Source organism: Gopherus evgoodei, chromosome 1 (genome assembly GCF_007399415.2).
Source record: "Gopherus evgoodei ecotype Sinaloan lineage chromosome 1, rGopEvg1_v1.p, whole genome shotgun sequence".
Classification (NCBI taxonomy): domain Eukaryota; kingdom Metazoa; phylum Chordata; order Testudines; family Testudinidae; genus Gopherus; species Gopherus evgoodei.
In genome coordinates, this window is record NC_044322.1 from 90,375,810 (window position 1) to 90,447,898 (window position 72,089).

The following is a 72,089-nucleotide window of genomic DNA, read 5'->3' on the forward strand; positions in this document are numbered from 1 at the left end:
TATATTAGTAAAGTTTACAGACATGATGAAGTGATAGGAAATGTAAAAATTATATTTCCATACTTAACAGAGTAATAATTTGGCAGAGGAGGTCTACTGGGCTTTCAAGGCATCTACTGGACATCCCCCTGTTGTCTGGGTTTGCAGAACAAATCACCAGATTGAACTATTCTCCCTCAAACCAATGTTCTTATGGAGGGACAAGAAGGATCTTCCATCATATATCAGGGAAAGAGGGCAATTGGCTCTGAATTGTGCTTTGTGGCAGGGTAGCATCATTAGACCTAGCAGAGTAGTTAGCATTCTCTTGGGAGTTTTATAGTGGGATGGGATGGGAGGAGGATTAATAAACAGTCCCAAACAGGGCTCTACTTCCTAGGAGTAATTCATGCAACTTTATTTTGCTGAACACTTATATAGATCTCCCTTCACTCTTTTAGCAACACACTTTTTCCATTCTACTTCTTCCTACCCCCTGTGCACCACCCACCCATGCCCATCTCAGCAATTTCAGGTCTTTTCCCATTTCTCCTGTTTGTACAAGGAGTTGTGGATACCACTTCTGGTTCTACATATAGGGCAAGTGTCAATTCCAACCCTTTCTTCAGCAAGTGGGAACATACTAAATTCAATGCAAATCTGTTCCCTTTTTGTGGTTTCCATTATTGTTAACTGAAATAAAAAACAAACTTCTGCCTGAGCATGAACTTTGTGTCTTTTCATCCAATTCCTACTACATCAGAGTGATGCGCCAATCCATTTTATATTCCTGAGCTGGAGCAGGGAATGAGTCACCAGGTCTTGACTATGAAGATGAATAGACAGAAGAGCTTTGCATCACTGTACTGTTATGTGTGGAATAAGCTCTTTTTTCTAGTTAATTCTGAAGTCTCTTTGTTCTTTTAAATCTCTTCTCCTCAATTAACAAACATGTCTCTCTCCCTTGTTTATGCTTCCTTATATTTCTTCTGCTTCTTCTTTGCTTCTTCTTTTTTTCTTCCCCAAGGTTTGTCTCTTCAATCTGTCATTTTATGTATACTGAAACACAACAAAACCAAAAATAAAACGCCCAGAAAATTTTGTTTCAAAAACCAATTATGGTTACTGGCACGCATATATTTGCCTATTATAAAATTCACAAAACTCAAGCACTTAAAAACAAGAGAATGAATAGTTAAGTGCATCATAAATCTTATGTTGCCCACATAATAAACAAATCATTCTTATCATGTAGAAAGCTATGCTATATTCAATCACAACAACTTTGGCTCAAAAGGAATATGATTCTTTAATCAGTAGTCTCAACATATAAGCACACTGCAGAACCCTTTGGAAAAAGAAACAAATATCTATCTTCAAATAAGACTCAAGGCCAGGAGATACAAAGGTACACCACCTTCTTTCTACATGAACACCAAGACTTCCAGAGAATATTTGGGACTCTGGTGCAAGTATGAGCAGGCCCAAACTACTTTAATCTATACCAATTTATATTGGCATCAATTAAATTCCCTAGTAATTCCAAGTTCAGATCAGCACACCAATCACATTTGGTGAATGCACAATTAAGCAAGCTATGCAGTCTTGTTGTACCACCAGAGAGATGCAAAGGGTCTCTGACATAAGCCAGGACCTGCGGATGTTATACAAATAGTAACTACCCAGGATGCAAGGCAATGGAGAATTGGATCAACATTTTTTATGTAACATTCTGTGTTTTCTATAGGAAAGAAGAACAAAGTATCTTGAAAATGTAACACCTGCTATAGACTCAGAGACTTTAAGGTCAGAAGGGACCAATGTGATCATCTAGTCTGACCTCCTGCTATGTTTTCTCATCTTTTAATTCATAATCTCCCAAAACAATCTTCAGTTTATTTTTAAATGTCCTTTTGGAAGTTAAACTTGTGTGCCAAATTTCTAATTGAAACAAATTTTACCTCAGAGCAATAAGAGCCTTGAAAATCTGGATTTATAATGACAAGACTAACAGTGCCTTCAGTACAATGTTACTAATGCAACACAATAATGAAATAACTCCTTTGGCATACCATTCAGTAGTCATGTAGCAGATTAGCTGTGTTCTGCAGCGTTCATTGACTGCAAGGGAATTTATGGAACATCTAGAAATTTAGTTAGTGATAAAGGAAATTAATTAGTCCATTTTCAGAAATTGTCGTTTTAAATACTTTAGAGCTGCACTGTGTGAAATCTTGTAAATCATCATCAATATCATTGGATCAGTTCACTGAGAAACAGATGCTTAAAAATCTGGGGAATGTGAAACAATCTTGTTGACCTGACAGAAAGTAAATAGCTAAATTTTACAAGTAGAATAATAATATTATGCATCGGCAAGTACACATTTACTATCATCCAGATGGAAAAGACAAATAAGGGTATGAGACCTTCCCCAAGTAGGATGCATACAGAAAAAAATTAGGTCCTTGCAGAACAATTTTTATATGGGCTGAAAAAGGATTTGCAACTTTTAAGCATTTGGGATTTTTGTTTGGCTGGTTTTTTTGTAGTTCTTCAGGTTAAAAATAGCTTGGGGTGGATTCTTGTGTGTAGTATAGCTGCTACGTTCTTTACTGTTGGTAGATTCTGGCCATAAGCTGGGGTACCTTTTCTGAGGAAGAGCACACAGCTGCCTGAGAAAATTGGGAACTACAAATGAGCGGTATGCCACCTTTACACACAAAACTTGCCCTTCCTTGTTCTCTGTGCTGTGCTCCCTGGCTTCATCTGAGGATCTGGTCACTTATGTTTAAAATATGCAATTTTATTGGCTATTTATTCCTAACATTTTCTAACATCCTTGGGTGAAAACAAAGGAAATGTATAGATTCATAGTGCATAAATAGCATCTGACTGGAAACTTCTACTGAAACATTGCAAGCAATGACCATTAAAATACTCAACCACAATGCACCTAGGGATTAAAGGGGGAGATTTTCAAACATTCCTAAGGGAATTAGGAGCACAAGTCCCATTGAAAATCAGTGGGATTTGTGCTCCTAAATTTCTTAGACACTTTTGAAAATCCCACCCTCAATCACTTACAGTGAGTGTTTAGCTCTGAATTGTATTGTCTTTATGGATTTTACTCATACTTATTTCAGTTGTCTAATGGTGTTGAAGGGGTTGAGGAAGATTTAAATATCTGCTAAAGCAATTCAAAAGGAGTATCCAAATAAAGGATACTTAATTGTGCCTTCTGGGGCATTGGTTGCACTGTGGCAAATCTAAGCAGCACCACCTTAGTGGGAGCTCTATTGCTCAAGAGCTTTCAGAATACCCCTCAGAGCTTAATGTTGTTCAGGGGGAGCACACTGCTCCTACACGTCTTCAGAGAATGTGCCTGATAGTTCCACCCAATGGAGGCTTTGAAACCTTTCCTCCAATAACTTTTTGAGATGTCTTGCAGGATCTTGGATTGTGCCCAGCAGCTATGCAGGAAGGATCAGAGGAACTACAATAGAAACCATCTGCTCTTGGGGACTTCTTGGGCTTCCTCGTCTTAGTCCAAAGACAGAGAACTCTTTTCAAGTAACTGAGAGGGGTTAAAATTCATGTTACACAGGAAGCACATTACAGTGGACGTAAATCTTGGTTAAAATACTGAAGTCCTTTCTCATCCTTACTATTACGATCCATTAAATGGGAATTTTGTCTGACACAGGTCTGCAAAAGCACTTTAGGATTTAATTTCTTGATTGGTAATTATTAGTAGAATGGTGCAAATGAATGTATGTGATAAAACATACTGACGTTGGTCATTATCCCTGTGGAACACTGTTTTATTTGCACCTTATTAACCAAAATAGCTGGAGTGCCAATAAACAAACTTGTCAAACAATGACTTAAGGCCACGTTTTCCCTTGCTACATATGTGTGTGGCTAACACCAATATCAGTGGAAATACTACACATGCATCAGAAGGCATTTTATGTTGTAGGAAGAACACAAAAATGTGGTCCAAAATCTTCAACAGAAAAGGATTAATCCTCTGAGTATTTCCTGAGTAGTAAGAGATTTAGGATCAGATTATCATCATGGTGTAAATTGGTATACACCACTTTATCTCATCTGAAGATCTGACCGTAGAGACTGCCACAACTTGGCCCAGTCCCAATCTCGAGGAGTGGGGCTGCAATCTGCTGGGATTGGATCCCAAACAGTGTGGCCACTGAATGATTGAGGTGCTAAAGAAACACTAAAGGAAGGTAAGACCATTAGAGAGAAACTAAATGAATGTTTTGCATCGGTCTTCATGGCTGAGGATGTGAGGGAAATTCCCAAACATGAATCATTCATTTTAGATGACAAATCTGAGGAACTGTCCCAGATTAAGGAACCATTAGTGGAGGTTTTGGAACAAATTCATAAATTAAATAGTAATAAGTCACCAGGATCAGATGCATCCAAAGAGTTTTGAAGGAAGTCAACTATGAAATTGCAGAACTACTAATGGTAGTATGTAACCTATCATTAAAATCAGCTTCTGTATCAGATGACTGGAGGACAGCTAATGTGATGCAATTAAAAAAAAAAACTCCTGAGGCAATCTCAGTAATTACATGCCAGTAAACTTAACTTCAGTCCCAGGCAAATTGGTTGAATCTAAATTACAGAACAGAATTACCAGACACATAGATGAACATGATTTGACGGAGAAGAGTCAACACGTCTTTTGTAAAAGGAAATCAAGCTTCACCAATCTATTAGAAGTCTTTGATGGTGTAAACAAACATCTGGGTAAGGGTGATCCTATGTATGTAGTGTACTTAGACCTTCAGAAAGCCTTTGACAAGGTCCCTCACCAAAGGCTCTTAAGCAAACAAAGACTGACAAGAGTTACAAAGGGATCTAACAAAACTGGTGATTAGGCAACAAAATGACACATGAAGTTCAGTGATGATAAAAGCAAAGTAATGCACACTGGAAAACATAATCCCAGCTATACATATATAATGATGGGGTCTAAACTAGCTGTTACCACTCTAGATAGAGATCTAAAGTTATTGTGGATAGTTCTTTGAAAACATCCACAAAATGTGCAGCGGCAGTGAAAAACACCACCAAATGTTAGGAAAGGAATATCTAATAAGACAGAAAATATCATAATGCTTTAATATAAATCCATGGTATTCCCACATCTTGAATACTTCATGCATATCTTGTCATGACATCGCAAAAAAAAACAACATTGGAATTAGAAAAGGTACTAAGAAAGGGCAAAAAATTATTTGAGTTATGAACAGCTTCAGTATGAGGAGAGATTAAAAAGTTGGGGACTTTTCAGTTTGGAAAAGATATGAGTAAGGAGGGATTTTACAGAGGTCTAAAAATTCTTGACTGTGTTATTTACTCCTTCACATAACACAGGAACTACAGATCACCCAATGAAATTAATAGGCAGCAGGTACTATAACAGGGTTCCAAAAGGTACTAGGTAAATTCATGGAGGACAGGATGGGCAGCAATGCAGCTCCAGAGTGCCCCTAGCCTCGGTTGCCAGAAGCTGAGTGTGAATGATAGAAGATGGAATGGTGGGTGTGAATGATAGAAGATGGAATGGAAGATGGAATGGCTGGGTATGAATGATAGATTATGGATCATTGGATGATTGCTTTTTCTGTTTATTCCTTTTGAAGCACCTGGCACTGGGAGACAAGTTACTGGGCTAGATGAAACATTGGTCTGACCCAATATGGTCATTCATATGTTCTTATCCAACCACTGAATCCTACTTAAATGCTTCTAAGCCAGTCCTGCTGGAACAGGGGATTGAGGGTATGCCCTCCCACTTTTTACCATCCTTAAGGGCAAGTGACAGGGGTGAGAGGGCAGAGAGGAGTTAGCAGGGGTGGGACCTTGGAGGGAAGAGGCAGTGCCATGGCGAAACTTTAGGGGGAAGAGGCAACATGAGAACGAGGCCTTGGAGAGAAAGGGAGTGGGAAAGGGATCACTGTTCAGGTGCTTGTGGCCCTCCACTTTTAGAGAGCTTCCATTGCCTCCGTTCTAAGCCCTCTGGGTCTGGTAATAACTGATTATTCTTCTTAGTTCTGGGACTTTCCCACATATCACCAGGTGCAGGTCCTGTGTCTGACACCCTTCATGGAGAGAGGAACCTCACTGTCTAGCTGCATAGTCTCCGGAGCCCCAGTTGCTTAGCCAAATCTCCCCACCAGAATCCACTTGGCTGAGGAGGCTCTAGTTTTCTAGGTACATGCTTCACTGACAATGTGGAGGGAAAGCAAGAAAACATTGGCTTAGCAAAAGAATAATTTATCCACGAATACTTTATTCTTAAGAACCGCAAGAAACTCACAGATTTACATAAAACAAATGAAAACTTTCCTCAATCTGACCTCACTAACTCAGGGAGTCCTGGGGTTGATTCAAGTCCTTAGGTCAGGCAGCTCTTCCTTCCAGCCCATATGTTCAGCCTGAGGAAATGCAGCCCCTTTCCTTTAGTCAAACCAAATAAGTAGAGAGTTCCATGTTCTTGTGAATGGGATGGTAGTTGAAAGACAAACAGAACTGATGACTCTTGATTGTTGTCTCATGTTTAGCCCTTTACTAGGTTTATTTTACCCTAGAATGAATATACAATGTCTAGAACAGACTATTGTTGTGAGGACCAGATTGTATTTTTACCGTACACATTTGGTGTCTCAATAAAATATGGAAGTTACAACACAAAAATAAATGTTACATGAACGTTATGATCAAAATTCACATTCACAAAATGAAATAGAGTTTACAATTTGACCCAAACACATTCTCAGTTTGTCACATGTGGCCACAAATGTAATTAAAAAGCAAGAAACAGCTGTTTTTTGGTTATCCCACATACGAACACTTTTTTTTTTTTAACTACGCAACTAATCCCTTCCTTTTCTAAACATATATCTGACCTATCTCAATCAAGATACTCAGATATCATGGTGATGAGTACAATATGACAGATGATAAGAGAGAGAGAGATAAGGCTATATCTACACTGGCAATTGAATGGCAAAACTTTTGTCTTTCAGAGGTGTTAGCCCCCTTCCACCCCGAAAGACAAAAGTTTGCCGCTATAAGTGCAAGTGTCAACAGTGTGTTATGGGCAAGAGCGCTTTCCTGCTGACAACATCAACACCGCTCATTGAGGGTAGAAGTTTTTTGTCGGTAGGAGACCCAACATACAGCTACTACACTGTGCAATTTTTAGGGGCACGGCTGTGGCAACACAGCCATGTCACTAAAAGCTGTGTAGTGCAGACATACCCTTAGATAGAGAGAGATCATTTAAAGACACTTGACTATGGGATAACTAGTTGTCATTTAGATGTAATCTTTATATATATTACATACAAATCTATGTTAAAAGAAAGTTCAGTGTGCAAAGTTAATCACTCGAAAGGACAGTCTCTACGCAAAAGAATAAATGGACACAAAACTGACATCAGGAATCATAACATTTAAAAACCAGTAGAACACTTCAGCCTCTCTGGTCACTAAGCAACATACTTAAAGATGGCAATCTTGCATCAGAAAAGCTTCAAAAACAGACTCCAATGAAAACTGCTGAACTGGAATTAATATGCAACTAGATACCATCAATGGAGAAGGGAATGTCTGAGTCATTGCACACATTGAATCTATTTCCCCATGTTAAGTATCCTAACACCTTCTTGTCATTATCACTACAAGATTTTTTTTTCTCTTGTTGATAATTTGCTTATATTAATTAATTAGCCTCTAGACTTGGTAGGGCAACTCCCACCTTTTTCATGTCTCTGTATGTATATATATCTCCTTACTATATGTTCCATTCTATGCATCAGATGAAGTGGGCTGTAGCCCACAAAAGCTTATGCTCAAATAAATTTGTTAGTCTCTAAGGTGCCACAAGTACTCCTGTTCTGTTAACAGATTTTAGGTTGCCTGTGCAATCTTGCCTTGTGCATGGACATTATGTTACACTTTTTAATTACATGATTACTTTCTATTTTTCCCAAAGGACTCCTGCCCCATTCATCGCTGGGTACAGATGTATTACAAATATTAAATAATAAGATAGGATGTGACTTACTGTCAATATTAACTCTTGAATAGAAGAAGAAATGAGCATGCTGAAATTGCTGTCTGGAAAAAAAAAAGTATCTTTCAATTTTACAAGTAAATTTCCTTAAAATATTTCACATCTTTTTTTTTTCTCTGTGAGCCTCATTTTCCAGTATAGTACACTTGTTTTATTCCATGATAACTCCATAACATTTAGTACAATTAAATTACTGAAAAAAAACAATTTGAAAAGGCAAGGCAAGCTGTTACAAATAGAGAAAAGAGAAAAACAATTATGACTGGTCTTCAGATAACTTGTCATGTAATCTCAATATGAATGGAAATCTAATTTGCATGTTTGATCCCTTCACTCAATGACTACAAGTTAACTGCTAAATAAATCAATGGTGACTCTAAGAGAATAATTGGGGAAATGAGAAGAATCTAAGTGAATGATTGATTTAAAGCTGGCAACAGAAGCAAATGATGCATGATTAAGCAACAAACTTTTGAGCTACACAGAACTCTTCTTCAGGTCCTGAAGCTTGTTTTTTTCACCAACACTAGTTGGTCCAATAAATGATGTTGCCTCACCCACCTTGTCACTCTAATATTCTGGGACCAACATGGTTACAATACTACAAACAATATGCATGATCAGATCATAAGATGAGTACTCTTCTTATTAAACTAATGAAAGCTTTCAGAACACCGTATAGAAATGCATTCTCTGTTACCCACAGAAGATTTAGGTCCCCATCTACACTGCAAAATCAGCTATGTCAGAGAACCTAAGAGCCATTAAACTTTTCTCTTATGATGACATTGAAAATATCAGCCAGGTCAGTACACTGATCTGCCTGTTGGAAAAACATCTGTTCTGTGGCTAAACAATACAAGAAAGCTGATGTGACAGATCTAGTACTTTCAAAAAAAAAAAAGTGGGTTCATTGACTGGTAGCCACTGTGTCAGAGCAGTTTTCTTTATTGATTACATGTGTAGACATATTGGTCAAAATGTTCATAGGTTCCTCCTCCTTTCTGAGGGGAGAAAGAAACAATCAAATAAACAATGGATGTGAAAATTAATTGGCACAGTGTATTAGGTTCACCCAGGAGGATCACAGTCCCAACACAAGGCATGATCAAAACACTTGGGAAGAGGTCCTGGCAGAAGCACAAAACCAACAAAACAGGAGGTCTTTGTGGAGTAAGCTGGGAGGAGTTTAGGCTTATGTGTTTTGGCCCCACGTTCCAGGAAGGTTCGGTTTTGCTGCATTTAGTTATGATGAAAAATCTGAATATTCACCATTACTCTAGCTGGCCACTTGATATTTTATGTTTTAAAGCAGTAAAAACTTTTTTGAAGAGAAGATTAATGTGCAGTTACAAGTCTTTGAAATGAAGCCAGAAAAATAAACAAAATTTCTGTTCTGTGTTTATTAAATTCTCAGTGCCTTAAATAGAAGGGAAGACAGACAATCTGTCCTCAGTCTCCTTTCTCCTGTACAAGGAATTTTTTCTTTTGTTATTGATCAACCAAAAGAATGTCAATTTTCTCTGTTTAGCCTGTCTGTAATACATTCATTAAGGAGAATTAACCCATATCCCCTTCCCTTCCCCCCCACCCAAAAAAACCCAACAACCCAAAAAACAAAAGTCCAGAGTACACAAAATATTTCTTCCTATATGAAACAAGCAGCAAAGGAATCTTTTGAATTTCAAAAATTACTATGTGGATGTGAAACTCCAATAAACATCATGTAGTGATTGCCACAATCCATAGGTTTTGTATGCTTGCCTTAATCAATGGTTGAATATATTTTAATAATGAATCAGTTAATAACAAATATACTCTGTTATTTCAAAAGAAGCTAAATTAACCAAATATGTTATTCTGAACTGTGAATATTTTTGTCAGATACTATCCTGAGGGCTGTTGAGCTCCTGCAATTCCTATTTACAGCAACGGCTGATGCAAGTACTCAGAATGTGTCAGGAACATACAATCAGTCTTTCAATTTACTCAGGTCATCTGAAGCAGATAAAGACTTTAAAAGATAAATAGCTTCTTCAACATTATTAGTACCTTATCCAAGACTGTTTTATTAAGGATGGAAATGAAGTTGATCACTTTATTATTATATATCTGTGATTAGAAGCATCAGTCTGATACATGGGATACTTATTGTCATATGAAAGATATATGTTACATAGCAAAACTTATTACAAATCTAGCATAAATTACTTTTTCTACTGACATTGGGCATGCATTTCAAACTACCAGTAATGTAGGAGAACTTCACATGTGGCTATGTGGAATTTCTCTAAATCAGTGGTGGGGGAACAACAGCCCACTGGGAGCTGTGGCGTGCCGTGCCTGTGGACAGTCAATGTCAGCAAAATGTCTCGCGGCCTGCAATCAGATTACCCTCATGGGTCTCATCTAGTCTGTGGGCCACAGGTTGCCCACCACTGCTGTATTTAATTTAATCAGGAATTCCTTTCCTCCTTCCAAAATTAAAAAAACCCTCTATCACCACACCCAGGAGCGGCGCCAGGGCTTTTGGCGCCCTAGGCGGGGGTCCTTCCTTGCCCCCGGTCGTTGGTGGCAATTCTGCGGCGGGGGAGTCCTTCCATGCGCCTTGTCTTCTGGGCACTTCAGTTGCGGGTCCCGGAGCAAGTGAAAGACCCGCCGCAGAATTGCCGCCGAAGACCCAGAGTGCAGAAGGACTCGCCGCCGCAGAATTACCGCTGAGGATGGCAAAATGCCACCCTCCCAAATTCGGGTGACCTAAGCAACCACCTAGATCGCCTAAATGGAAGCATCGGCCCTGATCACACCTACTTACTATGAGTAATATTGGGTTTATTTTATTTTAATTTTCTAAACCGTAATAATGAGAAGATAGACATTTAAACCACATATTTATTAAATACCAATATGCAGATCTGAGAGCAGAATTTTACCCATATGTTACATATTGACTTCTGAGGTGGAAACATTCATGAGTTTCACAGATACATTCCATTGTAAAAGCATATATGAAAAGAGATTACTTAACTTTTGATAATTATAATTACTAATATTAAGTTATATATTTCATCACAGATACAAAGGCATAAACTTGTTTCCAGGCTGAGATTTCTCTTATTTCAGAATACTTTGACAAAATGTGAATGACAACAACATACATAGTCATTGAGAAAGACCAATTTTTCTTGTCTAAACAAGTTCAAATTCCCTCTCTCAGTTCCCATAGGAAGTGTGAAAGATCATGTAAATAATGATTCAGTCCCCAAAATGTGCCCTGTTGAATATGATTTAAACTTCCATAAACTTCCCCTTTTAGGTCCAAACACAATTTTAGTTTCATCATGCCAAAATTATGCAAAGTTGCCTTGGTGGGAACGTGAAATGACTTTTTTGGCTTTTTGTGAATGCCGAAAATGAGCATTTGCCAGTTCTGTTTTGTCTGTGATACCTTCAGAGAAAATCACTCATGCACCAAACTATTTCTCCAGAATAATGCAGTAAATTGCAGTCTTTGAGGACTGTTTTGCCAGTTTTTTACTATAATCTCTTGGCTCATATGTGAAGAAGAGCAACACAAGTTTCCACTTACAGTTTTGCTCATAAAAAGACACATGGTCATGGAGAACCTACACTTTTGGCATACATTTAAAAATTATTTTTCTCCCTGCCTGGAAATTATCAGGTTTTAACAGGCAATGCATTTTCTCATATTGTATTTTTTCCTGGTAATTAATAAGTTAGGTAATCTGCCAGAAACACATTTCAGCACCTGTAGGTACCAACTAATAATAGATATTTCTAATCTTGTACATTTCTAGAATTTAAAAACACACAAACAAATGAATGTACATATTTTATATGTATAGGCCAGAAATTTAAAATCACAACTGTCAGGATTCATGGAGATTGGTTTAATGATTCATGAAAAAGAAGTCATCACACATGGATAAAGTATGTTACGTTTTAGTTAAAAGAAAATTACAATTTTAAAATTTATGTCATTATGTAAATTTTTATGCTGTTCATAATTCATCTTTATGAACCATTCAGAAACATTTATATTTAAAAAAAAGAAAAAAAATATTGAAAACAGTGACAAACCTTTGAATCATACAAATCTCCTAAAGAAAATCCTCCCTGCTCAATCTGCTGCCTCCAAAAGCCTGAGTAAACAGATGAGCTTTGCAGTACACCTGCAAGCTCAGCAAAATCCATTTCTGTTAATCAGCTGCAGAGTAGTGGACCTGAGAAATGGATACATGATAGGCTCTACCTAGATTTGGGGAACTGGAAGCAGGCATTCAGCAACATAGTTACAAAAATGCTAAATTTGTAAGATTTTGTCAATATGCCACAATTAATTGACTGGATGTTCCAAGAGGAACTTTTTATAATTATCTGCTAAAGATCATATTGTACCACCTCTTACTTCTAAATTAATATTTTATAGAAAAGCATAAAATAAAGTTTTTTGTATTTTCCTCAGTTGAAAAGACAAGTGCTGGCTTTGCTGCTGCATTCATTCAAAATATCCTTGTTTAAGATATCTGAGTTTTTATTCAATTTCAGTGTTTCAGATGGTGTCAAAGGGTGCTTCTTCAGTTACCCAGTCAGTAGCACTGCCTAGCGGCTGCCTGTTTTCTAAGCCTGCAAGCCAAACACACACAGTCTGGTTTTTTTTTTTCCCCCGTCACATACACCTTTTATAGTCTGTTTCCAAACAGGACAGAACACAGCAAAGATATACAGCAGGAGGATCCTTTTACACTGCTTCTTTCCTCCCCTCAGCTTGCCCTCTTAACTCCCATTTCCTGTTCCTCCTGACTAAATGGCTTCCCAGTTACTGAGCCAGTTGTATCTCATTAGTCCAGCAATTACCACCCAAGTGTAGGTATTTACTGGAACAGAAGCTGGTTAACAGGGCTGGCTCCAGGCACCAGCGCAGCAAGCAGGTGCCTGGGGTGGCCAATAAAGAGAGAGGCGGCACGTGTGGTCCTTCAGTGGCAATTGGGTGGTGGGGCCGTCACTCCCTCTCGGAGCGAAGGACCTGCCGCCAAATTACGGCCATAAAAGAAGAGGCGGTAGAGCTGCCGCCGATCACGAACGTGGCTTTTTTTTTTTTTTTTTTTTGCTGCTTGGGGTGGCAAAAATGCTAGAGCCAGCCCTGCTGGTTAATTGCTTCCACTTATGCCTGCACCCTTCTATGTCTTGTATCAAACTCAGTGACCAGATTGCTACAGCTAATAGGGAGATATCTCTTTGAGAGACCCATTGAGGGGAGGTAGGAGTGAGTTGGGTCGAATTTTATCCAAATTGTTCTAGTTAAATTGTCTCAACTAGTATGATTCACCAACTTGTTTTATACGTAGTAATGGGGAAAGAGTCATTTATAATTTGCTATTCTCAGTTTTGTATTTTCTTGTAATAGGGATTTCTTTAAATCTATACAGTTGTGAATTAACTGAGTGATTGGTTGATCATTTAGATGACTGACTAACAGTGTTTTAGAGGAGTGATGAGCAACCTACGGCCCGTAGGCCGCACGTGGCCCATCAGGGTAATCCATTGGCAGGTCGCCAGACAGTCTGTTTACATTTACATGCCCTATGGGCACAGTTCACCATTCCTGGCCAATGGGAGCTGCGGGAAGTGGTGGACAGCATGTTCCTGCAGCCTGGGCCACTTCCTGCATTCTTAAATCATCTTCTGGTACCTTCTCTTTCCTTCAAGATAGATTTGGAACATACAATATACATTTCAGCACCTCCTCTTTTCATTTCTTCATTTATTAAAATGTTGCTTTGTAGTGGCTATAGCAGTATTTTCAGGTCTTATAATAAGCTGTTATATTTCAATGCACTGCAGCTGGCAAGCAGAAATCAAAGGAAACTAAGAAGTAATAGGTGGATAGACAGAATTTTACAGTTTAGGAGTGGATATAAAATCAAAATGGTAATACAGTAGGTAATTTTGACCCACTGCTGGTTTTCCTTGAGGGAACCCACTTAAGGTTTTTGGCTTCCTAGCTTTCACTTTTCTTGGTCAGAGACCTGCATCTCTTCCATTCAGACTGGGGGGTTTAAAGTTGCAGTCCCATTGCACCTCATTGTGATTTCCCATTTAGTCTGACCGGGAGCCAACACTTCTGTTTAACTCTTTCTCTGGGGGCTATAAAAGTGTACACTTGTTACCTATCAGACTTCATAATGCAAACTGCATTTATTTTCAGGGCAAAAGCATTACAGAGAAAATATATAAAAAACAATAAAAGAACTTACATGCATACTAAAAGCTTACCAGAGGTCATCCACAACATAAAAAGCCACATCTTTTAAGCATCAGAATTGGGTTTTCCCTCAGGTTTACAAGATTATGTAACATTTTAGATTAGGAACCATATACCTCACTAGACAGCTGTTTCTTTATATAGCTCAGACCTTGATCTCCAGTCTTTGGGAACAGATAATCACCAGTCAAAGGCCCTCTCCTCAGGCTGGGTTTTTGCATAACTGATGGTTAGGGAGTTTGTATTAATCAGTCCCCAGGAATTTCCCAGGAAACCCATTTAACCATTGTTGTCTCAAAAATCCACGCATGTCTGGTGCATCTCAGTATAATCATGTGAGCTCCTTACACTTCCCAGACTCACATCTGGTACATCTTCCCTCTAGAGAGGCAAGGGTGGCTGTCTGGCATTTGACCCACTGATCTATTTCCTGGACAAAGATACCCAAATTTGCATTCTCTTTAACATGAATCACTTCCCTATCAATCATGGTGCACAATGCTCCATCTTAGCAACTTGGCATTCATCTCTGTCCTTTGATATCACCAGGTGAGTGGTCAGTATATGCAGTTAAATGTCATCAAGAAAGATAGTGCATTAATTTTCTGGGGACCCACACCATTGCAAAAACATGTTTTTCAATTGTTGCATAGTTCTTCACTTGGGGGAGCAATTTTTTCCTTTCCTTTAGTTCACAGAAGACATTTGACACTGTTCAGACCAGACAACTTTGTCTGGCTGCTCTTTTACATAGATCAGTGATATGAGATTGTCTTGGGAATGGGCGTAATTGTCTTGGGAGTAATGTCCTCTACTTCAGACTCTGGTTTGATTCAGCTTGTCCCAACTCTATGGCTGAGATAGTCCACTTCTGCCATCCTCACCTTGCTACTCCTTTCCATGTCAGACCTTCCAGTGGTAAGCGGTGGCCAGCATATCCCTTGGCCCGCACAGCTTCCCACAGCCCCCATTGGCCTGGGACGGTGAACCATGGCAAATGGGAGTTGCGATAGGCTGAACCTGCAGACTCGGCAGGTAAAAAAAAAACAGCCCACCAGAGTGCTTACCCTGGTGAGCCACATGCCAAAGGTTGCCTATCCCTGGTCTACAAGCTGTGAAGCACCTTCCTTATGCAGGTCATGCAGGCCAAGTCTGGCTGAAGATACAAATATCTACATATACCAGGGCAAACTTCCCTATCCCATCTTGTAACCAGTTGACCAGCTGCTGGAAAGTTGCTGGGGTGCCTTATAGGCCAAAGGCAGGATCAGGACTCAAAGAGCTCTGTGGAGGTGGTAAATGTCAATTTGAGCCTGGTGTTTGAGTACAAAGTCACCTGCTAATAAACTTTAGTGAGATCAGTCATAGTCAGGAACTGTATCTCCCACAATTTGTTCAGTGTCTTGTCTGTCCTAGGCTTGGGTGTATGCATCAGACACTGTAATAAGCATTGAGCTCTTCTATAATCCCACAGAATTTGATTGACCCATCCTGCTAAATTACCATGGGATCATCTCTAATTCCAGCAAGTCAGCAATTTCTCTTTCCAGGTCCTACGCAGTTTTTCCTGGGAACCCTGAAGGGCGAACTTTCAATTGGAGCCTGAGTTCTCATCTTCACCTGACTCACTGTGAAACACTTAGCTGGTAAACCAGCAGCACCCCAATGAGCTCTGCTTGCTGTGTGAGGGTTAAGTGATCAGAGAGGGCTAGGAATCCAGGGAGGGACCTGGCCCCTGTTTCTGCTATCAGATCTATTAGGGGATCTTTCTCCCTCCTCCTCCAAGTGCCTACATGCAGACAGAGACACATTTTTTCTGCCATAATATAGTTTTCATTATGTTACATGATACGCTCAGTGTTGGGTGTGAATGGTTGGATGGCTGCACCACATAGTTAATCTCAATGAATTTCATTTTTTATTATTGTTTTAAAACTAATGAGCTCAGTGAGCTTTTCCCAGAAGGCTAACAAATACTGTACCATGGACTGCCCCTCAGGAGAGTCCAAGCCTTCCTACCATTCATCAGTTCAAAAGAAGAGAATCCTGTCGATACTTGGGAACCTCCCAATAGTAAATATCAGTTAAGATAAACATTACCCAATAATCATGATGTTGGTCCACAAAGGACTTCAATATCATTTTAAGGGTCTTGTTAAATCTCTCAACCAGTCTATTAGTCTGGAGATGGTATGGAGATGTCACCCCAACTTCAACACAAAGCTCTGGTAGCTGTCAATCTTTCAAACCTCACAACCAGGTTTTCCCCTTTGGTAAGAAGTACATCAGTTTTTAGATCAGGAACCAGACACCCTTTTGGACAGTTCAGTTCAGTTCTTTATACAGCCCCAGCCTTTGATCTCTAGTCTCTGGGAACGGATAATCACCAGTCAATGCCCTGCACATCAGAGTGTCATTTCAAAAGCTTGGGTTTTTGTATAATTGGAATTGTGGAGTTTTCATTAACCTCTCCCCCAGGGGGTCCCTAGGAAATCCACTTAACACTTATTGTCTCAAAAATCCATGCTTGTCTGACACAATATAATCATTTGAACTCCTTGCACTTTCCAGGTCTCACTTCGGGCACTATCAATAAGCTTGTAAACTGTGAAATGAATAAATAAATAAATAAACCACCACAAATATAGCACCCCTATTTCTTATAAGGTGAAAATTGCTTCTGTGAAAAAGGTTAGCAGAGGCTAAGCACAAGTCATAATTTACTTAAAACTTATTTTGAGAACTTAAGTGGTGTATAGGTCTTCCACTGACCTTCTGCACAGTAGTGAATTTTACCCTCAGAAAATTCATTCATATTTATCAAATATTAAATTCCACTTGTCTTCGTACTTGCTTCTGTTTGACTAACACTGTGAACAGGGTGAACTTAAATAAGACCAACAAAAATATGCTATTTTTTTAAGTATCAGAGGTAGCCGTGTTAGTCTGGATCTGTAAAGCAGCAAAGAATCCTGTGGCACCTTATAGACTAACAGACGTTTTGGAGCATGAGCTTTCGTGGTGAATACCCACTTCCTCAGATGCATGTACATACATGCATCTGAGGAAGTGGGTATTCACCCACGAAGCTCATGCTCCAAACGTCTGTTAGTCTATAAGGTGCCACAGGATTCTTTGCTATTTTTTTAAAAATTATTTTATTGTATTTATTTTTGGCAAGGAAAGAATTGCAACAAACTTCTTTTGTATCTGCACTAGGTATAGAGTAACAAGTTTGCCAAGGGTAAATCCAATGCCAATGTATAAAACATTGTTAGGATATAGATATTCAGGCCTGTTTGCAAAGGCCTATACTTTAAGAATTTAGGTACATTTTTATCACTTAGCTAGTTATAGAGGTGTAAAAGGGAGAATCAAAATCACTGTCTGTGTAATGGCCTTCTCTTACTGTACCAGGCTAAGGCCTTTAGCTAAGATGTAGTTAGGCAGCCATAAGCTGGGAAGTGTATGGTCACATCCTTACATTCCAAACTAGTCACATTAAAATAAGGTGCTATTGGTCTATTAGGAATACAATCTTGTCCCAATATTCCTATCACCTCCAGAGAAAAGGAAGAGCCAAAAAGATGTAAAAGGAAACTTAGTTTAATAGCATCTTGTCTGGAAAGAACTTACTTATTAAAAGACACAGCTGGAGAACCCTTATGTGTGTATAAATGTAGTTGCGAAATCCTCACTTCCATATTGTTTTGTATGTTTATTTGCATGTTCTTGGTTCTGTGATTGTTTCTGTTTACTATATAATAATTTTGTTGGGTGTAAACCAATTAAGATGGTGGGGTATAATTGGCGAAAAAAACTATGTTACAATATGTTAGGATTGGTTAGTTAAATTCAGCAAAATAATGGTTAAGGAATAGCTAAGCAAAACTCAGGTTTTGCTGTATAGTCTGAAGTCAATCAGGAAGTGGGGGGGGGAATAGGAACAGGGACTGGAGATGGGGGAATTGGGATCATGTTTTGCTAAAAGGGGAAATGGGAACAGGAGCAGGGACACAGGCAAGGCTCTGTGGTGTCAAAGCTAGGAAGGGGGACACTAAGGAAGGAAACTGGAATCATGCTTGCTGGAAGTTCACCCGAATAAACATTGAATTGTTTGAGCCTTCGGACTTTGGGTATTGTTGTTCTCTGTTCATGCGAGAAGAACCGAGGAAGTGAGAGGGTGAAGGAATAAGCACCCTAACATCTTGGTGCCGTGACTCTGATGCATCGCATCGGATAGGTGAGTGGCAGCCTGTAAGTCCCCCTCCAACAGTCCATGCAGCTGCTTGGAGGAGGTATAGTGAACTCTTGTGATGGTAGTTGCAGGTTCTGGCAAGCCAGGGTAAAGGATTTTTTGGATAAATAGATAAGGAAGAACCAGGGCCCATACCAGGTGCAGGGGTCAGCCTGGGATGAGATCAAAAAGGAAATGGAGGAAATGTTAGGGGACCCAGAGGAATGGGGGGTGGCTGAGGAGCCCATTCTCCTTTGGTATATGGGTAGTGGAAGAAAGTCCTGCCCATGGGGACTGGATGCCTTCCATGGAAAGGAGGCACTTCAGTCCACTTGTGAGACGTTTGAAGTAAGGGCAGCATTATGGGAAGCTGCTAGTAATCTTTCAAGTTTGGTGCTGTTTCAGCAGGGTGCTGAAGTGTTGTAAATTAGTTAGAGTGGTTTTAAAGATGATTTGGCACAACAAAGTTTAGAGTCAGAAGCAAAGTTAACAGACCACCCTTAGAGACAGGAGCTGGGACTTGGTCCTGGGGGAGTGGAGGGGAAAAAAATAGTTTCAAAGTGAAAAATGGTGGGGTTTGCAAAAGCAGGTAACAACTCCCACTCTTCTCCCAGAGCCAGAATAAGAACCTGGGGGTAAGGGTTCCCAGCTGGGGAGCCTACTCTTGGTTCAGAGCTAACTATATCCTTTTCTTCCTTTCCTCCTTCTTTCCCTCAGTTTACTTAATTTGCTGCTGGTAGCCTGTACTTTAAATGGTCTAACAGGCTTATTGGTTTCTTTCCACCTCTTCCCCTATCTCTCCCCCTGCCTTTCACACTTTTATTTTTCTAAAATTGTAATGGACAGTACTTTGTATACTTATGTAAAATGTTTTGGGGTTTGGTTTGTTTGTTTGTTCCAAACAAAACAAAACAAAAACAAAGTATGACAGAGGTCTGCTGTATTCCACTGGAATTTTTGAAGTAAAACATCCATGGGCAACCATGAAGACAATGTTTTACTGCCTTTTGAACAGTCTCAAGGTAAAGACAGCACAGGTTAAGGCAGTTGTGTGGCAATAATTGTACTTGGTGGCTAAGTTGTTAGAAACAAGTGCACTACCTTAAAAAACTAAAATGTAAGAGGGTGAAGGAATAAGCCCCTAACAACATTAGAGCAAAAAAGCATAATACAAGGAGTTAGTATGCAACATATATCTTTTAGCAAGATATCATTTAATTACCATTGTATGATTATCTCTAAACTCTTCTCTTTAATTAACATTTTTGCATATGCCTGGTACGGTTGTTCTTTCCCTTCTAATTAGTTTATTTGAAAAATATATTTATTTGTACTGTTTACTACATTCAGTGTGCAATTATCACTGATCCACAGTGAACTGAGATAGATACAAGAGTGGTTAATCATACCCAGAATATATCTGGTGTCTGCTTTCCAGAGCAGCAAGCATTATTTACTGGTCTATTGTTGCAATAACTTTCAGAGTTCTCTATATATAATGAAGGGGAACTCTGCAGATGCTGTCCTCTCTGAAGTGAAGCATCTATGCTTCGTCATTAAAACCTACATCCATCATTCAGAGACTCTTCAGCAGAATGTTACATATTTGTTTATCATTTTTAGTCTGTCACTCAGCTATATCTGTCTTAGAACTTGAGCATCATTTCACAAGAGAAATTCTTCTTCTTAACTATAAATAACTGGAGAATAAATTCTTAAATCAACTGATCATCTACATGATGGGCACGCATTTTATATTATGCCAAAGCCAAACAAACATATTTTGTTGTTTCTGCATTATAATATGTATTATGCTTTAAAATAATGATTAAAATAATCTCTAATCAATTTCAAATGCAAACATTTGCATTAAATATAGCTGGAGATATCCTTCTAAAACAAAAATATGGAAAAAAATAGACTACAGAGGTGACAATTAGTTATTCTAAAATACTGCAGTTTCACATATTGTTTTTGTTGTTTAAATAGTAAAACTAATAACATTCTATGAAATCCCGGATTAGCCCCCTATTGGATGCCCAGACCTCTGGGGTGAGGTAGGAGAGGGAGTGTAAACAAGCCATTTAAAACATTGTTCTGTTTGTGACCAGGCTGTAAAATAAGCACAGTAGGTCTCCTGTGTGTTAAGCCTAGAAATGATCCTGCTTTTCAAAATAAAAACCTCCACCAAGGAACAAAGTTCAACAATTCTGTTTTTTTTAATTTATCTGCAGGAGCTTGAAGAACAAAAAGCATGCTCACTTGCATGCTTTCTTGAATGCGGAATATCTGTCACATCAAGTTGTGAGGCATTTGAAAACAGATTGAGGGCTCTGCAAAGTAATAATGAACAAACCCATCACCTGAAGTGTAGACAGCAGTAACAAAGGAAGACTAGTATGATACACAAGGGACTGATTCACTATAAAATGTTATTACTGTGAGTCTACATTCTCATGTAATTATGTAGAACAGTACTTTACTCAGTGAGTAATTCTATTGATTTCAATGGGACTGTTCAAGAAGGCAAAACTTAACATGATTTACAAGCACAACAACAATGTAAAATGGAACATCATGAAGATTGCAAAGTTAAACCCTCAAAAGTTAGGAAAATGCCAGAATTAAGATTGCCTGTACATCCATAATTCTACCCCCTTGTGTGTATGCATTATGATGCTAAAACCTTTAATTATTTAACCAAATACTTTTTTTTCCCCACAGAACCCCTTTCTTGTTCAGTATACATGATGAACTTGCTTTGGATACTGTAGTTTGTAGTAGGACCTCTACCTCATACGTTGCAGAAATCTGAAGGTGTCCACTATTTGCAAATATTGGACAGGCAGGTCTAGGCCCACTCAAGATTAAAGGCCCACCTCCTAAACTAAGAGGGAGGAACCACTAGTCCCTGTCAAGAAATGAATAAATGGGACAACAAAGGGAAAAAAACAGATATCAGAGTGAGGGAGAATAAAAAGAGGGATCCAGGAGAGAACACTGTGCAGAGAACCCTGGACAGCACTCACAACTCCTCAAAGATTTCTAAGAAGTCAGGGGACATTGACCAAAGTAATTATGTCTGTAGACTAATCAGATGAGGGACCAGATACAGAGTCCACAGTCACAGAGAACCCCCTCCATCTGATGGATAGCTGTCTTAGTCAGCATGAGAAGGAGATTGTCGAAGAGGTCATGACTTTGTTGGGCCATGGTTGGGGAGCGCATGAATTAGGACATGCAGAGAAAACCTGCTGTCAAACACTCAGTAAGGGGTTCTGGAGAAGCTGGAAAAGGGAGGCAACCTGACACAATCCACATAGATGTGCTTCAGGATCTCCCTCTTGTCACAAAAGAGAAAGATGTCAGGAGAGTTAGTGAACCACACCAGCTACATGCCTGTGCTTATGGCTCCAGGGGTGCAGTTTGGACAGGGAACACCCTCACACAGGACCCACTTGAGCTAGGTGAGAGAAGCAAGAGAAAACGCTCCCTCAAATAATTACAATCTCAATTTGAGGTCACAAATAATAGCAGGTGAAAATGATGGCACTGAAATGTGGAACAAAGCAGTCCACAAATCAGAGAGTTAGGCATATATGGAGCTACTGGGTGAAGTTAGAGTCCCATTTATAAGATGGAGATACCTATCTCATAGAACTGGAAGGGACCCCAAAAGGTCATCGAGTCCAGCCCCCTGCCTTCACTAGCAGGACCCAAGTACTGATTTTGTCCCAAATCCCTAAGTGGCTCCCTCAAGGACTGAACTCAGAACCCCTGGGTTTAGCAGGCCAATGCTCAAGATAAGATTGTACTAGCTTTCAAGCAGGCTGCAGAAGGAACATCCCAATGAGAGAGTGATGTTTTCTATTTCTGTTCTATTCTGTATTTGTTTTAAATATCAGAAACATCATCTTTAATTGGATGACAGTTAAACAGGGGCTGCTAACAGGGAGCTTCGCAAGGGAGTTTGAAAGCGGAATGGGAAGGGAGCAGGGGCCCCTGCCAGGTCTATCTGTTTTCCTCTATTCCCCTTAAACCTATAAATCCACCTACATTCAAAACTTCTTGCTGTAAACAACCCTTTCAGTAACCAGGAGAACATGCAGGCAGAAGCCCAGCTGCAGAGTGGGGACTATCCAGTTTATTGCACTGAGTGCAGCATGTATGATTACCTGCCCTGTGAGCAGGTGGCGTACGTGTGCATTTGGTGCAAGAAGCTTCTGGCCCTCAGAGACCACATACGGACTTTGGAGGCCAGGATTGTGGACCCGGAGGAGCTAAGAAAGGCAGAGAGATATGTTGATGAGGCTTTCCGGGACACTGTAGAATTGTCCCACCTCCAGTCAGACAGTCCCTGCTCTGTTGAGGAGGATGAAAGGCTTAGGAAGCAGAGCAGTCAACGGCAGCAGAGGGAAACCTTCCCATAGCTGGGAACCTCCTTCCAGATGGTGCTGGGGTTGCCTCTCACACTGAGGTTACCTCTCCAAGGAATGGAACTCCAGTTGCTCGGAAAAGGCAGATGTTAGTAATGGGAGATTTGTTCATTAGAAATTGGGTTTGTGATCACTGGGAGAACAGTATGGTGACTTGCCTGCCTGATGCAAAGGTTGCAGATCTCTCGAGGCATCTAAACAGTCTTACATGTAGTGCTGGGGAGGAGCCGGTGGTCGTGGTACATGTAGGTACCAATGACATAGGGAAGGGTAGAAGAGATGTCCTGGAGGCCAAATTTAAGCTGCTAGGGAAGAGACTGAAATCCAGGACCATCTCTGGTGGCATTCTCAGATATGCTCCCAGTTCCACGTGCAGGGTCAGGTAGGCAGGCAGAGCTTCAGAGACTCAATGCGTGGATGAGACGATGGTATAGAGAGGAGGGGGTTTACATTCATTAGGAATTGGGGAAACTTTTGGGATGGGAGGAGCCTGTACAGGAGAGATGGGCTCCACCTAATCCAAAGTGGAACCAGACTGCTGGCTCTAAACATTAAAAAGGTTGTAGAGCAGTTTTTAAACTAGGAGATGAGGGAAAGCCGACTGCTGCAGAGGAGCATGTGGATCAGATAGAGACTTCTCTTAGGAGAGAGTCTAATGATAGGGAATATCCAGGTTATAGTCTGGAGCAGAGGATGGAAGAGGATACTGTAAGGGCCAGATCAGATGATAAACATTCACATAAAAAAGATTCTGACACATCAGAAAAGGGCAGACAAATAAATAGTGACAAGTTTTTAAAGCTAGAAGTCTAAATAATAAGATAGGTGAACTAGAGTGCCTGGTGATAAAGGAGGATATTGATATAATAGGCATCACAGAAACCTGGTGGACTGAGAGCAATCAATGGGACACAATCATCCCGGGGTACAAAATATATCGGAAGGACAGAATAGGTTGTGAAAGATAATGTAGAATCAAATGAAGTAAAAATCTTAAGTGAATCCACATGTTCCATACAATTTCTATGGATAGAAATATCATGCTCTAATAAGAATAACATTAGGGATCTATTATCGACCACCTGACCAGGACAGTGCTAGTGATGATGAAATGCTAAGGGAAATTAGAGAGGCTATCAAATTAAAAACTCAATAATAGTGGGGGATTTCAATTATACCCATATTGACTGTGAACATTCACTTCAGGATGAAATGCAGAGATTAAATTTATCGAATATTTTTAAATGATACGTTCATGGAGCAGCTGGTATGGGAACCAGCAAGGGGAGAGGGCAATTCTAGATTTAGTCCTGAGTGGGAGTGCAGGAGCTGGTCCAAGAGGTAACTATAACAGGACCGCTTGGAAAATAGTGATCATAATACAATAGCTATCAACATCCTGTAGTGGGAAGAACATCTCAACAGCCCAACACTGTGGCATTTAATTTCAAAGGAGGAAATACGCAAAAATGAAGAGGTTAGTAAACAGAAGTTAAAAGTACAGTGACTAAAGTGAAATCCCTGCAAGCTGCAAGGGCCCTTTTAAAGACCACCGCAATACAGGCCCAACTTCAATGTATACCCCAAATTAAGAAACACAGTAAAAGAACTAAAAAGAGCCACCTGTGGCTTAACAACCATGTAAAAGAAGCAGAGAGAGATAAAAAGACTTCCTTTAAAAGGTGGACGTCAAATCTAGTCAGGCAATAGAAAGGAGCATAAACACTGCCAAATAAGTGCAAAATATATAAGAAAAACCAAAGAGGAGTTTGAAGAATGGCTAGCCAAAAACTCCAAAGGTAATAACAAAAATTTTTTTTAAGTAGAGCAGGAAGCCTGCTAAACAACCAGTGAGCCCCTTGATGATCGAGATACAAAGGAGCGCTTAAAGACGATGAAGTCTTTGCGAGAAACTAAATGGATTATTTGCTTCAGTCTTCACGGCTGAGGATGTTAGGGGATTCCCAACCTGAGCCAGCTTCGTAGGTGACAAATCTGAGGAACTGTCACAGATTGAAGTGTCATAAGAGGAGGGTTTTGGAATTAATTGATAAATTTAACATTAACAAGTCACGGGGATCCAGATGGCATTCACCCAAGAAAGTCTGAAAGAACTCAAATGTGAAGTTGCGGAACTATTAACTAAGGTTTGTAACCTGTCCTTTAATATTAGCTTCTGTACCCAGTGACTGGAAATTAGCTAATGCAACACCAATATTTAAAAAAGGCTTTAGAGGTGATCCCGACAATTACAGACAAGTCTAACGTCGGGTACCAGGTAAATTAGTCGAAACAATAGTTAAGAATAAATTGTCAGACACATAGAAAAACATAAACCATTGAACAATAGTCAACATGGGTTTCTGTAAAGGGAATCATGCCTTACTAATCTATTAGAGTTTCTTTGAAGGAGTCAACAAACATGTGGACAAGGGGACGTCTAGTGGACGTAGTGTGCTTAGATTTCCAGAAAGCCTTTGACAAAGGCTGTTACTTAAATTAAGCTGTCATGGGATAAAAAGGAAAGTCTTTTCATGGATTTAGAATCTGGTTAAAAGACAGGGAACAAAGGGTAGGAATTAATGGTAAATTCTCAGAATGGAGAGGGATAACTAGTGGTGTTCCCCAAGGGTCAGTCCTAGGACCAATCCTATTCAAAAATGATCTGGAGAAAGGGGTAAACAGTGAGGTGGCAAAGTTTGCAGATGACACTAAACTGCTCAAGATAGTTAAGACCAAAGCAGACTGTGAAAAACTTCAAAAAGATCTCACAAAACTAAGTGATTGGGCAACAAAATGGCAAATGAAATTTAGTGTGGATAAATGTAAAGTAATGCACATTGGAAAAAATAACCCCAACTATACATACAATATGATGGGGGCTAATTTAGCTACAATAATTCAGGAAAAAGGTCTTGGAGTCATTGTGGATAGTTCTCTGAAGATGTCCACACAGTGTGCAGAGGTGGTCAAAAAAGCAAACAGGATGTTAGGAATCATTAAAAAGGGGATAGAGAATAAGACTGAGAATATATTATTGCCCTTATATAAATTGATGGTATACCCACATTTTGAATACTGCGTACAGATGTGGTCTCTTCATCTCAAAAAAGATATACTGGCACTAGAAAAGGTTCAGAAAAGGGCAACTAAAATGATTAGGGGTTTGGAACGGGTTCCATATAAGGAAAGATTCAAAGAGGCTAGGACTCTTCAGCTGGGAAAAGAGGAGACTAAGGGGGGGTATGATGAGGTAAATAAAATCATGAGTGATGTGGAGAAAGTGGATAAGGAAAAATTACTTACTTATTCCCATAACACAAGAACTAGGGGTCACTAAATGAAATTAATAGGCAACAGGTTTAAAACAAATACAAGGAAGTGCTTCTTCACGCAGCACACAGTCAACTTGTGGAACTCCTTACCTGCGGAGGTTGTGAAGGACTATAACAGAGTTTAAAAGAGAACAGGATAAATTCATGGTGGTTAAGTCCATTAATGGCTATTAACCAGGATGGGTAAGGAATGGTGACCCTAGCCTCTGTTTGTCAGAGGATAGAGATGGATGGCAGAAGAGAGATCACTTAATCATTGCCCGTTAGGTCCACTCCCTCTTGGGCACCTGGGCATTGACCACTGTCGGTAGACAGGATACTGGGCTAGATGGACCTTTGGTCTGACCTGGTCCGGCTGTTCTTATGTACCCATTAGAAAAGTTGATAGTGCTGCTTCCTGTTAATTTAACAAAATTTACTCAGATTAATAAAACAATTAAGGATCAAAACCCATGTCTTTTAAACTGTGACTGCAAACTGCTTTAAATAGATCCTGGCTCCCAGATTGCAGACACACCTGCCAAAACACATATTCCCAGGCCAGCTGAGTTCAGTGAAGAGCTAGATGTTGTTGGATAGCACCAGACGTGTGTTAAGTGTAATTCATTGAACATGGCAGCTAGGAAATCCTATGTACACATTTTTGGCTGATGCCACGAAGATATTGACAAAATAAAATAGGGTTTTGTTTTTTTTATGGGGCATACTTTTGGATATGGAGAGAATGATTTCAAAAGAATCAGGATTTCTAACAAATCCTTATGTGCTCTTCTAAGAGCTGTGCTTGGACTAACTAGATGGCTTGCTGTGGGGTTTGCATTCCTCATCTTTGTCGTTGCTGTGTAGCCTTAGACCTAAGATGAAATATATACTGTTGTGATAAGGAAATTTCAGGAAATAAATAAGTTTACAAGCCTACCCATGATATTAATCTTTAAAAAAAACATAAAACCACTGGCTTTTGCCCCCATTTGGTGTAGACCACCTATTGCGTTCAATTTTAGCATAAGTAAATTGGAAGCTTTGTCTTTAAATTCAAAGGACCAGATCCTCAGCTGGTGTAAATCATCATCGCTCCATGATGTCAAGGATGTATCTAGTTTTTCCAGCTGCGTATCTGGTACCAAATCTTTATTGACTGAAACTGAGAGATTGAGGTAACAGAAGATATTCATCTCCATCGGTTATTTCGCCTTTCATTGTGTCTCATCCATTCCCTGTCTCTTGCCAATCTTTCTTTTTCATCAGGCTCCTTTCTCTTCTCCCCCAGGAGTGTCCTAAGAAATCCTCACTTGATTCCGTTCCCTCTATTACTGTCTCCTTATCTTCCCTCCCCTGTTACTCTGTCATGCCTCTCTGAGGTTTGTCATGCTTCAAATTCCAATCCTTGCCCTTCCCTCATCCTTGGGTTTCTAAGAATTTCTTTTTTATTAACTTTCCTTCTCTGTAGCTGATTGCTCCTTCAAAGCTACCATAGTGAGCCTTCATCCTCCTTTGGTCCCTTCTCTGGAGGCTTTATCCTGAATTCTGTCCTCAGTACCCTCTGTACACATTTTCCTTCTCCACTTGCCCTTTTGGTAACTCTTTTTTTGTCATTGTAGTAGTGGTGCCTCTATCTCTGAATTTGGATTGAGGCTTTGCTGTAAGATGCACCGTACAAACAGAAATATCTGATTCCTCTTCCAAAGAGCGTATAATATAATTAAACAAAATATCTAAAGATAGCTGCAGTATACAATGGGAAAGATCAGGAAAGTAGGATGAAGTTAGAAATAGTCAGAACTCAGGGATACATAAAATAGTGTAAAATTTGAAGATGCTGAGCCTTTAAAAGGATGTTGGATTGTTTCTGAAAAATGGGAGATATAAATAAAGTAATAAATCAGATGTATATCAGTAATTCCCATAGACTATTGACCAGCCATAATAGCCATTCTAAAGGTCTCTTTTATCATCTTTATACTGAGGACTCAGATCTAACCTCTACCCATCTGTTGAGGTTCACATGTCTTCCTGTTTTTCCAATCTGTGCTATTGGTTCAAATGGACTATTACTGTTCAAGCAGGGGAGGGAGAATTCTCCTAAACTCTTTAACTTAATCTCTTCTATATGAAGCACTGCACATCCACCTGAGTCATGCTGGGAAAAGGATTTAGACCAGGGGTTGGCAACCTCTGGCACGCAGTTCACCAGGGTAAGCACCCTGATGGATCAAGCCAGTTTGTTTGTGGTTTGGCAGGTTCGGCCGATAGCGGTGCCCACTGGCCGCGTTCGACATCCCAGGCCAATGGGAATGGTGGGTAGCCGCGGTCAGCACATCCCTCACCTGCACCGCTTCATGCCGCCCCCCATTGGCCTGGGGACAGTGAACCGCGGCCAATGGGAACCGCAGTCGGCTGAACCTGCTGATGTGGCAGGTAAACAAAGTGGCCTGGCCTGCCAGGGTACTTACCCTGGCAAGAAGCGTGCCAGAGGTTGCTGACCCCTGATTTAGACAATGACATTAGAGTCCCAACAAAAGTATAGAATTTGGAAGGCTATGTCTCTCTCAGTATCAATTAACTTACATTGATTTAGAGCTGATTTAAAAAAAATGATAAATAGTTTTCTGTTCAAAAATACAGTTTCATTGAAATCAAAATGATTCTAATGTGCCTGTAACAGATGACTGACTTACCAGTACAGCACTTCCTGCTGGTCTTCTGGGAATTAGCTCTCTCAGCCCTGTTGCATACAACCTCTATGGGCAGTGTTTCACCCTCTGTTACTGACCCCTCTGCAGTCCCTTCATCTCCACCACATATAGGCCCCACATCCCTCCTGGACCACGGTTCCCCCTATTTTGGAATGTTGCCCTTCACCCAGGGCACCATCTCGCCTCAATGGGCCACTGCCAGTCTTCATCTAGCCTCTTTAGTCGGGGCAAACTGCAGTCTGCAATAGCCACTCATCATTAGCTAGGTGGTTGGACCTGCTGCCTTTCCCTGCAGCCCCAGTACCTCCTTAGGCCTTCTTGTCAGGCCTCTACTTGGGATGTCAGCAGGTCTGAGCTCCCCAGCTCAGCCTGCCACTTCCCCAGCACTGCTCTGTTGAAAGTACCCCTGTGCTCCCAGACAGCTAGGTCCTTCCCACTCCAAGCTGAAGTAAGACTGCCTGCCTCCTAGCTCACAACCCTTTTATACCAACACTACTGACCTGGATTGGCTGCTACCTGCCTTTCTCTGATTGGCTACTCAGGGCAGCCCTTTCCCAGAGCTGGTTTTAACTGATTGGAGCGGGGTGACCACTTTGCTACAGTGTCTTATGACTTTTTTGCCTGACAAAATGTCTAAACAATTTAAATAACGTAAACAAAATATCTTTATCATATTAATTCACTTTGCTTTGACTTATATATATTAAAATACGTATCACATTATTCTGTTAGCAAATATATTATATTAAACATTTATATTGTATTTTTTTGACATAGAAATGAGATGTTTTGATGTTGATGAAATGTTTCAATAACTGTGAATCAAAATCAGAATGTCCATTCTGTGGGGAGCTTTGGAATTTCACTTTGTTCTAATTCAGAACAAATCAAATTTCAGAATGTTAGCATTTTGAATGGAATTGAAATTCTAGTTTCCAACGTGCTCTCATTGATTATTTACAAATTGTTACCTGATACCATTTAACTCCAACAATACCAGCAACATTTTCAGGAGACTGGCCCCACTCTTACATAGAGAATGTATGACTAGAACTCCTAAATTAGTGATATTTGATGACATTCTTAAAACAATTGAATAAGGGAAACATATCTGTTGATCATTTGAGAAGAGCTCACCATAGCTTGCTCAGGGACTCAAAGTATCAGATAGGGATTACTTGTAGCATCAGATTAATTCTTGAGTTGTACTCTAGATTTGGATTGGTGGTGAGAAGAATCACAGTATAGGTGAGGATACATAGAAAAGAGTTGTATAAAATGCTGAAGCTTCCTGGAGGTATTATTTTAATCCTTCAATTTGCTGATAATAACAATTTAATATGTTAAATTGTTTGTTACCTGAATATTGTTCTCATCGTTATTTAAAGTATACACCCAATAATGAGCTAATCAGATGGTTATACTTCTTCCATTGAGAAACATAGGATCTCCTCTAAGAGACTGAAATACATTTTGTTCTTCACTTTGTCTTAAGTATTTGATGATAGCATCTTCAATTTGGGTTATAATGGATAATGGATTCAAGTTCTATGAGTAGGGCTGTGTTTAATTAAGGTTGTTAAAAAATCCTTGAGACAGACAGTCTGTCAAGAAAGTAACAGTTGATACTAAAGGATGTTAGGGATCAGATTTAGAAAAAATTCCACCCGCCAGGCAAAACTATTTTGCTCAGTGAACAATGTGTGTGACCCACCAGAAACAACTCTACTTGATGGGCAGATTGATGCCTCTGACATGCAGTAACTAAAATGGATTATCAAGCCTTTGAAAGACAGTTATTAAAAGTCATCGTATCCTCCATTTTGCAATCTCGTAGCCTTACCGACACAAAGCCTTCAAGAAAATAGAATGTCCAAACCCTTGTTATGTGTGCAAATACTGGAGAAAATTAATTGGAAAACTGGGGTGCTACCTTAGTGGAAGCGAGGCATGTCTGGACTAGTAAATTTAGTCAAAGTCAGGGGTGACTGGGAAGGGAGATATCTGAACACAAGTTGCTCAGGCTTCTCCTCTTTCTCTGTTTAGGGACAGCATGGGGTTGGAACTCTGACTCTGGAATCAGAGCCAAGACTGCTTTTCTGAACATGTAATTATTGTTTCTTTGTCTGTTATGTTAGCTGAAACTGCCTTGCCTCATTTACCTTATACAAAATGAAATCTAGGTATTTTGAGAGAACCATTGATTTTTGTTCTCACTAACCTTTCCTTCAAGCTTATTCTTATTAGAAATTCTGTTATATTGTGTAAAGAAGTTCCCCCCCAGTCTATCCTCAAGGAGAGAAGCACTTTAACATAGCTTCTGGGGCCTAAACCATGGTGGGCAACTTGGCAGGATCAAAGAAGAGACTAGAGGTGGGTAAAATGACAATGTTACTCTCTAATAGAGCCTACTTTCATAGAGAGATGTCATTACATGATTGCTAGAGGTTGTTTTCTGGTTTTAAAGCAGGGCTGTTATAAGTACATGGTAAAACAGTTACTGCCAGTTTCTTAATTAAAAATCTGCATAATACCTCCTGTGCATGTTTGATCACTCCTTCGGCAAACAGATGTGTTTCATAAAGTTTCACAGTAAATGGGACCAGCCCTATGTTGTATACATCTCATTGTGTTTTGAATTTTAGTGTTTTGTTTTCTTTGTTAATACAAATAAAATAGTTTTCTTACAATTAGGATTAAAGTTTATATGACTATTTTCTTTATTCACAAAAATGCCTAACATTTCTTTTCCCTCTTCAAAAAAAGTCAGAAACATATTTTTTTCAGTCTAAAAGATATTAATTTAAGATTAAGGAAAACAAACATAAAAAAATAATATATATGTATGAGAGGGAAGTGCAATGATTAACTCAAATGTTTGACATCTGAACTGAAATGCAAATGGTAGTTGCTTCACTGCTGTACTGCAGGGTGATTTCTTTAAATGTGTGGTGCAGGAAACAAAAATGAACAAATAAAAACAGTGATAGCATCTCCTTTCAGTAGGATATTCCCCAAAACAAATCTCCACACAAAATATTTAGTAGGCCACTTTCTATTGATTAAAAAATACTGATTGCTGATAGTATACTATAATGGAATAGGTTTTGCAGTAATAACATGGCAAGCTACCAATTCCAAACTACTCATTTCATTATCATAATCAGTATTCAGTTTACACACATAAGGGACTCAACCAATTCAGACTAATATCTGCAGCTGTGCAGCACAGAAACTGCTCTTGATTCTATACAGAAATTATCAGCTTGGAAAGTGATTTTAGGCCAGTTGTGGTTTTCTGAGATTGCCTAAAGTTAGATTCACAAGTGTTGCCAAATCTGTGCACTCTACAGTCATACTACATAACATAAAGATGTGTAGCTATTTGTATATATAGTCTCTGATTTGCATGCACACAAGCAATAATGTGCGTGCAAAGTAGGCATGCAATTACGCACGAACAAATTGGCACACAATTTTATCTTGAACACCAGACCTAATATGGCAATCGGGTTGACATAAATTATATGTCTTTGTTTTTGCTAAGACATTTCAAAGTATTTGGACATAAATATTTATAAAGGAAAATGGAATAACAAAAGTATATAGATGGAATGTAAAGTAGGTAGTGAGGTATATAAACTATGTAACTGTTACAATTTTGTTTTTGATGCACGCTGCTTCTGAGGTCCTTTTAAAGTCAATGAGAGTCTTTCCACTGACCTCAGTGGACTTTCAATCAAGCCCTGAAAACACACATATTAAATCCTTATGCCATATATCTTCAAGTGCTAGCAAACATCCTTATTCCTGCTAATGAAAGAAAAAATATCCTTTACTAATGTCTTTAATAGCATTTAATTAAAAATACTGTTTAATTTTGTTACATAATCTATTTCTTTCTCCCATTAAACTGCAAAATAAGACTGATTTAAGTCTCAGTGAAGTCTACAAAACAAGCCAAGTTGCAAGTTCTGGTTTTACCCATTTTTGTATTATCCATGTACAAAATTTTCAGTTGAAAACATATAAAAAATATTGGGTTATGAAAAGTACAATGATTTTGCTCAAACTCTTCCACATAAATATATAAGTCACTTTCTCACTATTAATAAATATGGAAGATTTCAGTGCAATAGAAATTTTGTCTGAGAAGGTTGGTTTCAAAAAGAGGGCAAAAGTGCTCCTCATCACTAAAACGGATAATGCAAATATTCTACTCATCTAAACTAAAACGTAATAAAGATGCTGTAATAAAATCCCTGGGATGTCTTTTAGACCACCACATCACCTTATTATATTATGGTGCTTTAACGTGTTTAATATATCAGTAAACCTGTGAAATTATAATTGGTTTGAAAATAACTGGGATTTATAAATATCTCACAGTATTACCAATTCTCTTGTTATACTCCAAATATCCACCAGCTTTTTTTTTCTGTAGTGAGGCTTCTTGCTGTCACTTACATAGGGACAAGCATATTTTTCTAATCACAAGTAGTGGGATCCTCATTTTTAAAAAAAATCTTTAAAGTTGTAATGCAGTGTCATGTGTTTGTCACATTATGTCACCCTGCATCAGCTACAGGATATGAAAAACCTACTTCATAACTTTAATTAGAGGATAACAAAGGTTTCAAGAACTTTTCTGCACATTTTGATCTCTGCAAAAAAAAATCCAAAGTTGTAAAACGTTGTTACTGTATTTTTCCAAGCTGATACTGAGAGATATGACCCATCACATGACAAGGGTTTAGAGCAACTTGCTTGTTTTCTTAACATCACCAAGTATCCACAAAGAACATAATTTTATTACACTATAACTAAATCAAAAAGTTCATTATAATAGTAGTTTAAATCATGCTGTTACAAGTATATATTTTTCAGCATTTCTAAGTCCCTAATTTGAGGATTTCACCTATAAAAAAAAAAACAGTACAGGATACAACTATTCTTTAAAGACTGTATCAGAGGGGTAGCTGTGTTAGTCTGGATCTGTAAAAGCAGCAAAGAGTCCTGTTGCATCCAAAGAAGTGGGTATTCACCCATGAAAGCTCATGCTCCAATACATTTGTTAGCCTATAAGATGCCACAGGACTCTTTGCTGCTTTTAAAGACTGTGTGATTTATTCACATATATGTGTGTGCATGTGTGAATACACACAAATATCTTTTATTGGACCAACTTCTGTTGGTGAAAGAGACAAGCTTGAAAACTTGTCTCTTTCACCAACAGTAGCTGATCCAAAAGAAAGACATTCTCATACCCACCTTGTCTTTTTTAATAAAAAATCAAGCAGTCCACAAATTACAATACACATTTTAAAACATTTTAGTCCTCAAAACAGATTTTTTTTGATCAACAAAAATTGGAAATCCCAGATAACTTTAGCCTGGTAAAATCTTGCCCACTCTAAGACACAGAGTTAAGGCTGTAGGTAGGGCTGGTGTGTACTTTAACTGTGTTTCATAGTTTTCAAAAGTTTAAATATTAGCAATCTCAGTGTTCTGGAAGGGTATGAGGCACTCCAAGTTAAGCTACATTTTACATAAACAAAGTTTTTGGGCAGTATGTGTCTATGTATGTATATATGGAGATACACACTATACCTCATGTTTCATCCTATGCCCCATATTCACCACTGTTATTGATTATGATATGTTGTGTACAAAGTACACCTTGTGAGGTATCCTTTGAGAACTCATATCCTACTGAACATTATTATCCTAGTAAAATATGTGTGGCAACTTTGTATGTAAAGTGTGAGATTCTGCTGTATAACAATGATTTTACTGTAACGTTACAAAGTTGGAAAGCAGGCTCAAACCAGTTTTTCAGGGGCAAAGACACACCTGCACACCAGTAGGGTGCTAAAAAGCCAATACCAGTTTAATAGTAGATTCACCAACAGGAGGTAATGAACAAAATGTTTACAATTCACCTGGAGGACAGCTGGCAGAGCACATATACAAAGAAACTGCTGACCTCTGACCTAGCAAAGATTTTTCTAGTGCATAGGAACAGAGTATAAGAAGCGGGAAAAGGCCTCCGAATTATCTCTTCCCCCATCTCCACTCACGGCAGCATGATCACTTGAAAGACAATAGGAGAATTATTGAACTGGGAGTAGTCCTACCTGGAAGGGTTTCCACTCACTATGTACTGCTGAAAGTTTTTGTATCAGAGAAACCTATTTACTTTTAAATCTTATTTGGCTTGTTAAAGCTTAGGAAATAGATTTCATGTTTATCTTTTATTTCTTTCATAACCAGTTCTGATCTTTATGCATTATCACTTATAATTACTTCAAATCTATCTATCTTTAGTTAATAAGCTTATTTTATTGTTTTATCTAAACAAGTGTTCTTTGGTTGAAGTGTTTGGGGAATCTCTAATCAGGTTAACAAAGGCTTGTACATATCATTTCCTTTGATGGAATGATATACTATTAATAAACATGCATTGTTCTACAGTGTGCTGGACAGCACAAAATGCACATTTCTTGAGGTGCAAGGCTGGTGCTAAGAATTTGCGGGTCTCAACCTGTATTTGGTTCAGGAGTGGCTGGAAATGCATTCATGTAACTTAACTGGGAGTGACTTTACATGCTAATGGCTGTGTGAGCAAAGCCCAGAGAGGCTGCTTTTCACTAGCAAAGTGGTATAAAAGGCACCTTGGACTGGAAAGTTAAAGGGATACAACAGTTCAACAGTCTTGATTGTACCCTCATATCTATATCAGGGGTTGCCAACCTCTGGCACGTGGCTCATCAGGGTAAACATCTTGGTGGGCTGGGCCAGTTTGTTTACCTGCCGTGTTAGCAGGTTCAGCAGACCGCGGCTCTCACTGGCCACAGTTCGCCGTCCCAGGCCAATGGGGTGGCGGGAAGTGCTGCTGGCCGAGGAATGTGCTGGTGATAGCTTCCTGCCACCCCCTGTGGCCTGGGATGGTGAACTGTGGCCAGTGGAAGCCTCAATTGGCCTAACCTGCCGACGCAGCAGCTAAACAAACTGGCCCGGCCCACCAGCGTGCTTACCTTGGCGTGCCGCGTGCCAGAGGTTGCCAACTCCTGCTATATATAAACTTTTTCTAAAGGTTACATTATTATCTCTGTTATTAAAAATGTGTGACCTGTCACTGACTGATTGACACATACGCTATTTATTCCTTATTCCTGCTAACCTAGACTCTTGAAATCTTATGCACTCATTCATTATGGATCAATGAGTATAAAAAGATATTAAGATATATCAAAATTGAAATTTGGTCTTTCCAGTCAAGACCAGTAAAAGGCCTTTAGTACCTTTATGGGATTTCAACAGTTCTATTGACCTCATATACATTAAGAGTAACTATGATTTACTGTGTTCAGATATAATATGATAATATTAATAGCATGTGATTAAGATAGCGGGCTCATTTGAAATTTATTTGATCAGGGATTACATAATCAATTATTAATACAGCATAATACAGAAAGGAATACATAAATTACAAATCTTATCACTGGAGAAGTGGCAGCAGCTTGATTCACTGCTGTCTTAACTCCCCCAAATTTTTTCCTTATACAGGGCTTGAGACAATGAAATTCCTTTCCCATGATTGCTCTAACTATGAGTTCTATCTTAGATGTCTCCATTTACCTAATCAATAAGCTAAAGACATCTGAGATCAATTCATTATTACCAAGACCATTTGTGACAAAAAGTGGTTATTAGTACTAACATCAATCTATGGTTCATTATTTTATCAATCACTGAACTCATTTGATAAAAAAAAATTACTTGTCAATCTTCAGTGGTCCCTCTAGACATGTGGACACAATTCTTCATGGATCAACAGGGTCAGAGTAAAATCAAACACATTCCATTAATGATTACATATTCTGTCATTTGGTCACCCACTATAGTTCAACCTAACTACAAATAGCTTTTCATTTTGGTCTGTATAGAGCAACAGTTTTGTAGATACAAAAGACTTATTCATAAGTAACATGTTTGTTAATATAATTGTAGGATTTTGTTATCTACTAACAATAGCAAAATATGTTGATTTCTTCTGTGAGATGCTGATGTTGGGTCTGAGGCTCACAGTTTGAAGGTCCATTATTCTGTTTATTGGAATTTTTGCCAAATATATTTCTATAAAAGTGTGAGCACAAACTTTTTTTTTTCTGTTTCAGTCTTACTAGGAACCTGTAAGACGCATTATATTTTCTCATGTGAAGCTATACAGTATTTAGCGCTAAGGCATGTTCAGCCTCGGCTGATTTTAGAGTACAAGTAAAAAAATAGTGATATAATGAAGCCATCCCTTTCCCATACACTCCTGTTAGTATAATACTGCAACAACCCTTTTTGGTCACAAGCAATAATGTTCTCATGATTGTTGGGGAACAGAAGTCAATCATAGTTAAAATTGCAATTGAATTGTAATAAGAGCAATTTTGGTTCCACTTCTGAAGTCCACAAATAAGGCCATGTCAGTCTTGTTTGGTGAGGTCTCGATCTAATGTAGAAATTATCTTTAAAAGCATGATTTGATTTTGACAAGGTGTATCTAAATGATCATATCTTAAAACAGATACTCATAAGAGTTCAAAAAGTGTTTTTCTTCTTCTTCTAGGGATATGTACCACATTGTAGCAGTAAAGAGAAAGCAGGAAAGAAAGAAACCTCTATTTACTGGATTTGTCTAATTCATATCAAGGTCATTAAACCACTATTTAGGTAGTGAAAGTCTAATTTGTAAAAGTTTTTATATTTTTCAATTTGTAACGTTGCTATGGGTTATGTTTCCAGTGAATTTAAAGCCATTTACCAAATATCTGCTGAAAATTTGTTTTTTGTTTTTTTTTTAAAAAGAACCTTTTAATTAAAAAAGAGAGGAGGGAGAGAGAGAAAAAATTCTCTAGCATAAAGCATGAGAGGGAAATGTGAGGAAGGAGCACTAGCCTCTTAGGCTCAGGTACAGAAATGTACTGAGTACATGTTCAGCTTTAAGGATGTGAGAAGCCTTGAGGAATTGGGGCCCTAATTGTTGTGGATGGAGGGATCAGCAATCAAGCATTTAAAGGTCCATAAAAGCAATTTAGCAATAGATTGGTGAGCTAGTCAGGAGGCATTTGGTCAGTATTAGCCAAGACCAATTGACAAAGAATCATGATCTGGCCAACTGGGTTTGGAAGTAGTCACAAAGAAGTAGTACTTTGGTGATTACAAATACTACATAGCCTCAGCACAGGTAGCCTAGCAGAGGAAAGTTTTTCATAAAAGCTACTTCAGCAGACCAGTAAACATAGAATACTGAGAGAAAAACTGCTTTTCTTGGCATAAAGATACCTTAAGAATATCAATATTAAATACAGTAAAGCATTTTCTGGGCAAAATGCTCAGATACAGGAAGGTAGCAAAAATGCCAGAATACAAAAATGATCAGTAATGATGTCTGAAAAATAAATAATAAGAGAGCGCTGAAAATATGTGGGGGGAGGGGCAATTCCCTATGTGGTACACAAGGCACAGAAATATCTCCTGATATTCATTATATGAAGTAAAAGTTAAACAAATTAAGAAACAAAGAACTGAAAGAAAGTTTAAAAGTAAAACAAGATCAAAACAGGGAAATAGAAAAGCAAGTAGAAGATATATGGGCCAAAATAATAAGGGAGCTCATGAGAGGAAAGGTAATAGATAACCTGCCTAATTAATTGTTTAATTCTTTTAACTTTTTTTGTTTCCTTAATACAGTCCTTAATACTGTCTAATAATTTTAAAGCTCTTAATAACTCACCTGTATATTTATAAATAATTTTTATCATCCTTTTTAAATGTAAGCTTGTCTCATATATTTGTGACATTACCCAGAGTATACACTCTGGGCCACTGAACAGTGGTGTCCCCTTAATTCTCTAGCTTGGGGTACCTTTTACAGTGCTTTGCTATCAGAACATCCACACCTGGTCTGCTCACATAGCCTTCAGCATGCAAATTCTCTTCTAGCAAAATGCATGAGCGCTCTGACCAGTCACTCATGAATTACATACCAGGCAACACTTACAAATTCTTAGTCTCAGCCTTGTTCTCCCAGAAGCATGCATCTTGTACTGTCCAGCATGCTACTGAACAGTGCCAGCTCATAGAAAGTCCATCATTTCAGTAAAAAAAGATATATGCATCTGCCCATTCTAGTCCAAAAGGAGTTTCCCCACACTTTAATCCAAACACATTGGTTAAGATAAAACAATAAGATAAGTTTATTAACTAGAGAAGATAGATATTAAGTGATTAAAAGCGTTAATGCATAAAAGTAGGGATTGATTACAAAAGAACATAAAATAATATGCAAGCTAATACCTCATTTAAGAAGCTAAGTGAACTTAAAAGCAAAGGTTTTTCTTATCATATAATATAGTAAATTTCACAGGCTGCATCTCCTTTCAGCTTGTGATCACCACCCTTAATTCAGTTCTCCTAGAGATGATGTCATGAGAAGAGAGTGGGAAGAGGAGATGCAAATTGGAGACCACCATCTCTCAATCTTATATCACCCTCCTCTCTTTGAGGATTGCCCTCAGTTGGAATATAGGCAACACATAGTCTCTTGTAGACATGAAGGCTGAACCATCTTTGTTATGAAATGTACATTTCTTGTTACACCTTCTCTCCTCTATTGGAGTATGGAAGCTTAAGGAGGTGGTCACCTTTAACACCTGTCTGGAGTGCTAGTATATCTTTGTCTTTGAAATTGATTTTGGCCTGCCTTTCTAACTCTGGAATGTGTTACAGTAATGTTATGCAGAAGAAACTTATAACTTTACATACAACATTGATGCACATATTTCACCATGAGAATAATATTCAGCAGATTATGAGTTTTCAAATGATACTTCATAAGGCATACTTTGTACAAAATTTATCATAGTCTGTAAAACTGGTTACCATAATAGTTTAGACTGTCACAATGCTATGTATGGTGTCCTATGCTGTTGCATGTTCTGTGTATCATGTGACTACTTTTTGTTTTAACTTTGTTTTATTGAACGTTTCAACAAAAATCAGTTTTGTCTATCTATCTATCTATCTATTAACACTAGTGGTACCACACTATTTTAATATTATGAATGTATCAAAACTGTCATGCTGCCAATTTCATTTTTTGTGCTAAGATCAAAAAGCCCTTAGTTATAAATATATAATTCAACTGCAAACAAAATATAAATAAAAAACCTCCTGTTGACATTGTCATAAACAGATAGCTAAGGGTTAATGTCTCTTTCACCTGGAAAAAAAGTAACCTGAAGCACCTGACCAGAGGACCAATCAGGAAACCAGATTTCTTCAACTCCGGGTGGAGGAAAGTTTGTGTCTGAGTTCTTTGTCTGTCTGCCTGCCTCTCTCTCAGCTTTGAGAAGTGATTTCTGTTTCCTGCTTTCTAATCTTCTGTTTCCAAGTTGTGAGTACAGAGATCATAAAAACAATAAGGGTTATTGTTTTTCTTTTGTATTTACATGTCTATAGTTGCTGGAGTGCTTTGATTTGTATTCTTTTTGAATAAGGCTGTTTATTCAATATTTCTTTTAAGCAATTGACCCTGTATTTGTCACCTTAATACAGAGAGACCATTTGTATGTATTTTTCTTCCTTTTTTATATAAGCTTTCTTTTAAGACCTGTTGGAGTTTTTCTTTAGTGGGGAACTTCAGGAAATTGAGTCTGTACTCACCAGGGAATTGGTGGGAGGAAGAAGTCAGAGGGAGGTCTGTGTGTGTTAGATTTAGCCTGATTTTGCATTCCCTCTGGGTGAAGAGGGAAGTGCTTTTTGTTCCAGGACTGGAATTAGGAAGGGTGGACTCCCTCTGCTTAGATTCACGGAGGTTGCTTCTGTGTATCTCTCCAGGAGCACCTGGAGGGGGGAAGGGAAAAGGTTTTTTCCCTTTGTTCTGAGACTCAAGGGATTTGGGTCTTGGGGTCCCCAGGGAAGGTTTTTGGGGGGACCAGAGTGCCCCAAAACACTCTAATTTTTTGGGTGGTGGCAGCAGTACCAGGTCCAAGCTGGTAACTAAGCTTGGAGGTTTTCATGCTAACCCCCATATTTTGGATGCTAAGGTCCAAATCTGGGACTAGGTTATATGACAGACGTGAAAAATAGAAGAAAAATGTAGGGGAAAAACCTCAGTATTAATGCAAAAATAATATTAATATGATCATAACATTTTAGGTTGTTAAAAACTGGCTTGTATCTTAAATATTAAAATATAGTTATAAGTTATAGCCAAAATGTTTTTCAACATAACTATATATCTAACTATAACTATATAACTATATTATTTTTAGCATATAGGTGAGTTCTTTCCTGAATCCCTACTTCTAACCTTCAACCAACCTCTCCAAGTTCAGCATCAGATGCAAACTCGTTATAGAGGAAGACATACCAACTACAAAGCAGCACCAAACCCTGCCAGAACAGCCGATGCAAAACCTGCAAATATTTGTTTTTGCTTGCACAATGATTTACATCCTCCACAACAAACCTTTCAAGATCCAGAGATCCTATACATGCTTATCACAACATGTGGTGTACCTCATGAAGGGCATTACATGCCCCAACGCCAACTATGTGAGTGAAACCAGACAATCACTATGCTCTTCAATGAACTCACATAGGAAAATGATAAGAGACAAAATCACCCTGTCAGCTCTGAGTGAACACTTTTCGCAAAGCGATCGCTCTTTATATGACCTATCAGTCCTCGTCCTCAAAGGAAACCTGCACAATACCTCAAAAGACGAGCCTGAGAGCTTAAATTCATAACTTTGCTAAACACTAAAAATTGTGGACTGAACACAGACACTGGGTTTATGGTTTATTAAAAATCTTTAAACACACTAATCTCCTCTTTTTGTCCTACGACTTCAGAGATGTAAATGGGCCACTCTACTCTGAATGGTCCTTTGGAATATGTGCTATCTAATAAAACTCAAGATAACTAAACAACCTATTTACATCTTCCATTTAGCTGTGTTATTCAGAATACCTTTCCCAAACCTGAAAAAACTCTGTGGCTTGAAAGCTTTGCTCTCTCAACAACAGAAGTTGGTCCCATGAAAGATATTACCTCACCCACCTTGTCCTTCTAATATACTGGGACCAACATGGCTACATATACAGTACATGTAATAACATCTTATCAAAAATGTACACAAGGCCCAATTGCTGGACAAGTCGAAACTGCTAAACTGTTTAAGCAAACACAAGTAAAAATGAACAAATGAATTAATAGATAGTAGAAATTAATTAAAAAAGCATGGAAAATTGTAGAGAAATGTGCCCTTCTTTGATTTATTTGTTTACTGTAAATGGTTCATTACAGAATATTGGAAAGGGGAAATTGTCTAATCTTATTAATGATAATTAACTAAATGGTATTGTCCTCAATATGAAACAGAGACTGTTGTATATTGGCAATGCATCAAATTGTGTAGGCAAATTCCATTAAGCACAATTCGTAATTTAGGGTCATTGACACAACATACTAGCAGAAGAACATATTATTCAAACAATTATTCTTAGTGTTGTGTTCCACGTATATTTCTATTATTGATCTTATTGATATTGGATCCTAACATTGCAATATTTGATAAGGTGGCTTCTGTCCAGTCAGGAAGTTACGTGGAAGATAGAATTGACAAAGATCTACTTCAGTTGCTGATGTATCACTCAGCAATGCAAACCTGGAGGGCACCACACACCTTATTATTCTGTTAAAGGATATCAATATATCTGCGGATGCAATTTTTTTTTATTATTATTTTTACATGGCCACTCCAATATGTGTCCATACCCATTTGTGGCAGTACAATGAGATTAAAAAAAAAATCTGTTCCGTGCCCAGTGAAGTTTAACAAGTGTGATGATAATTGCTAAGCATAACCTATAGTATGGGTATGTGGTAAGGTGAAGTAATTAATGATAAGACTTTTTTTTATGGAAACCTGGTTTGTAATGCCACTACTCTACACCTCTCTTCCATAATAATGCCTCTTCCAGTTTTTCAAAATGAACCCATGATTTACAGTAAGCCACAGAATCAGGATGAAGTTACAAAAAAAAAATCATACCAGCTTATAACATCCATACAAATGTGCAAACCTCAAATTTGAAAGCGTTGCTAGATCAAAAAGACATGCACATTATTCAGTTTAGCAATGACATGAACAAAGCAGAATAAGCCCAGAATAATCTTATCATGATGGCAATCTTCAAATAGTAACATCTCATACTTGGATACAAGTTGCATGTAAATCTTTGCTTGTATTATGCTAGTTTTAAGTTGCTTTTGCAGTTTGCTAAAACAGTATAGATCTCACATAAACTCTTCCTTCCACTTTATATATCAATATGGCAAAGATCTGCCCTGATATGACAATAATCACCAAGTAGAGGACTGTTAGCCAAGGCTAGTATTAACCACATGAATGGCTTTCATGAGCACCTTATTAATATAATATACATTATATATAAATGTGGGGAAGTTATGCTAACTGAATGCACTATGCTCTTCCTACAATTCTGTTCATCCATTTCAAGTATCCCACAACACTTTGCACAGCTGAACTCAGCTTTGGAATTAGAAACTAGGAAGCCTGTAAAATCCAATATACATTTTGTGTCCTGGAACACTTTGGGATGTACCTCTATGCCCAACTGGTTTGGAATGTGGTATCCAAAACAGAGATAAGAGCAGATAAAGAACAACAAGTTAAGGAACTGCTGGACTGGATTTTTGAAGTGTTGGGGATATACTTTCAAAGAACACCTACTGTATAGAGTGAACATGCTGTAAGATAAGATTGTGTCTTGAACAAAGGAGTATCTGTAAGAGTTCTCCTTTTCATATTTTACTACTTTTTTTTGGCAATAAGTTAACTAAGCTTTATTATTTGGTCTCTTTAATATTTTAATATTGAATGACAAATATAGTTAAAAGTATCAGAGGGTTAGCCGTATTAGTCTGGATCTGTAAAAGCAGCAAAGAGTCCTGCGGCACCTTATAGACTAATAGACGTATTGGAGCATGAGCTTCCCTGGGTGAATACCCACTTCGCATGCATCCGACGAAGTGGGTATTCACCCACAAAAGCTCATGCTCCAAAACGTCTGTTAGTCTATAAGGTGCCACAGGACTCTTTGCTGCTTTTATAGTTAAAAGTAATTGGCTTTAAATTTATCAATATAGAGTTAGAGGAGGAAAAGTCAGGTTTCAGAAAGCCCCAGTGCTTTTCTTCCTTCTCCATTTGATGAATTCTTGTGGCTCTCAGCTGAAGGGCTCTCTCTGCTCTGGTGAGCCACAGGAAGTTAATGAAGTGGAGAAGGCTGGGAGCTGTCTTGTATTTCCTTCTGTCTACTTCTACTAGACTGCTGCACTGCTCCTGAGTCCCACCCTCCCAAATCTGGATTTATCTGCTAGCACCCAATTCCTCCAGCAACACCTTCATTCCCTCATGCCCACTGATTTCTTGCCTCTATTCCCAAAGCTCACCCTGGGGCAATGGGTATAATGGAAACACTAACAGTGATGGTGATATCTGCCCGAAGATGAACATGCCTCTCTATAAAACATCTTCATATCTCTCTTCAGAGTACAGACTCAGTGGTTAGTTAACAGGACTGGCCCACAACATTTTGGCACCTGAAGCAGGGAGCTCAAATGATGCCCCCATACCCCTTCGCTTGGGCCAAAACTCTGAAAGGTCTCAATTCTGCCTTCTTCCTGTTCTACTCCTCTCATGGTACTGCTCTGTTACCTACCCCAATAAAGGAGAACTAACAACTTAAAATGGCTTATTCAAACATTTTAAGTAACACTTAACTTTCAAACTCTTGAACAGCAAGTGTAACTTTTCTTGTCTGCATAGTAAACACTGGCATTTCTATCTGTTTGAATAATCAGAGTTGATCCTGCTGAAATGTATCTTGAAAGAGTTTTCAGTTCATCACCTAAATCACTCGCATTAATATCACACATATCATCTATCAACATTTTCTCTAGTGCCCTGCATTGCTGGTGTAGGTCTTCTTCAGATATAGTGAGGAGTTTCGGAATGTCATACAACATCCAAATATATTGCTGTCCTTGAGCTGCATGAAACATTCTTCAACTGACTGTATTGCACAATCTAGCACCTGGTTAAAGAATTCAACTATGAATTGTTGTTTGGGGTCTCTTATGGGATTATCCTGTGCCCCATAATCAAAAAATCTTCTTCTTCTTTGGTAACTCTTGTATTCTTGACTGGGTGGGAAAATAGCTTCAGTGTGAAGTTTCTCTGCCAACTTCTGTGCACTCTTCAGAATGTTTTGAAATCCCTTATTTGACCGGTAAGACTGCAGGTATGACTTTGCTTTGTCCAGTTATTCCATTGCTCCAGATATCAAGGTCAACACCTTGGAGTCTCTTGCTTACAACATTTATTTCAAACAGTATGTCATGCCACAACACTAAGCCACACAGAAATGTGAAGTTATGTATGTTTCTTGTGATTCCATTTTCCTCTGCCACTGTTCTCCCAGGAACAGTTCCTGTCATAGCATTATTCTCCATAATGGCAACTATATTCCCAATTTGTGCCACTTTCCCACTCAGTGGTTTCAGTGTCAGAGAGGATGTTCCCAGACGTTGCTTCAAAATTTGACATCGATGAGTTGACGCAGAGAAAAATACATAAATGCTTTGAAGTACATTAAAAAATTCAGCAGCCTCACTAGAAGCTGATGCTGCATCACTGACCACCAAGTTCAATGAATGAGAACTGCATGGAGATAAAAAAGCTTGAGAGTCTAACTCTCAGAGCCGTGTCTGCACTCCTCTGTTCTATCCTCTCATGTTGGCACCATTATTGTAACCCTGACCTCTCATGTCAACTATCGCAATTCCCGTATCTTCCAGCTTTTTAAGAAGCACATATGTCCTACCAGCTCCTGTAGTATCATCAATGTCAATAAATTCTAGAAAATGCTCTGAATATCCATTGAGGGGATATTTTCACTAGGTTCTGTTGTTGTTACAAAATGCACCATTAAAGTCATTTGTTCTGTATGGCTGATCTCAGGTGTGCAGTCCAGAATAACAGAGTAATATCTTGCTGACTTCAGATCTGCCACAATCTTCTGTTTGACTTTTGGTGCCAGTAACTGTATGATCACATTTTGAATTGTTTTTCCAAGGTAGTGTTGTGTGTACATTTCTTGGGTGGTGACTTTTCTTAGATGCTCCTGGAGTACAGCATCAAACTCAGCCATCAGCGCCACAATTTTAAGGAAGTTTCCATTGTTTGGCACATACAGCTGATCTGAAGTGCCACGCAGTGCAAGATTTTGGGAAGCAAGCATTCTCACAATGGCAATGAGCCTTTTCAGAACATTTTGCCAGTAAAGAGACTCTGAGGCAAACTCCTCTTGATGCTGATCATCTATGGTGGCCTTTACCCTTAGTCTCATCTTAAGCTCTTTCCACCTATGGGATGATCTCTGGTGATTTGCTGCATTTTCATGGTATGCTAGGTTTCTAGTCAGATTTTTCTAGTCCTTTGTTCCTGTAGAACCCAATGTGGCTGGAACATTAGACTGAAAGAGTTTGCAGCAAAAACAGTATGCAGCATTCTGGGTTTTTGAGTACATAAGCCATGACCTCTCCACTTTGTCACCATTGGGGATTTCAAGCCAGTAATGTGTTGGATGGAAACTTCTCTTTTTATTGTCTTTGGAGAATATGAAGTTTTTCACTTGTTACAGCCCATGCAGTACAAGGAATACCCTCAGGCTACTGCTCAAGTGTTTCCACAGTCCTGGATCATCTAGACTTAAGGAACTAAACTCAGCAGCAGCTGTTTCTTGTGACTCCATCACACTCTTCTCTGATCTACATTTTTCTTCAGGAATGTGCATGGTTACATCCATTTGAGATGGAGATATGGGTGCTGCAGTAGCTGCCAGGTCACCTGCACTCTGACAAACTGGAAGATCAGGTATCTCCTCACCACTCACATCCTCACTGGGCCGGAATGGTCACCGTGAATATTTGTGTTTATGTATCTCAGGAAAGCTCCTCCTGCTTAGATAGAAAAGCTTTGTTTGCTTTCTTTCTTTTTCTGAATGCTGCTCCAGATGGGCATTTTCTTCTTTCACTCATGACTGCTGTTCTGTGCCAGCTATACTGGCTCTCAACATTCAGTTGAAGGGGACAAATAAGCAGGCTGGTAGCAGGGTCTGAGTGAGGGAAGATATCAGCGTCTTAAGGGCCTAACTAGCTCCTACTACTTCAGTTGACTGCCTGTTCTCCTCAAATGGGTTCAGGGAAGCAGCAGGAAACAGGAAGATCCCTGAGAAGCTGGTGTTAATTAGTCCAGGCCTGGAGTGTTAGAAAAGTACATAAGAGGCTCCTTTTCATCTCTATCCCTGAAGCTCCTGCTGCTTTCTGTTATTCCCTCTCACTTTTTCTCTTGCCTCTCTGTTATGTCTCTTGTGACCTCCTTTCTCCAGCACAGCACTCCGTCATCTCTGCATCTAGAGCAGAGAGAATACATATGCACCAACAGCAGACACAATTTTCTATACTCTGGGTCCTAGTGATACACCCCCGCACACAGTCTGGCACCTGAGGTGGCCGCCTCAGTTCTCCTCATGGTAAGGCCAGCCCTGTTAGTTAACTCCCTATATGGAGTTTCTTCATTATTTGTTTCCATTTAAAACATTCTGCCTATGTTATGCTTACATTTTTATTTTAATTAAAGTTCACATTAATGTCAATATGATATTATATTTGTGTTTATTACTTTATATATGATAGCACCCACAGTGTGACAAGCATTCGCTAGAAAAGGAAGACTGTTATGCCCCAAGGAAATTACAATATTGGGGGCTAACATCATATCAGTTATTTGAATCAAATGTCACTTCTGTTTTTCAGTGAAATTCCTTTTTCATAGAAATTCCTTTTTCATTCACATTTTCCAATCAGCTCCAAAGAGCGTTATCAGGAATATATGCCAAATCAATAGGAATGACATTTTGAGGTTGGTTTGTGTCTATTAAAACACTGCAAACAGCTAATTTATTACATAAACATACACACACACACATTCTTTGACTACTCTAAAATGTAAAGATATCTTGCTGATGTAGTGCTGCTGGAGCTGTAGGGTGGAGATTTTTTAATGGCATTAAAGCCTCATAGTAATTGATTTTACCAGCAGTTGAATGTGGCAGATAATAGAATACTAGCTATACTAATTACTTTTCTTCTCATAATGTTATATTCTGGGAGTTGAACTGGAAACTAGCTCAGAGACAAGAGAGTCAAAGGTCAGTGGCTCTCAACCTTTCCAGACTTCTGTACCTCTTTCATGAGTCTGATTTCATCCTACGTACCCTCAAGTTTCATCTCACTTAAAAACTGCTGGCTTAAAAAATCAGACATAACAATACAGAAGTGTCACAGCTCACTAGTATTGAAAAATTGCTTACTTTCTCATTTACATCATATAAATATAAAATAGATCAATTTGCACATACATATTTTACTTATATTTCAGTGTATAGTATATAGAATAGTATAAACAAGTCATTGTCTGTATGAATTGTAGTTTGTACTTACTTCACCTAGGCAAATACCTAGATGAGTTGATGTAACCCCTGGAAGACTTCTGTATACACACAAGGGTACGTGTACTCCTAGCTGAGAACCGATGTCATAGGTAAACCAGACTAAACCATTGTAAAATATTCTTGCAGTTTCAGCTCTTATAATTCCAATACCCTTATTATTATTCAAAGTAAGATATTAGTAGAACATCTGTGTTGTTTTTAAAACTTCAGGCACAAATACCCTAACTAGAGCATCCACATTTATATTTTGTGATTTAAACAAATGACCTAATTTTCAAATGTGCTTAGCACCAGCAATTTCCACTGAAGTCAGTTAGGCTTTAGCATTTTACTCAGTATTTTCTGTTTCCTATGGGCAAGATCTGCAATCTTTACTCATGAGGAATAATAAGTAGTCCACGTGATTTCAGTGGGGAATATTGTTGAGCAACATACTGCCACACTAAAATAAAGGTTACAGTATCTGGCTATAAATGATGTTTTCTTAAACCTCGTGTAATAGTTATACAGGTCTGCTTGCATTTATGCCTCTTTCTGATTACTCTGAATGCACTCACTTCAGATGTTACATTTTGTTCACATAGCTGTCTTGGGATGGAATTTTGCAGTTCTCTCATTCTTAGAAAAACAACTGCACACAATACCCTATCTCTGTTGAACGTTTATTACCATGCATGTGCATGCCTCTCCTTCAGTAGCTTGTGACCAGTGCAGTACAGTGATGAACAACCTTCTTAAATCAAAGTGTGTTTATTAGCAAATGGAACAAAGCATTAGAGAAAGTGATTATATTTACAGAAAAGTTGACAGGTCTGTTTAGACTAATCTAAGCATATGCTTCACCAAAAATTAAGTTAGGGCTGGTTTACACAGACTCCTGCTAAATAGTTATTCCACACTAGCTCTCCACATAAACAATTATTTTTCACTATAGATTAAGCTAAATTGCACAAAGGCACTCTAGGGTGGCATAAGAATGTCCACATTGAGAGCTACCTCAAGATAGTATCGCACCCATGCTATTTCATGCTAACTATCCCTCTCATTTTACTGGAACAGAACAAACTCAGATTATATTATTTTAGCAAGCTCCAGCACTCTTGGGACCTGCCTGGTCTCAGGTTGCCTTCCAGATTGTGTGTGCCCATCAGCTCCCTCCTTTCAGGGAAACTCCCTTTTCTCAAACTCCCTACTTCCCCCCACAACCACCCTGGGTAAGCCTGATTCCAGTTGTCATTTTGCTTAATGCCTTTGCATTACAGAAGTTAAGGATGAAGTCTTCCTTCTGCCTCTGACCTGGTTTTTCCAAGTTGGCCAGTCCATCTATCCAAGGGAATTCTCCATTGTTTGACAGTTAGACTCATTCTGCTTTAATGACTTGTAATCACAGGCTTTGTGACTAGAGGTAGTGTGCTGAATTTGTCTGCCCCCCCCTGCCATTCCAACAAACCATCTCAGAAAACACTCCTTGTTTTGCATACAAACCCATATTCACCGCCAAGCATCTTCACATCCATCAGACCGAAACTATATTTTTCAGGTGATTGATTTCTGTTGCATCTTTGAAGCAATATGAAATTTCAATAAACTTCAGAAGTGATATAATCAAAAAATAATGTATGAAAGTGGAATTGTCAGGGACTAGAAACCAAACCGTAATTTGGTGCCTGAAGCTTTTTGGTAGTCCCTCAAAATGGCATTTGCTCAAGCAACTCATTTGGGGCCTCTAAATAATTAGATGTACAAAATTAAAAGACTTAGAATTAGAAGACAGCTTGAAAATTGCTAATCGTAACATATTTATATATATATATATATTAATTCTGCTTAGCTATTTTATTGTTTCCTGTGCAGAAAGCAATAACAAAAACCTGGAGTCCACTCTTGCTCCCATTAAAGACGTGGCCAAGAACCAGAATACTTCAATGGGAGCAAGATTGGACCTCACCTTGTTTTATGGGAGTCGTAATCAACACTTCTCAGACTTTTTCTCAAATATAAGTGTGGTCAGGTTTTCAAACCTTTCCTACTTATTGATCTCTTGTCTGAAAAAAATCAATAAATAGCCAGCACTTACTGTGATCGGAAAATTTCAATAGAACATTCTGTAGTTGCTCAAGGGAAGAAATACTTTCACTTTACGGCTGTGCAACAGTTTTGGCCTTTTTCATGCTGCATTTCAGAAATGAGAAACTAAAATAAAACTCTTCCCTGTATATTCCATTAAACAAAGTTGTTCTCTTCCTTTTATATCTCTTGATGCTGAACACTTTGGCCAACACTCTTGGGTGCCAGATAGTAAGTACTCAAATCCATATTTATCTGTTAATATTCAAAGTCTTGAAATACTACAGCTCCCATTCACTTCAATGCAGGAACACACCACTTTGGAAAATCAGGATATTTAGGTTCCTAAATATGGATTTATGTACCTAATAGTGGACATCTCTGTTTGAAAAGTATGCTTAAATACTGAATCTGATGGCCAGATAAGTTACAACAGAAAGAAATCGTTGTTTGTTGATCTTAAGCCCCTATATTCCATCATTAAATTTATATAGCAGGTCCTTCATCTAAATTCTTAAGTCGAGATGAATTAGTCTTTAGGTGCTGCTAGCAAGTGCTGCAATAAATGAAAGAAGTGACTCTGTGCTGTGACCTACAAAAGGTCATATTGTGGTAGCTCCCCTTTCAGAGAACAGGGTCAGAGAACCCTTTTCCCTCCCACGTGCACCTGCACAGGAAGCACTCAGAATATTTCTACAGTGGCTGTACCACAAAGTCCTTTGATGTCAACGGAATCCTTCCACTGGCTTGAGCAGGGCTTTGGACTAGACCAAGTTTTTCCCAAGATCTAGGGAAAAAGACCAGTAAAATCAGAAGTGCTGCTGTATGTCAAAGCAGGCATAGCTCTGTGGGCTTCGCATATGAACTCTTCTCTTCTTTCCCTGGAGCATCTGCAAGTGCCTTAAAACCCATAACTATGGCAGAGCGATTTTTGAGAGTACTATGTTTTGGCTTGTTTTAGTAGATTGTAGGGAAGATAATGCATGATTGTGAAGGGGTCACACAGAACATTAGGTCTTATGTGATCAGAATTATCCGTGGGTTGATCTGGCCTCTGGTTTGAAAGAAATAGTAAATCCTCCCCCTCAGTTACAGTATTTGCTGCAGTAGCGTCACAACCAGAAGACCAAGGTAAAATACTTTAACTATCTTCTAATTCATTTCTCAACTGCTGCAATTGACCCAGTTGCTCTTTCTCCTTCATGTTTCCTGAACAGAGCCCTACTAGGACACATAATCCAGGATCTTATCTCTGCTGCAGCAGGAAATGAGTAACTCTTGGAAGTCAATAGGATAACGTAGCCTGCAGCAAGACAGTTAGGGGCCAGGAGTATGCAAGTTATTATCAAGATAGTTTACCGTTAGCTTTTGCTTGACAAACTTCGTCATAAGGAACCCTTGTGAAGGTAGTTTTGTTTTGTCATTTGGTTGCTATAATATTTGAGGCGGGGAGGGAGAGAAGGAGGGAGTGATATTGGGGATGCTTAATGACCTCTCTGCAAAAAGATCCACAAGTGCCAGTTTTCATGATTTTTTTTTTTTTTTGCTGGTAACTTATGAGATAATTTACTTTTAAAGGTGTTTTTATGTTAATTCAAGTAGCAGCAGATAATGGGTAATTGGGACCCAGCCCTTATTTATCCTGGAATACCTGAGGGAAAGCTCTCAGAAAAAAAAACACTAAACTCCTGTCATATTGACTGTTACTGAAAACATGCAGCACCTTTGCCAAATGAACAATAGAAATCCAGCTACTGAAAATATTTCATGCCATTTACAAAAATAATGTCTTTATTGGTTCCTATGAGGAGATTATATCCTATATCTCTTTAAAGAATTTACTTTGCTTTCTTGGATGCTTCAGTTTAAAAGTTTCTCTTCTCTGTCCCTCACTCTGTCTCTCTTAAGCTAAGACGTGCACGAAAGCAAAGTAAATTCTTTAAGATTATAAGTATAATGTTAAGTGACTGTAATTTAGGGAATATCTTTGGGGACTAGGAAGAAATCCTTATGGAAGGGCATTATCTATGATAGAAAACAGTGAATTCTTGTTTTGCATTTACAGTATAACTTTTTATTTTCTGAATTTCAAAGGAGAAATATTACACAGCCTGGGCCACTAAATGCAATTCTAGACCTCAATCCTACCACATGATTTATGTACATTGTATGGATGTAAGTTCAAGGATGTAATCAGCTCCCTTGAGTTCCTTATGGCAGCTCTTGTGCATAAAGTTTTGTGGAATTCATAAATGTTTGCAGAGTCAGTGGCACAGGAGTGTTTCTGCAGTCCATCTAAGATGATTTGTTACCTGAAATGAGACTACTCCTTTTCCCAGCATTAGATGTCTTGTACATGCAAATTTTACTGCAATATAGATTCAAAATGTAAAGATCTGCTTAAGATGGCAATAGTTCACTATTCCTGAAATTAATGAATTATGAATGAAATGAAACATTAAAACATAGTAAAATGGAGGACAATAAGGCAATTTTAATAGTTTTGACTATATTTTCAGTTTTGCCACTTTCTTATTGGAACTGTGTAATTCAGTCATCATCTTTTGGAATCCAGGGCCTAAATAATAATGTGAAAAAAAATATCACGTCCTGAAAAGGTCAATGGCTGCAAACCTCTCCATACATAATATTCATTAATATTTATTGTGTACATTTTAATACGTTTTATTAGATATTTAGGACTATCTTTAAAAACTCCTGTAAGACAAGATGAGGAAGAGAAAAATATAGTGCCAATCTATACAAAGGGGAATAAGCAAGGGCCGGATTAACTTTTTTGTGGGCCCAGCTCCAAAATATTTGTGGGACCCCCGGCGAATGATTGTAAAAGGGGCCGAGGGCAAAAGTACAGTGAGGTGGGAGTTAGGGTTGGTCCCTGGAGCAAGGAAGGGGCCCAGGGTAAAACTGCAAGCACAGCAGGGCTGGGGAGGGGGTAGAACAGGATCTCCTCCCACCACTCTCTACCCACATAGAGTGAATACCTACCAGTCATCTCTGGTTCTAGCCCATTCTCTTTGCTTCTCTCTGCACTGAGCTGCCCCTCCTCCAGTGTAAGAAACTGGGAATGTTCTTAAAGTTTTTCTCTGAATACTGTCTGGGTGCCTCAGTTTCCCTTATGCATTTTTTAAGTATCTAGATGGTGGGATAAGGCTCTGTGATTGTTGCAGAGCCTAGAGGACAGGTGTGTGCTGTCTGCACAAAGAATGGCTGACACCCTGTCTCCTGGCAACTGATGGCCTGGGCCCCTCCCCTGCAAGGTGCTAACTGAAGGTGTTGGAGACAAAGAGATCAGGTGGTCTCCTGGCCGGGGAAAGAGACAAAGCACAGAGGAGGGGCTGGAGAGTGTTTCAGTTTGGAGTTGGCTGGGGAAATGGAGGGAGGCCCAGCAATGGTGTCTGGACTTCTTACCCCACAAGATAGACCTGACTGGAGGATCCTGTTTTCCATACCTACAAGCTGTGCTTTGACTGTATTCCTGTCATCTAATAAACCTTCTGTGTTATGACTAGCTGAGAGTCACAGTGAATTGCCAGGAAGTGGGGAGTGCAGGACCCTGATTCCCCACACTCCATGACATCAGCAGCAGCCGATAAGTTCTCTTCCAGCCCTCTGGGGTGGGTGTTGGGAGTAGGAGGAGTGGAGGCTAATGTGGTTACTCCTATAACCAGACTTTTAGTTTCCAGTCAGCTCTGCTAACCGGACACCCAGGTCCCATTTTCTACTTGAGTTTCCAGTTTAAAACTGGATACCTGGCAACAGGGGTGCTAGAAAAGCCAGAAGGGGGGAGGAGGAGCAAGCAATCATTTTTAAAAGTGAAAGGGCTAAGCCTTAAGCGGTGGGAAGCAAGGGGTGGGAGGGCTAGGGAGTGGAGAGGAGCTAATGGGCAGGGCCATGTCTGCTGTACTGCCCAAGTAGATTGCAGACTGTGGGAATCAGCTGACACAGTATCCCCAGCCCAGGTGACGTGACAGTTAGTGGTGGATTTAGAGCTAGTAGGGCCCCCTGGCCCTTGCTTAGCTTCATTTTGGGGGCCACTCCTTGGGACGCAGCCAAGAAAAAGAACATTCTCTTTTATCTCCCCCTGCCCCTGTTTTTCATTCTTTTTTTCCTCCTCCTGCCTCCTCTAAGTAATAGCAAGTAATGAAAATAAGTGAGGTACCTTGATTGTTTTTGTAGTCTTAACTTATTTTTCCACAGACCACTTGAAAATCATGGAGGGTCTCAATAGACCACTTAAGGATCTTTCCAAATATTGTAAAAAACTTTGGGGTGTGGGGTCTGGCCGGAGCTAGGTTGAGGAGGAAGCTCAGGGTTGGGGCAGGAGGTTGGGGTGTGGAGCGCTTACCTGGGGCAGCTCCTGTTTGGTGCGAGGGGTGCAGGTGGGAGTTGGGGGGGTGCAGGACATTCTGTTTGGTGCTCAGGATGCGGGGGGGAGTGGGGGGTTTCAGGAGTCAGAGCATGGGTGAGAGGGCTGAGTATTTGTGTGGGTGCAGGAGTCAGGCAGGGGGCTGTCTTTGTGTAAGGGGGTGCAGGGGTCTGGGGCTGCGGGGGGGTGCAGGAGTCAGGGTAGGGGACTGGGTGTATTTGAGGGGTGCAGGGTCAGGGCAGGGGGCTGGCTAGATGTGAGGGGGGTTTCAGGAGTCAGAGCAGGGGGGCTGGTTGTGTGGTGAGGGGTGCAGGATGGGCAGGGGACTGGGTGTGTGTGAGGGGGTGCAGGGGTCAGGGTGAGCAGGGGGATGCGGGTGTGTGGAGGAGTGCAGGGGGATGGGTGGGCAAGGGGCTGCATGTGTGGGAGGTGCAAGGGTCAGGGCAGGGGGCTGGAGGTGTGAGTGGGGTGCAGGGGTCAGGACAGGGGACTGGGTGTGTGTGAGGGTGGAGGGTCAGGGTTGGGCAGGGAGCTCGGGTCCGTGAGGGGGTGCAGGGGTCAGGGTGGCGGGGGCTAGGGATGTGTGAGGGGGGTGCAGGCAGGGCCGGCTTTAGGCCGATTTGACCGATTCCGGGGAATCGGGCCCCGCGCCTAAGAGGGCCCACGCCTAAGAGGGCCCCGCGCCTTAGGCACCTTTTTAATTTTTTTTTAAACTTACCCCGGTCTCCGGCTGCGGTCTGCTCCGGGGTCTTCCATGGTCCCGCTCCTTTGAGCGAAGCGCCTGCGGCAGCGCGGCGCTGCCCTGCTCTCCCAGCTAGAGCTCCAGCCGGGGCGGTGGGGCTTTGCCGCTTTCCGGCCGGGAGAGCGAGGCCGTGGGGCTTGCCACGCTCCAGCCAGAGTGCAGCAATCCTGGCGGCTCTGGCTGGAGCGTGGCAAGCCCCGCGGCCCCGGCTGGAGCTCAGTGCCCTTTAAATAGCCCCCGGAGCCCTGGGGCAGTGAGGGGCTCCAGGAGCTATTTAAAGGGCCCGGGTATCCAGCTGCCTTTGCCACCCCGGTCCTTTAAATAGCCGCCAGAGCCCCACCTCCCCCATGCATTCCCCAGCTCCTGCGGCTATTTAAAAAGTCCGGGGCGGGGTCTAAGGGGGTTTGTGGGCTACTTAAAGGGCTGGGGTTCCAGCTGCCTCTGCTGCACCCCCTGACCTGCCCACACCAGTCCGCCCCCCCCCTGCCTGCAGCCAGCTCTGCACCCCGTGCCCACAGCCAGCCGCTGCCAAACCCCCTGTCCTGTCTCCAGCCAACCCCTGCCACACACCCCTTCAGCCCTGCCCAAAGCCAGCCATCCCACAAACACTGCTGCCCGCACCAGCCCTGCACACCCTGCCCAGCCCGCACCCTCTACCCTGTCTCCATCAACCCCTGCTGCACCCTACTGCCTGAAGCCAGCCAGTTCCACACTCCGCTGTCTCCAGACCTGCAAACCCTGCTGCGCCCCCCCTGTGGCCCTGCTGAAGCCAGCCCACCCCACACCCCCTGTCTCCAACCAGCCCCACACCCCTTCCCTGCCTGCAGCCAGACCTTACCTCCAGTCAGCTCCTGCCCTGCCTCCAACCAGTCTCCATGTCCACTGCTGGCCCTGCAGCTTCCAGGGCAGTAACCCCTGCACCCTGCTTCAATGAGGGGGGCAGGGAGCAGCTGATACCAACACATGTGCATACCCACAGGGAGTGGCAGGGACCCACACATGTGAAATGGCTGTCATTAATAGCCAATCACAGCATATATGATGCAATGTTAATAATATATAATTTTATTATTCATATAGTTTATAGAAAGTAAATAATACATGAAGAAATGAAGCTTTTTTTTACCACTTTTTTTTTAAGTCATCCCTGCCAGGGCACCGCCGAAAATGTTTGAATTGGGCCCCACACTTCCTAAAGCCGGCCCTGGGGTGCAGGGGTCAGGGTAGGCAGGGGGCTGGGGATGTGTGTGGGGAGTGCAGGGGGCTGGATGCAGGGGGCTGCATGTGTGAGGGGAGTGAAGGGGGCTGGGTGGGCAGGACGGTACGTGTGTGGGAGGGGTGCAGGAGTCAGTGCAGGGATTCCGTATGCTGCACACCATACAACATACACAGTAACCCAGGAACCTATCCTTGCAGCAAAAGCCCAATGTCAACTCTGTCCACATATCTATTCAAGTTACAACATCATAGGACCTAATCACATCAGCCATGCCATCAGGGGCTCGTTCACCTTCACATCTACCAATATGACATATACCATCATGTGCCAGCAATGCCCCTCTGCCATATAAATTGGCCAAATAGGACGCTCGCTATGCAAAAGAATAAATAAACACAAATCTGACATTAGAAATCATAACATTCAAAAATCAGTGGAAGGATACTTCAACCTCTCTAACCCACTCAGTGACAGACTTGGAAGGTGGCAATTTGCACCAAAAAAAATCTTCAAAAACAGACTGCAAGAGAGGCTGCTGAACTTGAATTAATCTGCAAATTAGATACAATTAACTTAGGTTTGAACAGAGACTGGGAATGGTTGGGCCATTACACTAATTTAATCTATTTCCCCATGTTAAGTATCCTCATACCTTCATGGGTCATCTTGATTATCACTTGGAAGGTTTTTTTTCTCCTACTGATGATAGCTTATCTCAACTGATTGGCCTCTTACATTTGGGTATGACTACTTGCACCTTTTCAGTTTCTCTGCATGTATACATTTTCCTGTGGTATGTTGCAGTCTATGCACCACCCGATGAAGTGGGCTGTAGCTCACGAAAGCTTATGCTCAAATAAATTTGTTAGTCTCTAAGGTGCCACAGGTACTTCTGTGTCTTGTTTCCAGGAAGGTTGTGAGAATCTCTTTTTCCAGGAAAGTTGTGGAGGTTTTTAAAACAGGGGTTAGAAAAACACCTGTCAGGAATGTTATTGCATAGTCTAGTTTTTACGTAGTCCTTCTTTGAGTGAAGAGAACTGAACTAGAATGACCCACTGAACAGTCGCCTTCCAGGTCCGTCAAGTCTATGATTAGTCCATTTACATAAGCTCTTCATTAAATTTGCAGACTAGTTGACTCAGCTAGCATAAACTTCCACCGTCTCCTCTCTTTTAAAGGTCCAAATATCAATGTTAGGGTTCTAAGAGATTCAACAGAATTCTAACACTTTCCTTACATCATTGGGCTCAGCATCTTGCAAGATTGAACACTTAATAGCCTCTAGATACACGGCTACCCTGATATAATGCGACTTGATAACACAAATTCAGATATAACGCAGTAAAGCAGTGCTCTGATAGATCAAAGCAGTTCGATATAACGCAGTTTCACCTATAACACATTAGATTTTTTGCTCCCGAAAATGGCATTATATCGAGGTAGAAGTGTACTATCTTTCCCCCAACTACCCATCTAAAAGCACTTTAGGGCTTCTTCAATCAGATGCAATGCGTAGAGACAGCTATCGGGAACTGATTGCAGTTCCTCATCTCAAGCTGCCTACCTGTGAAACACAGTAGGGGCTGTATAGGCAAATCTCTAACTTAAGTGACTGGAACTTTATGCCAGTACAGGGATTGGAAACAGCAGAACAGTGCACCTCCCTCTCCCTCCCTCCTCCCCACCAATACTTTCCCCATTAGATCCCTGCCACAAGCCACTACAATCCAGAACAACGTCATTATTTTGCCGGAGGGTCAACAGAAGAGCTGGTGCCTGTTTGAATCAGTCTCTACTAGTAGAATTCTCTTGCAGTTTAAAGACATCTTGTGCACTTATACAGCATTAAGTGGCCTTAGCAGACCAGAGAATATGGCTCACAAGAATAAATAGAATGAATTATCCAGCTAATTAGCAAAGCAGGGGATGTGCATAAACATGTGTGCTATTTTATTTACTTATTGCTTTATTGTTATGTGAATACATTACACACCAAAAGGTGCCACCTAATAGCCCCTAGAGTCCTTTCTTCAAAATATCACAAAAAAATAAAAAGATGTAAGCCTGGGGGTGGGCAGGTAAGGGGAGACCAAAATTTGTATTTGCACACTGAGCCATTTGATGGACAAAAGTCATGAGAGCACCATTGAACAAACAGTACAATGCTCACAAAGTAAATGCCCTGAAAGGATTTTTTTTAACTGTCATACTGGATGTCTGTCTCTCATGAAGATGAAGAATGATATTCGCAGAGGTAACTCCTGTGGCTTATTAACAATATTAGATATAGAGAAAGAAATACTTCTTAAAGTAGTTTTTTTTGTGTTTATTAATTTCTCAATTGCCCTTTGCTATGAGTTTTTAAAATATTTCTGAAATAATCTGTTGATTCCCTAGCAGATGATTGGTCTAGAGAGAAGTACTTCAATTTTTGACAGCTGATTTTCAGCCAGAAGGCCCAGTGATATATTTGAGCAAGATATCCCTTTGTAACAACTTCTTTATCTGCTTTCTTCAGTGCCCGTTATCTCAGAGATAAAGGTAGTATCAGTAAGCATATTACTGATAACAATCACAGAAAAGCACTTTAAAACAGCAAACCAAACTTCAAGCACAAAAATATGTTCCCTTAGAGATCAAACCTAGGCTTAGGTCTGTGTTTATTATCTGAACTATTCATACATTCAGAGACTTTATGTGGTTCCATACGATCTCACTATTAGCCTCAGACTTACTGAGTAGAAGGCAGTGGAGTATTTCTCAGTAGTAGTGACTGGATACTTTTGGAAGACACATGTCTCCTTTCAGGGGCGGGGCCTCAAGTGGAAGGTGGTGGCTGGGGTCAGCCTTCTCCAGCCATTCCAGGGCTCCAGCAGGATTTAAAAGGGCCCAGGGCTCCGGATGCTGCTGTGGTAGCAGTGGCAGCGGCCTGGAGTCCCAAACCCTTTTCAACCATCAGCCCTGGGGCAGCTGTCCCCCGGTCCCTCTGTAAGTGACCCAGGAGGGGCAAAAGGGGTAATGATGAGGACCCTTCTTAAAGATCTGCCATGGCAGTGCTTTAACTTTGCTGCCTACGGGCTGGTACCAGCTTCTTACCAGTACACTGTACCAGCCCATACCTGCCCACTTTCACCCCTGATCCTTGATATTGGGGTAGGAGGAAGCAAAGTGCAGGATGGGGCCCTGCTTTACCTATATAAATATGCAGAAAGCTCTCCCCAGCATAGATATGCTAGTATACAGGAAAGAGGGGCCATGCTCCTACCCCTATATAGTGCAGAAACTCTTCCTCTGAAGCTAATGCACTAATTTTTCCTTTGGACACTAAAGTACTGCTCTCTCTATCTTAGCTCTGGCAGGAAGGACTATCATAGAATCATAGAAAATTAGAGTTGGAAGAGGGGGTAAGGAGGTCATCTAGTCAACTACTCCAACCCCCTGCTCAAAGCAGGACCAACCCCACCTAAATCATCCTATCCAGGGATTTGTCAAGCCGGGCCTTAAAACCTCTAAGGATGGAGATTCCAGCACTTTTCTAGGTAACACATTCCAGTGCTTCTCCACACTGCTAGTGAAATAGTTTTTCCTAATATTCAACCCAGATCTCCCCCGCTGAAACTTGAGATCATTGCTCCTTGTTCTGTCATCTGCCACCACTGAGAACAGTCTACGCCCATCCTCTTTGGAACCCCCTTTCAGGTAGCTGAAATAAGCTATCAAATCCCTGCTCATTTTTCTCTCCTGCAGACTAACTAATCTCAGTTCCCACAGCCTATCCTCATAAGTCATGTGCTCCAGACCCCTAATCATTTTTGTTGCCCTCCACTGGATTTTTTCCAATTTTTCCAAATTTTTCTTGTAGTGCGAGGCCCAAAACTGGGCATAGTACTCCAGATGAGGCCTCACCAATGTCAAATAGAGGGGAATGATCACGTCCTTGGATCTGCTGGCAATGCCCCTACTTAAACTGCCCAAAATGCTGTTAGCCTTCTTGGCAACAAAGGCACACTCTTGACTCATATCCAGCTTCTTGTCCACTGTAATCCCTCAGTCCTTTTCTGCAGAACTTCTGCCTAACCACTCGGTCCCTAGTCTGTAGCAATGCATGGGATTCTTCCGTCCTAAGTGCAGGACTCTTCACTTCTCCTTGTTGAACCTGATCAGATTTCTTTTGGCTAAATCCTCTAATTTGTCTAGGTCCCTCTGTATCCTATCTCTATCCTCCAGCATCTACCACTCCTCACAGTTTAGTGTTATCTGCAAACTTGCTGAGAGGGCAAGCCACGCCATCCTACAGATCGTTAATGAAGATATTGAACAAAACCTGCTCTGACCATTGGGACACTCCGCCTGATACTGGCTGCCACTAGACATGGAGTCATTGATCACTACTTGTTGAGCCCAATGATGTAGCCAGCTTTCTATCCACCTTTTAGTCCATTCATCCAGCCCACACTTCTTTAACTTACTAGCAAGAATACTGTAGGAGACCGCATCAAAAGTTTCTCTAAAGTCAAGGAATAACACATCCACTGCTATCCCTTCATCCACAGAGCCATTTATCTCATCATAGAAGGCAATTAGGTTAGTTAGGTATGACTTGCCCTTGGTGAATCCATGCTGACTGTTCCTGATCACTTTCCTTTCCTCGAAGTGCTTCAAAATTGATTCCCTGAGACTGACTGACTGACTTTCCCTGGATCCTCCTTTTTCCCTTTTTTAAATATGGGCACTATCTTAGCCTTTTTCCAGTCATCCAAGACCTCCCCCAATTGCCTTGAGTTTTCAAAGATAATGGCCAATCACATCCTCCAACTCCTTTAGCACTCTCTGATGAAGTTCACCGAGGCTCATGAACCTGTACTTGTTCAGCTTTTCTAAATAGTCCTGAGCCACTTCTTTCTCCACAGAGGGCAGGTCACCTCCTCCTGATACTGTGCTGCCCAGTGCAGTTGTCTGGGAGCTGACGTTGTTTGTGAAGACAAAGGCAAAAAAGCATTGAATGCATTAGATTTTTCCACATCCTCTGTCATTGGGTTGCCTCCCCCATTCAGTAAGGGGCCATTAAGTAATCATTGAGTAAGTAATTAAAGAGCAGTTAGAATATGGCTCCAAGAAGATGAACCCAGAAAAACCACCAACACTAAAGGGAAAATTCCTAATCCGAATATGAAGGGATATCATTTTTTCAGTTCTTTCTTACTGGTACGTACTGCCTGATGTAAATGTGATGCATCAGACTTACAAAATTAAAAGGCAAACTTTGCCATAAAGGCGGCAAAGAGTCCTGTGGCACCTTATAGACTAACAGAGGTATTGGAACATGAGCTTTCGTGGGTGAATACCCACTTCATTGGATGCATGCCATCCAACAGAGTGGGTATTCACCCATGAAAGCTCATGCTTCAATACGTCTGTTAGTCTATAAGGTGCCACAGGACTCTTTGCCTCTTTGCTACCCCTCTGATATTTGCCATAAATATTTCTTTCAACTAAATTCCAGTAAATTAACTCTACTGTCCACTGTCCAACTCATTGTGTCTAGTGGCTTTTTTTCTACTAATTCTAGCTGCACAGAAGACTGATTTATTCATGAAACTTTGGTCTACATCATAAGACAGAAATAACCTACATGCTCCTAAACTGTAAAGCTGCTCATAAGAAAATGGCAAATATCACATGAGCTTCTCACCTTCTAATCATGAAAAATACTCTTCTGACCATTTTTTCACTTACCACCAGTCAACTGGGGACATGAAAACCATTTGATGAATGCTGGAGTAACTGGGCCAAGGATGTGGAGAGAAAAGAGTTTGGGGCCCAGTTATCTTTTTTTTAAATTAAATAAATGTATACCTTCAGGTAACTGTGAGTGTGTGTGTGTGTGTGAGAGAGAGAGAGAGAGAGAAAGAGAGAGGGAGAGAGTAGAATGTTCTCCCATGACTGCAGCAGAAAGGAATATTTGTGGATGAGCTCCTCCATATAGTCATCAGCCTGAGCTCCCACATTATTGTTCTGTGATGACAGTATTGTCTCCTCCAATGTGCCATTGGTCACAGCGTTGAAAGGTAAGAGGAGAAATATTCTGCTTTTCTTCCTTTCTTATTTTTCTTTTGTAGTCATGAGGTTGGAAGATACCATGGTTGGGCTATGTGGGCACTTTACTATATCCAGGACAGAGTAATGCAAGATTATGTGGCTGCTTCTGAGGAGCAAATACTCCCTTAAAATAAGACACTCTTACGCAGCTGGGCTGAAAGTGACAGGGATGATTTTGGGGTTGGATAAAGGATCACAGATAGATAGATAGTAGATAGATAGATAGATAGATAGATAGATAGATAGATAGATTTGTTTTCCTTTATCCAACCCAAAAATCATCCCTTTATCCAAACAATTCTTTATCATTTATCATTCCCTTGTCCAACTAAAAATCATCACTTTAATTTCTGAAACTGCGAGTCACTATAGTGACATACTATAGTTTCAGAAATTAATCAGTTCACAGTTGCTGAAAATATCCTTTAAAAGGTTTTATAAAAAGACTTCATTATCAGCATGTGCATTGTCTTCTACTTACTGATTCACAGTAGTTGAAAGAAAAAATATCAAATTTGAACTGTCCACATTTCAGCATTGCAGCAAAGAGCACTATAACATCTGGATTATAAAGTAAAACACTCATGAATGCCGCAGTTCTGAAAATCATGAATGATATTAAAAATCATTGAAGGTTTTTGTTCTGAAATAGCATGGGAACCCCGGAGGACTCAGATATACTCTGAAGACTTTCAGGTATCCATAAGTATAGGTCATGAATTAAAGTGAAAACTTGATGCTTCTAATTCACCAAACACAGGGTCACTTTATATTCATTACCATCAACATTTGCAATGTACCAATCTGGTACAAGTACCCCTGGGGAAGAAGCTAACATTTCAATATGCTCAATGTAATTAGTCAAAATTGCCTTTTGCTGAAATTCATGGGGATAAATTGTTCCTCTGATGTAGATTATCAAACTGGTTGAGTTTAACTATGCTCATTAATTTACTGATACTAAGGGGCCTATGGAATGTGCTGCTGAATGTAAACAGGAGGTTTAGGGCATATCTGGGAACATTTAAAAGGACAAAATACTATAGGAAAATTCCATAAAACAGAAATTTATTCAGCTTTATATTTATTCTCTGTTATCCCCCAAAACACATATTTTATCATTACTAAGCTGTAAAACACAGAAAATGATAAATGACAAATCACTTTGTGGAATATACATCTAGACTCTGATTCATTAAAAAATTAGACAATACCCATTTTTTCAGCTGATTTGTATGCATGAATCAGACTGCAGACTTTTCATACAGTTCAAAAATGAAATGCTACTGATGCTAGCAAGCGTGCTTTGAGTTTCAGTAAGCAAAGACTTATGCTTGAAAATAGAAGATGGATATGTGGAAAATTACAATTTACTTAAATTTATTTATAAAAGGATTGGTCAAATGGTCAATAGCCTGGAATTTATTCAAATCCCTCATAATGGACTCAAACTTCCACTCCTTACACGGTAGTCAATAGGAGTTTTTGTCTACATAAGCACTGAGGGCAAAATTATCTTCTTATATTCATAAGGTAGAACTCAGCTTTGATATGCTGCCCTCCCTGCATGTATGGATTTCAACAATGGGGATCAATATATGAAGGGGCACCAGAACTGTGAAGCTGTGCTGTGAAGGAATAATTCTTTACTAACTAATGGTCCAATCTAACTCTCATTGAAGCCAATAGAGAGATTGCATATACATTATCAACTAAGAAATATAGTTTTAGAGAACACTGGACCAGATTAATTAAGAAAGATTCTTATAGTTATTCATATAGATTTTGGTTTAAACTTTGACCAGAAGGGCTAAATTTTCTAATTATTTTAGTCACATTTTCAGAGGACAGAATCTGAGGGAGTAAATGTGTCTTAATATTTTTTTTAAGAGGGGAGAGAGGGAAAGTATTTGGAAATAAAGAGTTCTGACACTTGATAAAGCAGCTGACGTGTGGGACTTGTGTGGGTGCAAAAGGGAAGGTGACCTATAAGCAGGCCATCACACTAGGTAGTAGCAGTAATGAATTGTCAAAGGTGTGCCTCTCCTGGAGCCGTGTATGCGTGCATGCATGCGTGCAGGGGATTGCATAATATGGGAAGAGGTTGGATAAGAAGATCTGAAACTATGATGAGTTTGAAGTTGGCAAAAAAAGATGGGCATACACTGCCTATTTTCAGAAGTTAACACAGGCACTTGCGCATGATCTGTCTAAGTGTGGCTTTGGCAGGACTTGATGATTAATATCTCCAAGCAGAGGAAATATCTCCAAATGGGTATTGTCTCTAATAAAGGGCAGAGTATTTTGAGGGCTCAAAGGTGCATATTGCAAGCAGTAATAATAGTCTATTGCACCAAAGCACCCTTTCAAAATCTCCATGTTATTCCCAAATACCAAACTCTGTGCACATCCAGACATTTCAGTGTCAGTTCTGCTGTGGACCACACTGTTTGAAACAAATTTCATTTGAACATGTTCATGCTGGGTTTTGTGTTCACTTTTGTGACTATTTCAGCAAATTAGTTTAGTGGTAGAATATTTAGGGAAAGTAAATTTGTTTTCTTTGTGAATGACAGCAAATTTTTGCTGGTTTTTTTTTTTTAGATCTTGATCTAAATTCTTTAATGCTAAATATTCTGTACACTATCTGTTACAGCACCTAGTGTATCCACTATTTGACATTATTAATGATCCTCAGGAGTAGTATATATATATATATATATTATTGCCTGTGTTGTAAATAAAAATGCTGGAAGGAGTTTGACGAAATTTGAACTGAAAAGAAAGAGCAATAAAGGGCAAGAAACAATTAACTTGCATTGAGAAGAACTTTGACTTTGCAAGTAGCTTAAGCTAACAGAAGGCACAAATAAAGTAAATGTAGAAGATCAAATCTGAGAACAAGAATTTAAAGAAAGAAATGGAGGTTAAATGGAAATGTGATGTAGCATGCTAATCAGAAAAGAGACTTGTAAGTTATTATCTAAAAAATTATATCTCCAAAATCTTCAGAAAAAAATGTACATGTGCAATGACATGACAAAAGATTTCAGGATGAATTGTTAGAGGAATATGATATAAATGAAGGAGCTGGCTTAACAATGGTAGAAGGGATTTAGCTCAAATTTACTTAAATTGTGCATCGAGCACAGGTCACTTTACTTGAGAAGGATTAATTAGTTTTATAAGGGTTCATGTCCATGTCACCAAGTGACACAATACTAAATCATCAAATCACTGTCTGAATAACAATTGAAAAATAAAATTAGATAATTTAGAATACAAGAGCACATATTGATCTAATTCAGTGGTGGGCAACCTGCAGCCCACGGGCCACACATGGCCCATCAGGGTAATCCACTTGCGGGCTGCGAGACAGTTTGTTTACATTCTTTACACAGCCGCCCGCAACTCCCAGTGGCCATGGTTTCCCGTTCCCAGCCAATGGGAGCTGTGGGAAGTGGGGAACGGTGAATTACCGCCACTGGGAGCTGCAGGTGGTCAATGTAAACAAACTGTCTTGCAGCGTGCCAACGGCTTACACTGCTGGGCTGTGTGCAGCCTTTGGGTCGCAGGTTGCCTACCACTGACTTAACACATATTTCTTTTAGCACAATGGTTTCCTGGTCCATGACTATGGCTCCTAGGTGATGTGTTGGTGGTAATAAATATAATAATACAATAAAATAGTAAATAATAATATAATAGCATTCATTTATTTAATTCCTCTTACTTTGTCACCATGTCTAACTCTATTGTAAGCGATGTTTCCTTTTATAACTCTCATGTTGTTTATTGAGAAGTAAAATGCACCTGTGGGTATGTCTACACTGCAATCTACATCTGGTTCATTTTAGCTGACTCAGTCCCATGGGGCTTGGACTGTGAGGCTATAAAATTTCCAGATTAGGCTGGAGCCTAGGCTCTGATATCCCACAATGTCTCTACTGCAATTGTATAGCTCTTCAGCCTAAGCCCTACGAGCTTGAGTCAGCTGACACAGGCAAGCCACTGGTGTTTTTTGCAGTGTAGACATACCCTATATGTTTTAGATTCCTATACATCTTCCATGTGGTAGGATGGGCCATTTAATGTGTATGGACAAAAGGACTTAGTGTCACAATGCCTATCTTTTAAGCACTTAAAAAATCACAGTGACATATTATGATTCACAGTGCCTGAATTGACACCTAGGCTCCCCATACAATGCATGGTGTTACCAAATGTACCTGTTACTTTGGGGTATGCTCATTTCTTAGGGTTACTCTTTGAGGGGGAGGGGCGGTTTCTGTAATTCTATCAATGTACTCCTTGTGCCACTTGTGTTCTCATATAGATCTCTACTTCTCACTGCTGCATGTACCCTCCCAGTGGAGCTATTCTGCAGAACCTAGGTTGCCCAGGGCTGGGTTCTTCCAGCCCCAGAATCAGACAAACACACACACACACACACATACAGTAACAGAGCGTATCTGAGAGAACCGGGTTAATCGGCACTACCAAGCTGATCCCTTATATCCCTGACTCAGTAGGCTGCATTGAGCAGCATTTCCAAGCTGTCACCTTCATACGCCATGGGAACCACACTGGAATAGAGTATGCCTGAGCAGACTGAGTGAGTAGCTCTTCCAAGCTGCCACCCTCATATGTCTCAAGTTCAGCACGTTCCTATCCCTATTTTCACATCGCAGTTGTTCTGGTAGTAGCCAACTTGATGAGCAGACCTCACAGGATTTTGGGGCACTTCAGGGGTCTTTTAATTTAGGTATGAGGAGCGATGCTGCAGAGTGAATGAGGAAGCAAAAAAACAACCCACCATCCACAGGTCAGGGGAGTCAAACAAACAAAACAGTTATAATATTAAATCTAACTTAAATTTGATTATAAAAGTCAGGTTTAGAAAACTATAACTGATCACATAAGTCAGGGTCAGAAGGCTATACCGAGAGAGAGAGAGAGAGAGAGAGAGAGAGAGGAGAAAAGAGAGAGCTGGGTTCTCACCACTCTGTGAAGCTTGACTCAATCAGGGTCCCAGGTGGTGGTGGTAGCTGAGGGTACAGAGTGCTGGAGACAGAAAGAGCTCCCAGCACGATCAGTTAGGAGAAGATGAACTCCCAAGGAACTGATGCAGATTTTGGATCCAAGCATCAGAACATTTACTTGTGAATGAGTACATTTTTTTTCAGAGAAACAACAATGGCTCAAGGGAGAACACTAGATTTGTTTATGTGTAAACTGATAGCTCAAGTGAGTGTACCAAAGTTGTTTTGTTCAGGCTAGACAATGGGAATTGATCATTCCTGACTATGGGCTGTGTTCCTTGGAAGGGAGCTCACAATGCAATTAGGGAGCTTCACTATTTTGGATACCGATAAAGGATTGATTACTAGAATTGATCTGATAACTACTGAGCTGGGTGAGTGTAGATGTGGGTTCCTTAATACCTGGAGTAGAGATCCCCCATCATGCAGTGCTTCCCTGCTTTTCTGGTCCCAGAGTTCCATTAGGTTCTTGCCTTGGAATCTCTGTTCTCCATTCTGTATGGTAATAGGGATGCCTCCTTGTCCTATCTTCAATGCAAATGAGGCTAGGGGAGTTTCCTTAATCCTGTCACTCTTATCCCAGGGGTAGGTGTATCTCCCATTGCCTTTTCATTGATTTTGTAAATCTTTCTTCTGATCAGTTTTGGTTCAAGCAGAGGCTAGCAGGGGGATGGGAGGTCTTTTGTGAGTCAGACAGGGTGGATACTGTGCCTTGGTTTAGCAAGAACCTAGAGCTGAGAGGTAACAATGGAGAGATAGGAGACTCAGAATATGATTCCCAAAAGCCATCATGCTAGGCAGGGAGCTACCTAAACTAACCAATGGGAGATGCTGACAGGAGGTGTGTGCTAAGCCCCATTCCTCTTACAGAGGTAGGTGCCCAAGTCTGAGATACAGGGATGAGCCTATCTCTGGTAGCTATTCACAGCCAGGAGCCCTCTTTGGAATGTGTGCCATTTATGCACAAAGCCATGCGGGAGGGGAAAGGAGGCCAGACAAGGAAGTAGCCCTCCCTTATAACTTGTATCCCAGAGTTTGGGTCAATGAGAGAGAGAAAGAATACAAATATAGGAATAACTCAATAGCAAAGTGGTTAGAGCACTCACCAAGGATGTTGGAGATGCAGAATCCAGTCCCTCTGCTCTAATGATGCTCTATTTTTTAACCCACAGTGCCACAGCTTCAACAAGTGAGACTGGACGAGCCCCACATGAAAATATCCCATATTCCAATGATTAGAGCACACATCTGAAAAGTGGCAAATCCTTGCACCCTGTCAGGCAGAATGGGGACTTGAAGAAGGGTTATCTCTCACATCCCAGGTGGGTACCCTAACCAATGGGCTAAAATTTATGAGTGTCGTCCTCCTCCTCCCTGGCTGTTTTGTATGAACTCACCTAAGGGGCCCAATCAGTAAAGGTGCTCAGAGGCCATGTATTAGATTCACTCCCATGCAACTTAGGCAGATGAATGCTTATCTTCCCCTGTTTTGTTAATTACTCTGGGGCTTAGTCAGGAAATAGGCACCAGGAATCTAGAGTGAGGTAGCAGTGTGCAAGATCAAAGCAGATATGTAGGCATGATGGGAATTTTACTGCAAAAATTGATGTGTTGGGCAAATTTCTGTGTTTTCAGGGAGTTTTGTGAATTGCAGTGGAGCCTAGAATTGGAACTTAGGTACTTAAATCTGGAGTTTAGGCACCTAAATACTTTTATGAATCTATGCCTTAGTGCCTGAACCTTTGCAGCATACTGTATTTAAACAAGGAGAAGTTTGACTATTTCCCCAATATGTTGAAGATAACTTTGACCTCAGCCAAATGCTTTGGTCAAATGATAGAACGCTCCCATGTCTATAATAAGATCCTTTTGTTAACCCCCCCCAAAAGCCCTGGATGAATGACTCACTTATCTCTCCTGTCCATTATCTTTATTTAAAATATCTTAAAATTAGTCAATCTTTTACTTCACATTTATAGTTCAGGGGTCGGCAGCCTCTGGCATGAGGCTCGCCAGAGTAAGCACCCTGGTGGTCTGGGCCAGTTTGTTTACCTGCCATGTCGGCAGGTTCGGCAGATTGTGGCTCCCATTGGCCGCGCTTCGCCGTCCCAGGCCAATGGGGGCGGTGGGAAGCGGTGCAGGTGAGGGATGTGCTGGTCGCGTCTTCCTGCCAGCTGCGATCAACCAAACCTGCCTACACGGCAGGTAAACAAACTGGACCGGCCCACCAGGTGCTTACCATGGAGAGCCGCATGCCAGAGGGTGCCAACCCCTGTTATAGTTTATTCACTAAAAAATAAACTCATTTAAAACTGATGCACATACCATATAATGAAACACCCTTTTATTCATTCCTTGATACATGCTTTCTCTTTCTCTTTGTCAATATTATTTTTTTAACTTTCAAATCATGGAGCCAATAACTCAGGAACACTTCATATTATACTCATCATTATTTTGTTGTCTAATTGTTTGCATCAATTGTGTGGGGTGATTACATCAATATTTCCATTGTTAAGTTTCATGGCCTGCTTTGATTGACTAATACTAAATATCACATATGCTCTATTACTAGCATTTCTTTTAAGCCTCTGAATCTTTAAACTTATTTGAGGGTACAGACTGCTAGAACAGCATCTTCCCTTTCTTATGGCTAATGGGACTCTTGTTATCCTACTCACCTTATCAGTTTCTTGTAGCTCATTTCTTCACATACAACACCTTTAGGGTTGTCACGTTATGAGTCTAATCTAATATCTCATTGAAGGATGACAGGGCCAGAAAGAGTTAATTAATTCACAGACTAACTTGAACCAAGGCCGAACTTTAGAGACTTGTTAGGAAAATATGTAAATGAATAAAGCTTTGATATGTAAGTCTGCATTGTTAGAGGTAGAAGGGGAGAAGTTTGCTCAGGTCTTGTGATGTAAGCAAATAAGTCTTGTCTATTACCATGGCTTTGATTCAAAGATCAAAAAAGGAATATTAACATTTAGGGAGATGCTTGAGTGAAATAGTATTGCTGTCTATGTGTCTCTTTGAAGGTTGTGGTAACCTGTATCTGAACTGTTTAATGGATAAATTACCTGTTCTAATTGCCAAGATGTTTGGAAGGAGTTAAGCCTGTTGTTTTCTCAGGCTAAAAGGCTGCTGGAAACCTATAAGAACCCTGGGACACAATCCTACTTCATCTCAGATCTGCTTTGGGTTTCAAGAGGGGGAAACCTTAAGCCATAAGGATTGAGATCCCCAGTCATTGACTGGAGTCACCCTGAATATGAACAATGGACTAAAATCTATGGACTATTTCTAAAAGACTTTTGGCAACTACAAGCTCACCTCTACTATGTATCTGAACCTCAAGAATTGAATTCAAGTCTGTATGTATTTGATCTTTTGACCAACACTCTCTCTCTTTTCTTTTTAAATAAATTTTAGCTTAGTTAATAAGAATTGGCAATAGCGTGTGTTTTGGGTAAGATCTAAGTTACAATGGGCCTGGGTATGTGGCTGATCCTTTCGGATTGGAAGAACCTTTTCTTTTATATGATGAGATAAGATTTTCAATTATCATCATGTATATGATGTGTGTGTCTGGACGGAGGCCTGAGGCTGGGCACTTTAAGGGAACTGCGGTGTTTGAACTTCTAAGTAACCAGTGAGGTACTGTAGAAGCTGTTCTGTGCTGGCTTGGTAAACTTAAGTATTGAAATATTCACAAGTTTTGGGGGTTTGTCTGCCCCATTTTGTTTGCAGTTAACCCTAATTGAGTGACCTTAG